A 72,089-nucleotide genomic window follows, 5' to 3' on the forward strand; every position below is an offset into this window, starting at 1 on the left:
TGAGAGGTGAAGATATTTGACCTATTTTTTCACAGTATTGTGCTAACCTAGAGTTTACTACTAATAATTTGTATCGGTATAATTTGCACAGCTCTTAATTTTCAATAGCTCTGTTCCTGTAAAAATCATAAAAAGAGTTGAAGCTGGCATGTATTTCGTTATTTTTATGTTGAATTCAGACTAGGTTGCAAATTGAACACTGAAAAAGACTTAGGGGTCGATTATGATGGCGGATGGAAACGGGATCCGTCCGCCACGGACGCGGCCAAGATACTCCCGACCGCGCCGCGGAGAACCCGCCGTTGCGATTAGGATAAAAATGCCATTAAACACCGTCTGCGGCGGACGGAGTACAGCAAACCCCGTCCGCGGCGGACAGAGTACACCTGAGACCGCCGCAAGCGGTCGGAACCCAAGAAACTCCGTCCGCCGCGGACGAACATGACCGCAGGAACAGGCACAGCCACCGCAATACCTGCGGATGCTTCGTACCCGCGATTAGGATAACGGCGCCAGTCCCACGGAAATCACCCCCATCCACGACCGCTGCGGAAACAATGCTACGAGAAATCCAGCATCCCAGCGGAAGGACTACACGGACACCATCCCTACCGTCAAACCAATTCACAAATGGCTGACGGAAGTAAATACAAAACACACTACACAGGACACCCACCCACCTGAAACACCCACACCAATCACAAGCCACAATGACAACCCCCCAAGCACCTACTAATCCACTCAAGTCAACACACCCACCTTGCACCTGACTGCCATCAACCATTGGGACACAACCACGACACAGACTATAAAATCACTCCCACCCACTACCACAGTCCTTTGCATCACAGCATAGCTGCTAGCAAGAGGCCCGAGACGACGAACAGCAGAGAGAAATTGCACACATACAACCACCACCCAAACACACCCACCATACAAACACTCACCACACCATTCCTACACACCACACACCTGCACCTCCCAAAACAATCAACCCACACCTTGAGCACCACACACCATGGCATCCCAAAAAAAAAAAAAAATCACGGAGACAGAGTTGAAGGTCATGGTGGATGAAATCATCCGTGTTGAACCCCACTTATTCGGGACACTAGTCCAGCAGACCACCGTGGCCCAGAAAAATCACATGTGGTACAGGATAGTAACTCGGGTGAATGCGTCAGGGACCGTGCCAAGGACAAAGCACGAGATCCAGAGGCGGTGGCATGACCTAAAAACCAGGGTCAAAGGCATCCGTGCCAAAAACCATCTGCGAGCACATCACACTTGTGGCGGCACACCCCCGGAGCCCATACCCTATACTGATTGGGAAGAAAAGGTGCTGGGCATACTGCACCCAGAGAGCATGGAAGGAATTGAAGAAGGAGAAGAGGCTGGTAAGTAAAAACCAAGCACCACGAGCACAAAGACATGGCCTGCCTCACACAACTGAGAAGAAAAAGCTCCCAGGCCCTAACCTATGCATGTGGGCTACATACTCACCAAAATGTAAACGACTCCCAACAGGCCCCCATGTCCACAGGGAGGGTGGTAGAGGGTGGGGTGTGTGTGACAGGTGGGTGGGGTGTGTGTTAGACCAGCACTACAACTCCCAACAGGCCCCCATGTCCACAGGGAGGGTGGTGGAGGGTGGGGTGTGTGTGAGAGGTGGGTGGGGTGTGTGTTAGACCAGCACTACAACTCCCAACAGGCCCCCATGTCCACAGGGAGGGTGGTGGAGGGTGGGATGTGTGTGAGAGGTCGGTGGGGTGTGTGTTAGACCAGCACTACAACTCCCAACAGGCCCCCATGTCCAAAGGGAGGGTGGTGGAGGGTGGGATGTGTGTGAGAGGTGGGTGGGGTGTGTGTTACACCAGCACTACAACTCCCAACAGGCCCCCATGTCCACAGGGAGGGTGGTGGAGGGCGGGGTGTGTGTGAGAGGTGGGTGGGGTGTGTGTTAGACCAGCACTACAACTCCCAACAGGCCCCCATGTCCACAGGAAGGGTGGTGGAGGGTGGTGTGTGTGTGAGAGGTGGGTGGGGTGTGTGTTAGACCAGCACTACAACTCCCAACAGGCCCCCATGTCCACAGGGAGGGTGGTGGAGGGTGGGGTGTGTGTGACAGGTGGGTGGGGTGTGTGTTAGACCAGCACTACAACTCCCAACAGGCCCCCATGTCCACAGGGAGGGTGGTGAAGGGTGGGGTATGTGTTACAGGTGGGTGGGGTATGTGTTACACCAGCACTACAACTCCCAACAGGCCCCCATGTCCACAGGGAGGGTGGTGGAGGGTGGGGTGTGTGTGAGAGATGTGAGAGAGGTCACTGAAAAGTAATGTATGCCAATCAAAACATGTCATGTCCAAAGTTTTGACCATCAAAACTTTTTTCCCACAGGTGATCGCAATTTGACTGGTGGAACCAGCAACCCACTGCCACATTCTCCTCACTCACATCCAGGACTCTCTGGGGACGATGCCACAGCCAGCTCCGGTGCGGAGGAGGAAGTGAGTCAATGCACACTGCCAGGGCCATCTGGCACACTGTAAATCCCTGCCTCAACAACCGTGGCCTGTGTCACTCCTGCAACACCTGCCACAATGAGCTGTAGAACCACCACCACCACCTCCACCACCACCATTACCACCACTCCTGCCTGTGCCACCCTGCCTGACCCACCGCTAGACGCAGGGCCATCAACATCCCAGGCAAGCAGGGAGAGTGGACGGGAAAGGAGAGAGCCGAGGCAACATCCCCCAAGCAGGAGTACCTCACACCGGCGAGCTGGGGAAGGACACCCACCCCATCCTGCCGCTGAGACACTGGAAGCCCTAGGCAGAGTCCAGGCTTCCTATGAGTGTGGGCAGGGACATGCTGATCGTGCACACCAGGACATGGTTGATAACACCAATGTGTTGCGGTCCATTGACAGCCGCATTGGCCAATTACTGGACCTTGTGGCCCAGCACACATCACTGTGGAGGGTATGGTTAGAACGCAACACCCCCCCTCAACCAATTGTCCAGCCGCCACGGTCAGCAACACCACCGCCGCCGCCACCTGTGCCCCTGGACACGGATGTGGCCCCTGAGCACCCCGCCCCACAAGCTGACTCCGCACCACCTCCAAGACGGAGGGGCCGTCCGAGGCTGGATGGAGGGGAGAGCAGTGGGGATGCTCCATCTACATGCTCTAAGAGGGGCCGACAATGACTCTAACACTGCCTGAGGCTGCCATCCACCCGCAAACTATCCTGTCCCACCACGCCAAGTATTGGCACAGGTCTGCTGGACTAGCCGGACATCACGCAATGTGGTGTCAGCACGGACATTTCATCTACCATGACCTTCAACTCACACTCCCCCACCCAACACTTACTTGTATATATCCACCAGCACCAATGCACAACCTGTAAATAAATTTCACTTACACACTCAATGCTGTGTTGACTCTATGTTTATTCACATGATTGTCTCAGAAACAGACCTGACCAGGTGCAGGGAACCATGTCGTACAGAATCCTGCCGCTGTCGGAGTGACCTAGGGAAAATCAGAGACCGCAAACACACGTCAGGTAAGTGAATCACAACCATCACAACACACAGCAGTATAAAATTCCACAAATCACACCCATCACAAAATCAGTGGATGAGAGGACACACATCATGGAGACTTGCATGTCCAGAGAAATAAACACACACACATGCAAACATAACATACCAGAACAGGCAGCTGATGAACACCACATCCACACACCACCAGCAAACATACAAAACGCATTGTCAACCGGCACATGAGGTAGTCACTCACATTCAGGGAGACCCTGGATGTCGGCGGTAGGGCCATGCTGGTCATGTTAGACCTTTCGGCGGCTTTCGACACCGTCCCCCACAAGGCACTTTTAGCCAGGCTTTATGACATCGGCCTTAGGGGGACGGTGCTCAGGTGGTTTACTTCTTTCCTTGAAGGCCGCGCCAGACGGTCTGGGTCTCCCAGAGTTCCGCCGAGATGCCGCCATTGGGAGTTGGGGTTCCACAGGGCTCTGTGTTGAGCCCCACTTTATTTAACATCTTTATGTCCCCTTTGGCGGCCTTGGTGGAGGCTTACGGGGCCCAGATCGTCTCTTATGCCGACGACACGCAACTCCTCTTCACATGCGGGAAAGACCAAGAGTTTGATGGAGAGAGAATCCGGGACTGCCTCGCACTGGTCTTCGACTGGTTCCAGCGGAACAGTTTGAGGGCCAACTCGGGCAAGTCTGAGATTTTATTTTTTGGTTGCGTTGTCGATCCGGAGTGGCAGCATTGGTGGCCGTCCGACATGAACCCTCCAGCACAGTCTTCCTTGGTGGCCAAAAATTTGGGCGTCAAGCTTGACAACCAGCTGTCGCTACGAATTCATATTCTTGGCCTGGCCGGCACCTGCTACGGAATCTTGAAAATGCTCCGCAAATTTTTGCCCTTGCTGTCTGAGGAGCACAGGAGGATTACTGTGCAGGCTCTTGTCGGCTCAAGGCTAGACTATGCCAATGCCCTCTTTCTTGGCCTCCCTGATTACCTGGTCCAGCGCCTTCAGGTGGTGCAGAACTCTGCTGCCCGGGCGATTTTTGGCCTAGGCAGACGAGCTCGAGCTTCCGGGTTGCTTCAGACGCTTCACTGGCTCCCCATCAGGAAGCGGATCCAGTTCAAATCCCTGACCCTGATGCATAAAGCTCTGCATGGATCAGGGGCTGGATATTTGCAGCGGAGATTGACTTTTTATCGTCCAGTCCGCTCTCTCCGCTCGGAATCCCTCTTTAAAGCTGTGGTTCCGCGGGTGAGGAAGGCCCGTGCTGGAGGGCGGTCTTTCAGTTGCAGAGCTCCCCAGCTTTGGAATCTGCTTCCACTTCCACTCCGCAGCACTGCCAATTTGCTCCAGTTTAGGAAGGGCCTGAAGACCTGGCTTTTTAATTCTTAGTTTGTTGTCATTGCCTCTTGCTTTTATTATTTTTCTCTGATGTCTTCTGTTTTTAGCTGTGTTGTGTTATTTGACTCTGAGCTGCTGGTGGAAAGCGTCGGGACACTCTTGCTGAGTAGCCGTACGCTATATAAAAGCTACATAACATAACATAACATAACATTCAAGGGAAATAGCGATCAATGAGCTGACGCCTCTGGTCCACACCTTCCTCCTCAGCACTATCCTCATCAGTCGACATGGGTGGGATGGGAGGCCGAGGAACTTCTTGTTCTTCAGGGTCCAAGATCAGTTCAATGTTATTGCGCACTGCTAGGTTGTGGAGCATGCAGCAGGCAATCACGATCCTGCATACTTTGCCTGGTGAGTAAGGCAGGGCCCCTCCGGTCTTATCCAGGCACGAAACCTGGACTTTAGCAGTCCAAAAGTACGTTCCACCACTCTACGTGTCTTTCCATGGGCATCATTGTAGCGCATTTCACCCGCTGTAGTAGGATTACGTATGGGACTCAGGAGCCAGGGCCGGTTTGGGTACGCCGAGTCGCCTATGTAGGGGGATGACAGACACAAATAGCACAACCAGAATTGGTGGGTACTCCATGCCACACAGAAATCACAAATGTCCCCACAGCATACTCACCAACAAGCCACGCGTATCCTGGACGCAGATTTGCCATCAGTTGGGGGACAATGCTGCTCCGCATGATGTGGGAGTCATGTGTGGAGCCTGGGAATCTTGCACACACATGGGAGATGATGTTGTCGGCCAGGCACACCACCTGCACGTTGAGCGAATGAAAGTGCTTCCTATTCCTATATACCGGCTCACATGCCCGAGGTGGAATCAGAGCGATATGTGTGCCATCAATGGAACCCACTACGTGTGATATCTGGCCCAGTGCATAGAAGTTTTTCCCGCCACTTCCTGCCGGCGCCCTCGCCCCCTCGCCACACGATTGGTGGACGCGACCCCGCCTCCCAGCTGACCCGCCCTCCCGGCTCCCCTCTTATGTCGCCCCCTCAGCGACCGCGCAGCGGACGCGCGCAGCGGGAGCACCGAATGAGCGCCGAAGGTGCGCCAAAGGTAAGCCCGTCTGCGCCCGTCCGCGCCTGGACCGCGCCCAGCGCCAGAACCCCTGGCCCCCACCGCCGGAAGCCGACCAGACGGACCTACGATGCCACCGAACTCATCGCTCTCAACACCGGCCGAACCCCGGGTTGCTACCGAGCCACACCGAGACGCGCCCACGGACCCTTCATCTGCAACGCCTGCAAGTTCACCTGCAACCGGACCGGCTCCACTCCGCCAGCGCTCAAGACCTCGACGAGCAGCAACAGCAACCACCTGAAGGGCATCCTGCTGAACACCCGCTCCGTCCACAGACACGCCGTCGAGCTCTGGAACCTGCTTGACACCACAGACCCAGACGTCGCCTTCCTCACGGAAACCTGGATGAACGCCTCCTCAGCGCCTGACATCGCCATCGCCATCCCGGACGGCTACAAGATCATCCGGAAGGACCGCGTCAACCAGACAGGAGGAGGCATCGCCATCATCCACAGGAACACCATCCGCATCACAACCGACACCGACGACACCCTCGCACCCGCCGAACACCTGCACTTCCAGATCCACGTCAACCCCAAGACCACCCTCAGAGGCACCCTGATCTACCGTCCCCCGGGACCCCGCACACAATTCAGCGAAGACATCGCCGACTTCATCAGCCCGCACGCCCTCCCCTCCGCTGACTACATCCTCCTCGGGGACCTCAACTTCCACCTGGAGAACAACAACGACCGCAACACCACCACCCTGCTGGACAACCTCGCCAACCTCGGACTCAAGCAACTGGTGACCACCCCCACCCACTACGCCGGACACACACTCGACCCGATCTTCTCTTCCAGCAAAGACATCGCCTTCAGCCACGCCACGGAACTCAACTGGACGGACCACAGCACTTCAGCTACAGAAAAACCACGCTCCACCATCACCAGCAACAGGCTCCCCGCAGAAGCTGGAACAAGATCACTGCAGACCAGCTCGCCACTTCCCTGAACAAAAACCCTCCCACCAGCACAACGAACCCCAGCCAAGCGGCCACCAACCTCACGAAATGGATCAGTGACTGCGCAGACGACCTCGCCCCGCTGAAGACCCCGCCGAGTGGACCCGGAAGCAAGAAAGCCCCATGGTTCAACGACGAACTCAAGAGCTCCAAGAAGAACTGCAGAGCACTCGAGAAAACCTGGCGCAGAGACCCAACACCGGACAACATGACTGCCCTCAAGCTCGCTACCCGCAAACACCACCAGATGATCCACGCCACCAAGAAAACCGCATTCAAAGAACGACTGGACAACAACGCACACAACAGCAAGGAACTCTTCAACATCGTGAAAGAGCTCTCCAACCCCAACGCCGGAAACAATGACATCACCCCTTCGCAAGACCTCTGCAACTCCCTCGCCTCCTACTATCACAACAAGATCGTGGACATACACAACAGCTTCAGCACTCACCCGACGCACGCCACGACGGAACCACCGCCCCCCACCACCACCCTCCGCGCCTGGACCCCGATCAGCACCGAAGACACCATCCGCACGATGAACTCCATCCACTCCGGATCTCCGACCGACCCCTGCCCCCACCACGTCTTCAACAAGGCCGACGCTGTCATCGCACCCCACCTGCAGGACATCATCAACACCTCCTTCGACACCGCTACCTTCCCGGAGAGCTGGAAGCATGCCGAACTCAGCGCTCTACTCAAGAAACCATCAGCCGACCCCACCGACCTCAAGAACTACCGCCCCATCTCGCTGCTCCCGTTCCCGGCTAAAGTCATCGAGAAGACCGTCAACAAGCAACTGGCCGCCTTCCTCGAGACGAACGGCTCCCTCGACCTCTCGCAGTCTGGCTTCCGGGCCAACCACAGCACCGAGACCGCCTTGATCGCAGCTACAGATGACATCCGAGCCCTGCTTGACAACGGAGAAACAGCGGCCCTCATCCTCCTGGACCTCTCCGCGGCCTTCGACACTGTCTGCCACCGTACCCTAGTACAGCGCCTCAGCAACATCGGAATCCAGGAGAAGGCACTGGAGTGGATCACCTCCTTCCTCGCCGGAAGGACACAGAGAGTCCGCCTCCCTCCGTTCAGATCGGAAGCCACCAAAGTCATCTGCGGCGTCCCTCAAGGCTCCTTGCTCAGCCCAACACTCTTCAACGTCTACATGAGCCCCCTCGCAGCCATCGCACGCCAGCACAACCTGAACATCATCTCCTACGCCGACGACACCCAGCTGATCCTCTCCCTCACTAACGACCACGCCACCGCCAGAGCCAACCTGCACGAAGGGATGACAGACGTAGCCAAATGGATGTCGAACAGCCGCCTGAAACTGAACTCAGACAAGACGGAAGTCCTCATCCTGGGATCCTCACCCTCCGCCTGGGACGACTCCTGGAGGCCCCCCGCCGTGGGCAGCGCACCCAAACCAACTGACCACGCACGCAACCTGGGCTTCATCCTGGGCTCCTCCCTCTCCATGACCAGACAAGTCAACGCCGTCTCCTCGTCGTGCTTCAACATCCTGCGCATGCTACGCAAGATCTTCCGATGGATCCCCACCGAGACCAGGAAGACGGTCACCCAGGCCCTCGTCACCAGCCGACTGGACTACGGCAACTCCCTCTACGCCGGAACCACCGCCAAACTCCAGAAAAGACTCCAGCGGATCCAGAACACATCAGCACGACTCATCCTGGACATCCTCCGCCGCAGCCAGATCTCCGGACACCTGAGAGACCTGCACTGGCTCCCGGTCAACAAGAGAATCACCTTCCGGCTCCTCACCCACGCACACAAAGCCCTACACAACCAAGGACCAGGATACCTCAACAGCCGCCTCAACTTCTACGCTCCCAAACGCCAGCTTCGATCGACCAGCCACGCCCTCGCCACCGTCCCCCGCATCCGAAGAGCCACCACTGGAGGAAGGTCCTTCTCCTACCTGGCCGCCAAGACTTGGAACTCCCTTCCGATCCACCTCCGCCTGACCCAGGACCACCTCGCCTTCAGGAAACAGCTCAAGACCTGGCTGTTCGAGCAGTAGCGGACCCCCCTCCCCCCAGCGCCTTGAGACCCTCCGGGTGAGTAGTGCGCTATACAAATGCGGTGATTGATTGATTGATTGATAGAAGTCTGCTTTGACTGCTGCCAACTCTGCCGGCCGGGGGAAATGGATGTAGTCATCCTTGTACAGCATCATGGCTTTTAGAACATCCCGAAGTACCATGCTGAACATGGACTGTGACATCCCGCCGGCATGTCCAACTGTGTACTGAAAGGTGCCAGTAGCAAAAAAGTGTAGTGCCGCCATCACCTTAGCTGTGGGTGTAATGGAACCAGGATACGTCCTTCGTGGCTGCAGATGAGGAGACAATTGGGCTACAAGCTCCATCAATCTACGTCGATCTAGCCGGAATTTCCTGATCACCTCCTCGTCAACCATATCCTCCAGCACAGTGTATGGCCGATGGACATTTGGAGCCCTCCTGTGTGGGAGTAGACGTGATATAAGTCAACTTACAAACAACGCATGGCTGTGCAACTCCATCACATGTAAGCCAACACTAGCAAGAAGATAAATGTTGTGGACAATAGTCATATGTCTGACATGTCAGAAAGTTACGACAATACGGAGTGCCCTATGAACAATGTGCTGCCACTAGCAACATGAAGTGCGTCAACTTGTACAATGCAACTTGGTCTCATGTCAACATTACTGCCAAGAAGACATGTGTTAGGACCCAATTTTGTAGAAGCCACATCACAGACACACATGCACGTGCAAACACAATAATGCTACACACACTCCATGTCATCATGCACCAATGACAACACAGACAATGGTGACCATCCGCTCATTACATGCATGGTCAAACAGGCAACACACATACGCATACAGAGAATGCATGTGGACCCCACCATTGTTATTAGCACACATTAACTACACACTGACAACAGATTCAGAATGTGGAGAGACAGGCCTGATGTACTGTGTAGATGTGAAGTATTTGAAACGTGTGTAGGGAAATACAAGACATCAACACGTCGACATGCACATGTGTAGCACATTGTGTGCACATCAATGGGCATAGTATGAACACACATAACATAGTGCATGACATATGCAGTTTTGCCAGCACGGTCACAACCCTCATAACGCAAGAGCGGACTATACAGCACGGTGCAGCGGTCCAAATAATAACAACATTGGCGCCGCCATGGCGGTGCACAGCTTCCGCGATTTCCAAATGGGCATACGCGCCCCGCGTTCCCTCTTCCCATTGGCTGCCTGTGCACGGACCGTCATGGTCACACATCGTCAACCGCATGTGCAAGCTTCCGGGACGGATGCTTCTCTTGCAACAATGTTCAATCAGTGGCGCCACCATGGCTGCGCACGCCTTACGCGGGGCAGGTGCCGGCCAACACATCCTTCTGATGATGTCAATGGAGTTGTCAGTTCATGACCCCCCCTTACAGTCACGTAGCATCATCCACTGTACACCGTCCGTGCCCGGCCCGGTCACCCACCGCCGGGACAGCCCGGTCACCCACCGCCGTGCCAGGCTGGTCACCCACCGCCAGGCCGGTCACCCACCGCCGGGACGGCCCGGTCACCCACCGCCGGGCCAGGCCGGTCACCCACCGCTGGGCCAGGCCGGTCACCCACCGCCGGGATGGCCCGGTCACCCACCGCCGGGCCAGGCCAGTCACCCACTGCCGGGCCTGGCCGGTCACCCACCGCCGTGCTGGCCCGGTCACCCACCGCCGTGCCAGGCCGGTCACCCACTGCCGGGACGGCCCGGTCACCCACCGCCGGGCCAGGCCGGTCACTCACCGCCGGGCCAGGCAGGTCACAGACCGCCGGGATGGCCCGGTCACCCACCGCCAGGCGAGGCCGGTCACCCACCACCGGGCCAGGCCGGTCACCCACCGCCATGCCAGCCCGGTCACCCACCGCCGTGCCGGGCCGGTCACCCACCGCCGGGACGGCCCGGTCACCCACTGCCAGGCCAGGCCGGTCACCCACCGCCGGGCCAGGCCGGTCACCCACCGCCGGGACGGCCCGGTCACCCACAGCCGGGCCAGGCCGGTCACCCACCGCCGGGCCAGGCCGGTCATCCACCGCCGAGATGGCCCGGTCACCCACCGCCGTGCCAGGCCGGTCACCCACCGCCGGGCCAGGCCGGTCACCCACCGCCGTGCCGACCCGGTCACCCACCGCCGTGCCAGGCCAGTCACCCACCGCTGGGCCGGCCCGGTCACCCACCGTGGGTGTGGGTGACCAGGCCGGCCCGGCGGTTGTGCACCGGGCCTGGCACGGCGGTGGGTGACCGGGTGTAGTTAACTTGTATAGATGAATCACGCAGGTGGAACTTGTACATGTTAGGTTCATTCGCAGCACAGAAATAAACAAGCTGATCACCATCTGGCCAGGCACCAACTGCCAGCATAACAATTCCTAAGTAGAATCATGACTTTAGGAACACACTAAAGTTCCACATAAGAAACAGAGAAAACAGACGGAATGGATGACGCTATTTACAACACCGGGCCGGCACGGCGGTGGCTGACCGGGCCGGCCCGGCGGTGGGTGACATGCCTGGCTCGGACGGTGTACGGTGCATGATGCAACGTGACTGTAAGGGGGGTCATGAACTGCCTTCTCCATTGACATCATCAGAAGGAAGTGTTGGCCTGCACCTCCCCCGCAGAAGGTGTGCACCGCCATGGTGGCGCCACTGATTGAACATTGTTGCAAAAGATGCAACCGTCGCGGAAGTGCGCACTTGCGGTTGCCGATGTGTGTCGTGACGGCACGTGCACAGGCAGCTGACCAACGGCTGCTGCCTGTGACCATCACCTTTACCTGCTGCTGCTGAGCTGACCTACGGCTGCTGCCTGTGACCATCACCTCGACCTGCTGCTGCTGAGCTGACAAACGGCTGCTGCCTGTGACCATCACCTCGACCTGCTGCTGCTGAGCTGACCTATGGCTGCTGCCTGTGACCATCACCTCGACCTGCTGCTGCTGAGCTGACCAACGGCTGCTGCCTGTGACCATCACCTCGACCTGCTGCTGCTGAGCTGACCTACGGCTGCTGCTGTTGGGCCACAGTCCAAGACCTTGCCATGGAGGGAGTGCGAGAGAGCCGGTCGCGTCCCTTCACCGCAGCGGAGCTGGATGTCCTTGTGGACGGTGTGCTCAGCCACTACCAACGGCTCTACGGTGCACCCGGACAGGTGGTAAGTACAGTGGTGTACATGTTGTTGGTCATGAGGTGTTCAGTGGCTCCTGTCTTCTGCAGGCCTGCCGGTGTGCAGTGGGACCTTTACATGTGTAGTGCTGAGCATGGATGCATGTTGAATCGTGTTCCTGTGATGTTTGTGCATGTCATACTGTCCACTTACGTTACCCTCTTGTCTCCCATCATGGCAGGTAAAGCTGCACGTTCGCAAGGCCGTGTGGAGGACGATAGCACGTGATGTACGGGCAGTGGAGGGGTTCAATAGACGACACACACACTGCCACAAGCGCTGGGACGACATCTCCAGGCTTAGCAAGAATGTGGCGGAGATGACACTGGGGATGATTCCAAGATCTACACGTCAGGCCCGCCGCACCATGACCCCTCTTATGCTCCGTATCATTGCTGTGACGCATCCTGACCTGTCCGCCCAGCTGAGTGGGGAATCACAGCAAAGTAGCGGTAAGCAGATTGTATGTGTATGTTACTTGGGCCTGCAATGCATGTATTGCTGCTCGGACACAGTAGTGGCTTCCGTGGTGCGTATGTTTAGCTGAAATACCATGCTGGTGCCATTAGCGGAGTAGGCGTTGGCATCCATGTCCGCCAGGTGGACAGCCCACTTGCTTGGTAGTTTAAGGGTTCCAGGACATGCCGTTGAGGTCTGTGGTCCCATGGCATGACATGTATGGGGTGGGACGTGTGCAGGATGTGTGCTACATGTACAATGTATGTAATTGAATCCTAGATCTGTTGTCCTTCAGTACGTGTGTATGGCACTTACTCACACCGCGTTTCTCTCTATTTCAGCTTTGGCAGAGGGCACTGACCCGCAGACGACGGAGATAAGTGGTGGCAATGCTTCCGAATCAGAGGTCGCACACACGCAGACTGACACTGAAGAGGGCTGCCCCGGAGAGGGGGACAGGACCGTCCCTGAGGACTCGCATATGGAAACACCATCGCCCTCATCCTCAGAAAGTGTTGGTGAGTCCGCACTGTTGGCACAAACAGGGAGTGGGCAATCGACACCTTCAGTCGGGACACAGCACACAGGGCCCACACTGCCACCCATTGCAACATGTACTGCTCGTGCTCGCCAGAGGAGGGGGAGCAGAGTTGCCTTCGGTGCAGGAACCGCCGCCCCTGCCCCAGTGACACAAAGTGCACTTTGTGCAGAGGCTGTTGATCTGCTGCAACAGCTGTGTGTAGGGCAGACCAACATGATCAATGCATTCCAAGACCACAATAGGAAGTTGGGGCAGGTGGTGGCATTCATGGAGGGGATGCATGGCGATGTTGCTGGTCTCCACAGAACAGTTCAGTCATTGGCAAACACTGTGTCCTCAGCCATTGTACAGTCGCATAGACAGGGTGCTACTTCTGTATAACCATCCACACCACTTGATGTTACAGGGGAGAGTGAGTCTTCAGACCAGGCCTCTTATTCTGGTTATTACACTAGGAGCAGCCACAGGCAGCAAGGCAGGGCACGGAGGGCACAGACACCATCCCATAAGCCTGTGATCTCTTTATCTGAAGACGACGTGTCCAACACTGGAGTTGACAGACATGATCATGGAGGGGTGTGTATGGAAATGGATTCACATGCTACACAGCCATCCCCCACCAACGTGACTCCCAAGCCAAGGCCACCTCCCAAGAGCAGGGAGACTCCCAGGGACAAGGACAGTAGCAAGGAAAGGCCACCTCCCAAGAGCAGGGAGACTTCCAGGGACAAGGACAGTAGCAAGAAAAGGCCACCTCCCAAGAGCAGGGAGACTCCCAGGGACAAGGACAGTAGCAAGGAAAGGCCACCTCCCAGGAGCAGGGAGACTCCCAGGGACAAGGACAGTAGCAAGGAAAGGCCACCTCCCAAGAGCAGGGACACTCCCAAGGACAAGGACAGTACCAAGGTGAGGGCACCTCCCAAGAGCAGGGTAGCTTCAAAGGAGAGGGACACTACAATGGACATGTCTGCACCCAGGGACAGGGCACCGGAAATGGATCAGGGCCATTCCAGGGACAGGACAACTCCGACGTCCAAGCCACATCCCATGGCCAAGGGTTCTCCCATGGACACGAGCACCATCAAGGACAGGCATATTTCTCCCCTGGCTGCACTGAGGATTATGTTTAAGGAACGTACAACACATGTATCAGCGGTCGAGTCCCCCCATACCTCTACTCCCATCCACAGCCCACTAAAGCAGAGGAAGGAGTACACTGTTGCTGCATCACCCATTACACATGATGCAGAGGGCAGAAGGCAGGCCCACAGCAAACGGCAGGCAGGGTCCAGCACGTCCCCAGAGAGCAGACCACCGCAAGCACATGATTCACCTTTGATGTCTGGTGATGCCACTCCACTTACCAGTCCAGGCATGTCCGGGGTACCCCTACGTTTCACAAAGAAACGGAGACACACACCAGTGAAACCTGAACACCCCAATGTCGCTCCAGTACAGCTGTCCCCAGCTCCCAGAGCCACCCTGCCTCCTGGCCCATACAGCCCTGTGGCTCACCATTGCAGTGGTCCTAGTGGCTCAGCTGCTGTTCACTCACATGTGTCAGGTGCAGGCATGGTATTTGTTGGTCAGTGTACAGGGACATGTCCGGCAAGTGTGTCTGGGTCTAGGGCTCATGTGTCAGTGAGTAGATCGGTGGCTGTGTCTCACACTCCTGGTGCTGGTGCTGGCGGTGTGTCTGGGTCTATGGCACATGTGTCAGTGAGTAGATCGGTGGCTGTGTCTCACACTCCTGGTGCTGGTGCTGGCGGTGTGTCTGGGTCTATGGCACATGTGTCAGTGAGTAGATCGGTGGCTGTGTCTCACACTCCTGTTGCTGGTGCTGGCGGTGTGTCTGGGTCTATGGCACATGTATCAGTCACCACAGCTGTGGCTGTGTCTCACACTCCTGTTTCTAGTGCTGGCGGTGTGTCTGGGTCTATGGCACATGTGTCAGTGAGTAGATCGGTGGCTGTGTCTCACACTCCTGGTGCTGGTGCTGGTGCTGGTGGTGTGTCTGGGTCTATGGCACATGTGTCAGTGAGTAGATCGGTGGCTGTGTCTCACACTCCTGGTGCTGGTGCTGGCGGTGTGTCTGGGTCTATGGCACATGTGTCAGTGAGTAGATCGGTGGCTGTGTCTCACACTCCTGTTGCTGGTGCTGGCGGTGTGTCCGGGGCGAGTTGTTCAAGCAGTCCACCAGATTCAGTGGTGTGAGGTCTAGTTGCCATCAGTCACATGTCATTTAAGTCTGTGTGTAGATTGACGAATGTAACCACCTATGTTTTGTTAATCTCCTTGTGACGGGTCGCTTGACACACGTTCTTGGCTAGCCAATGATGTACCTGCTCTGTTGTCCACAATGCCCTGTTGCTGTTCTGATACTGCATTCTGCCCTCTCCCGTGCTGCCAATGATGTACCTGCTCTGTTGGGCACAATGCCCTGTTGCTGTTCTGATACTGCATTCTGCCCTCTCACGTGCTGCCAATGATGTACCTGCTCTGTTGGGCACAATGCCCTGTTGCTGTTCTGATACTGCATTCTGCCCTCTCACGTGCTGCCTCTGATGTACCTGCTCTGCTGTCCACAATGCCCTGTTGCTGTTCTGATACTGCATTCTGCCCTCTCACGTGCTGCCAATGATGTACCTGCTCTGTTGTCCACAATGCCCTATTGCTGTTCTGATACTGCATTCTGCCCTCTCACGTGCTGCCAATGATGTACTTGCTCTGTTGGGCACAATGCCCTGTTGCTGTTCTGATACTGAATTCTGCCCTCTCACGTGCTGCCTCTGATGTACCTGCTCTGTTGTCCACAATGCCCTGTTGCTGTTCTGATACTGCATTCTGCCCTCTCACGTGCTGCCAATGATGTACCTGCTCTGTTGTCCACAATGCCCTGTTGCTGTTCTGATACTGCATTCTGCCCTCTCGTTTACTGCCAATGATGTACCTGCTCTGTTGGGCACAATGCCCATGCTCTTGGATTTTCTGATATGCAACTATTATGTTGAATAAAGCTAATAAATCATGTTTTTTGGTTTTTCGCTGTCATTCCTGGTTGTGTACTTCAATTGTGTATATTTTGGTGCGTTCGTCAATGTATTTCCTGTGACATGACACTCCCCCTCCCAACGTCACAGCTCTGCCAGATACTCCCCTTCCGACAGTAAATGGTGTGTAGCGTACCTGCGTCGTCGTCGATGATGGTCCATGACTTGCTGGTGCAGGATCGCGAAGAGTATTGGAAAAGCGTGTAGCGCTGGGTCCATGTGGGCGAGCTGCTTGTGGTGGGTATCTCTGCAATGTGTTGTATCTTCGCTGTGGGGAATCCGCCGTGTTCAGGCAGGTTGTTTTTCCGCAGCGTTTTTTTGTGTGTTTTCCGCCATCGTGATTTGGGGCACGGTCGGAGACGTCATTCCGTACGGCGGTGTCTCAGGATTGGTTACGTCTGCCGCGGGGTCGGGTGTAGTTCCGCGGCAGTGCGTTCTCTTCCGCCGCGTACGGAGTTTTCACCGTTTTTCCCATCCTAATATGGCGGTCGGACTGTCCGCGGCAGGCGGACGGAAAAGGGCTTTTTCCGCCTACTCCAGGGCGGCGGACGTCCTTCCGTCCGCCATCCTAATGAGCCCCATACTTCGGAATAATGATATTTTACTATTCAGTTCGAAAAAACGATTGAAGGTAGCTATATAACTATCCCATTTTAAGATGGACCATAGGTCTTTTTGCGATGTTGCCGCGTAATATTCATGTTCTGACAACTACGCTACTTTTGAAAACAATTAGGTGCACACTTTGAGGCAATGGAGGAAAATTCACCAGCAAATGATTTGCTATATCTAATGGAATGGAGTGGAGTGGAAGAGGGGCAAAACGCCTAGGTAACATAAAAAATTCTATTCAGTTAAACATGTCACCTGGCTAAATAAAAAAACTACACCGGCGTTCGATGTGTCAAATACTGGGTGAAACAGTACAACCGGTATTAATGCCCAGTGTTAGACTGTGCTACTGTTGCTGGCGGACGCAAGGCCTGATGACGTGTGAATGTACCCATGTGAGTTTTATTCAGAAATATCTGCATGAAGGTTTTTGAAAACATGCACCTACTACAGAGCGTGGGAAGATAAGAGTGGTAGCAATATTAGTGTGGTTAAAAGTGATTACAAGAACATTATCATTTTGTCTCGTGACATCTGTATGTAATTTTATGTCACATTTAGGAATTTCATTAGACAGACAATAGAACCTTTGACTTACTCTTGAAAGTATAATAAAATTGTGTCTTGACATTTCTTATATTTGGGGGGAATTGAGGTCTCTATCTGTGCTGTTGGTGTGGCCACTTACCTGTCTCCCTTGCTGCAAGCCTGCTGCCGGTGCCACACATCTTCCCTCGCCGCTGCCGCTGCCGCAGCTACCACCAACGCGGCGCGGCCACGGAGGGAGGACTGCAACAACCAGGTGCCCCAGCGGCGGAAGCCTCCAACGCCCACATCGCGCCCAGAGGCGCTTAAAGTTCCACAGAGTCCCCGCGTCGCGGGATTGCGCGCGGGTCGCGCCGGGAGAAGCCCGGGACCAGAGCGGGACCGTCTGTGGCCGACCGGGGCCGAACGAGGATTGGATGAGCCACCCCCTTTGGTCTGCAAAATAGGTATTTGTGACTCTGAAGACTTGACAGATTTATTGCTAGTCCCTTTTCGTCTCATATCACAATTAGCACCAGGACTGGTTATCTGTTATATGTTATTCGTTCGAAGAGTGGAGGACATATAGGCAGTAGTACGCCCTCTTATAATGGACTCGACCTTCCTCAAGCACTGGCGATAAGTTGGGGGGGTTGTTTGCCTTATTTTAAGTCTTGATCCTATCTAGGATATACTTGTCATTGCTTAGCTTCTATTCCCCCTGTATAGACAGATAGCTAGAAGAGGGACATTTTTTTTTTTCAAACATTGTGCATCGAAATGAGCAACCAAAAATGTTTATCTGGCACCCTGGACGTTTTTTTTCTCCGTGCAGAATCACTCATTAGTCATGAGATTGCACTTGTGGAAAAAAGATTGTCCCTGGACCCCTCAGCCATAGTTCCATATCAAGCTACTAGCCCTTCAGTCCCTATACTTTCATCATTTATATCAGCTAAGCACACTGTACCCCCGGCGCCCACACCAGAAAGGACACCAGCTGTCCTGATTCACACTACTGATAGTATTCAGTCAGATCTAGAGGTATCATTATCACCACCGATGGTGACTAGGCAGAGGGGGGAACGTAAAGGGACATTGGAGAAAAGTAAAGCAAAGCCTATCTTATCAAGGACAAGGTCTTACAATAAAAAGGGAGGAGGTGGGGTAAACCAGAATCCAGTGATTAGTCGGGCTGATCCAACTGCTAACAAAAACCCTAAAACTAGATCGCTCGGCACACAAACTGAGATGGCATATCCTTTGTATACCATTGGTGCTGATAATGTAGTAGAGACAATGGAATCTGTTGTTGTTAATATGGTTAAATTATCCTTACACTCTTTTCAGGAACAATTAAAAGACCATATGGGTCCCAGAATGAAGGAACTAGATGATAAAATCCTAAGCATAAATCTGGGGTTAAGGGACTTGGAAGTTACAATTAAAAAGGGGAAAGATATTTTCGAGGAAAGTTCTAAAGTATTTGTGGAGAAAACCCTGTGCAAAGCTAGTAATCACAAAGAAGTGTCTACAAGCACGAATGTTGCGGTGCACCCTGTGACAGCTCCCTTGGTTGAAACGTCCACCCCAAGCATGTGTATCCAAGTACCAAATGAGGCAGAATCCCGATATAATGTTTCGGGTGGTAGAAGACTGGTCCAAGTTCCAGGGAGTTTGGCTAATCCCAGCAGTAGCAATCTGCCTACACATACGCCAAAGCCAAGTGACCCTAGTGTTATCCCCAGTAGTGATAACCTCAGATTACCCCCAGCAGCCTGTCCATATGTCTCAGTTTTGACAGGACTACCTGCGTTAAAGAGAGACCAAATAGAAACTTGGCATACACTCAGGAACAAAGCTGTGGATTGGTTACAAAAGTTTAAAGGATTCAGTCCACAAAAAATGAACGAGATCATTATGGTCCGCAGGGTATGCTGGGTTGGTGAACAAAAGAAAGATATAGAGGGGGACTGTATAGTTATACATTTTAATCGACCTAATACAGTACGCCACTTACTGAGAGTTTGTGATGAAACACATATGGTTCATAATAATATCCAAGCCCTCCCACTTGGGTATTTTTATCGATCAACTATTAAAGGAATGGGCAGAAGGTTGGTTACACCATTGCCTCTTCATATCTCCAATAGATTTTGGGATTTACCCACCCTGGAGATGGTTGATTGACTAAATTCATCAATGTCTTTAACTCTTGATGTAGAGGCAACTAAGGAAAGTTGCAGAGGTAATGAATTGCTCGGTCCCCAAAGCAAAACAGTTGCCCTAGTGCCGAATAGGGAGACAATAGGTACTGAGGTACAGGCGGAGTATGTCCCGCCACTAACACTGGGTGTTATAGAAGATGTAACACTGCTACAGAGAACACGATGCATGAGTTAACTTTGGTTACACCAAGTGTAGAAAGGGTGGGCTGCACTAGACAAAACTTAAAATTTACTTCCTGGAATATAGCGGGTCTGACGAATAATTTGTGTGATCCTGAATGGAGTAATTACATAGACTCCAGTGACATCTGTTTCTTACAGGAAACTTGGGCTCTGGTTACGCCGCATAGAGTAGGCTATAAGACCTTTAACATAGCGGCTGTACCCTCAATTAGAGGTAGGCCCTCAGGGGGACTCACCATATGGGTTAAGGTATCTCTTGAGATTAGTATAACGGTATTAATTATTGACTCAGTGGACATACTCGGTCTGAAAGTTGTCACGAAAGAGGGGAGGAGTATCCTCCTTTTTAATGTATACAATAGGCCCTGTAGTCTAGCCAAGGAGTCTCAGATCCTGGATAAACTAGACAACGTTATAAATAGCCAGGAAGAGATACCAACCTTGTTAATAGGTGGTGACCTGAACTGTAACTATGAGCCAATAGCAGGTTTTGGGGATGTTTTTGTAGAAGAGGATAGGGCTAACAACATTCCACCCCTCTCTAACATCGAGGTGGTGCGGTACACAGCTCTAGCAGTTCAAATAGTAAGATTAGCAACGGTATATGGGCTGAGGGCCTGTAATGGTCGCCTCCCCTCTCGGATTCCCTAAAGGCTGCGACATTTGTTAAAAACAACTCTCAAAGCTGTATAGATTACATCCTAGTATCCTTTGATCTCTGGCCTTACTTGATTGATTTTGAGAGTATGCTCAGGTATGAAAGTGATGATCGCCCACTACAATTGTTAATTGATCAATCCTTTTTCCCCAGTAATAGTCCAGTGACGAAGATCTGCGTTTTGGATAACATTGTTGATGATGCCCCACTACTAAGTAACAATAGACAGTCACTCAAATGGGCATAAATATTAGATCAAGGTGAAGTGTTAGCAGGTATCTATTCACTTTTAGCTGACACATTTTCTGGATATACAAGTTCACTGGCAGGGAACAATGCTTTTATTGATCTTCATAATGGGTTCTTTAAATCACTAATACCCTATGTTACTAAAATGCCCAAGAAAAATTGTCACAATAAAACTGGTTCAGTAGGTAGCCATCCGTGGTACAACAAGGATTGCCGAGTGGGCAAGGCATTACTCATAGAGGCCATAAAAAGTAAAGTACCAGAAGTGATTAGGATGGCAAGAAAGGAATATAAGCTGACCCAGGCAAGAGCCAGATCAAATTGGGACGAGGAATGCTGGGAGAATATGTTATTGGCAGCAAAGACAAAAGATAATGTGGGATTTTGGAGACTAGTGGCAAACGGGAATCATGCAGGTTGGTCAGCTCAAGATGTGTTCATTGATGAACAGACTTGGGTTGACCATTTTACCCATCTGTATGAAGTCCCCCTACACATGCTGTCTAAGGAAAAGGAGCAGCTCTGGTACCCAGTTAGTACTGACACTTTAGAGTTCACACTAGAAGAAACTGAGCTAGCTATTAATTTAGTAAAAAGTGGTAAGGCACCTGGCCTTGATAAAATCCCAGGTGATTTGTACAAACATGAGATTAACATCTGGGCACCCTATATTGATAAACTGTTTAATATTCTAGCAGCTGGTGTAGATTTTCCTGACAGTTGGAGGGGTGCGGAAATTATTTTAATTTTTAAAAAGGGCGATAGAAATGACCCGTCAAACTATCGCCCTATTAGTTTAATGGATAGTTTATAAAAAAATTCTCCAGGCATTTTTTAACACATATGAATTCTTGGATGGATGAGAATGCCATACTTACTAAGTTCCAAGCTGGTTTTAGATGTAGTATAAGCACGATAGACCAAGTTTTTAGATTTTGTTGCCTTATATGGAAATATGTTTTTTTAAGAAAAAGGCCATATTTAAGTGGCATTTGTAGACCTGAGGGCTGCTTTTGATTTAGTTTTGCGTGATCGTCTATGGGATTGTCTGCACTCGCTGGGGTTGCCGGACTGTTTATTACATCAGATCATAAGACTCCATGATAACACTAAGCAAGAGTGCGTTGGGGACGAAACGGAGAATTGACTAAACCTGTTCCAATAATGCGTGGAGTTCGCCATGGGTGTGTTTTAGCCCCCACACTCTTTTCTCTGTTTGTCAATGACATCCCAACTCATTTAGAGGAGTGCATTAATGATGCATCCAAACTAAACGGAGAAAGGGTCCCTGCACTCCTCTTTGCGGACGACACCATTCTAATTTCACAGACGCCCAAAGGTCTGCAAGCATTGCTTAATTCATTCCAAACCTACTGTAATAAAAAAGGTTTGGAAATTAATGTAAAAAAAACTAAATGTATGGCCTTAAATCCGCATAAAACTTTCAAAGGGAACTGCATTTTAAACAACCAAAAATTAGATTTAGTATCTCATTTTACCTACTTGGGAGTTTCTTTAGATTCAAAGAATACGTGGAAAACCCAAGCAGAGAAGAGTAAAACGATACTGACACAGAATTCACTGCCGATTATAAAGAAACATGGGGCGAGTCTTAGCAAATCAGTATCACCAGCATTAGAAGTATTTAAGTTTAAGGCCCAGACTGCCGCATTATACGGAGCAGAAATCTGGGGCACAATAGCTGGGAATCTTTTTATGAAAAGCGAAAACTCTTTTTATAGGAGTTTGCTAAAAATACCCAAACGGACCCCATTATTACCCCTAATGTTAGATTTAAGTATGAAGCGGACAGACCATCATGCAATCCTACGCCAACTCTCCTATTGGGTGAGACTTTGGTGCTCGCCAGAACTTGGAGATTATAGAGCTGGCCTCTTGGAAATAATGAAGTTGGATTCTTATAATTCTAATGTATGGTTGGCGCATGTGCGAACATGGCTGTTTAAAATTGGGTTGTCACACTTCTGGGAAGAGCCCTTGTGGCTGACGCAAAGTTGCAAAAAATTGGTGAAAGTCAAATTTTGGGCGTACATATTAGATAATCTCCCAAATAGTCATGCTGATGGATCCATTACTAGTAACTTCTTGGCCTTCAAGGATTTTCCATACCTTGAGGACTTCTTAGATGAGGTCCGTCCACCTTTGGACAAAAGCCTATATCTGATGTTTAGGTATGGGATATTGAAAACAAATGTAACCTTAGTAAGGTGGTCTCAAACAACATTAAGTCAGACATGTACGTGTTGTCAGCTTAGAATTAAAGAAGATGACAATCATATCCTCTTTTTCTGTGCAGCTTATGCAGCAGCCAGGAAAAGGTGGATTAAGCCACTGTGCAATGCTATAGGTACAATGAAGCTTACAGAGTCATTAAAAGTGACACGAAACAAGTTATTGTCTTTTGAGTCAGCAGATTTTTTCTGGCGGTAAGCTATGTACATAAGAAGCAGGGTTTGGATTTATAATTGGTCAAATCTGTGTCTAAGTAGTTGCATATGATGCGTTTTGCTCTGATTCTTTTAAATATTGGTAGAATAATGAATTGCTTTTATGAACCAAACATTGGAATCGTATAAATGTATCTTTATAAATATGTTTTTATACTTTGCCTTCTTAACTTAATTATGGATTTTATTGTATTTCCTCAATACCCATCCCAACTGTATGTAAACCTCTCCTTTCTTCTTATCTAAAGTGCCATGAATTACTGTTTTAATGTTTCTTTTATGGCTGAATGTGCCAAAATAAAGATTTATTGACTTATATTTGCAGCTTTAAAATTTGAAAATCTGTAGGGGTTTAGGAAATATGCAGATAATCTGGGCTAAAAGTACTGCAGCAGCAAATGATGAACGGAATGCTGAATGAATCAAACATTCACCCCCAGTCAAGAGATCTGGGTTAAATTCATCATTCTTTTGCTCACTACGCCACCACAGTTTGGACCCAGCCACATGCAAATCAATCTTGACCCTGCTCCTCATGGGAACAGTTGAGCCGGAATGGCCAAGGCAGGACCTCCTTGGACTGGAAACAAACATCCTGGGACCAATTTCAGTTTACGACCCCTCATCAGCCAGGCTAGCTTGAATCCAGTGGCACCAGAGGAATAGTGAGAAAGGGAACCACGCCTGGGCTTACCCATCCCACTTAGGGCAAAAAGTGCTGCTGCAACAAATGCTGGACGGAATGCTGAATGAAACAAATGTTTACCCCTAGTCAAGAGATCTGGGTTAAATCCATTGTTCTTTTGCACACTACGCCACCCCAGTTTGGGCCAGCTATATGCAAATCAGGCTTGACCCAGCTTTTCATGGGAACAGTCCAGCCCAAACTGCCAAGCCGCATCCTCGCTGATTGGAAACAAGCATCCTGGGACTGGTTTCGGGGTAACACCTGTCATCAGCCACGCTAGTTGAATGCAATGGCACAATGAGCAAGGAACCTACATCTGGGCATACCCATCCCATTTAGGGCGAAAAGTGCTGCAGAAACAAATGATGGATGGAATGCTCGGCTATTCACAAAGATAAGTTACATTTGTGAGCAGTTTACACTTGTAACTTTACTAGTACACTTTTGATTAACTGTACTACTTTTGGCTGTCCAGAAAATGTGTAAAATTATTCAAAGGTGTAGATTTACACACCTCCAATACCTGTAAAAAGGGGTGAAGCCTACCATAAAGTGTAAGTTAGTACTAAAATGCAGGAAAAATGTCAAGCATCACACACTGCAGTGCCTACCCCAGGTACTGCAGCACGCTCTCATGCTAAATAATGGACTTAAATGTAACCCCCAAAGGAAATAATGTTATGTATGTTACATTATTTAAAATAGTTAAAAATATGAAGAATTATAATTGAATGTTAAAAATATAACCAAGGTAAACATTTTTAGATTTGATTATATATTATTTAATGACCTTTTGTCCATTTTAGAAGTAAATAAATAATGTGTATTACATATACTTAAATTACTTTTCATACATAATTTTTAATAATTATTATTGCACAATAAAAAGTATATTATTGTTTTATTTAAGTGCAAATTTATTTTTTATGCAAAATTGAGAAAAACAATTTTAATATATTTTAAGATATTTATACCAATTAAAGATTTTAAAAAATGCTATTAGTGCTGCAGCATTTTTTCTGTAGTTCTAAAATTAAAATAAATTCATCATTGTACATTAAATATGAATACATATTTTTACAACCTTTTTCCGAGTTTTAATAAACTTTTTAATAATTCCCTATGCTTCAGCATGCCGAGAATTCCAACACTGGTGTGAAGATTCCCACATAGCATTGTAAAGAGAACTTTTCCCTATGCTTTATCATACAGAGAATTGTTTTCATATATTTACTTTAAATGTAGAGCTAAACAGAAAAATGCTACATGACTAATAACTACATTTCTAAATAAATCTTTAATTAAGGTACATATATTAATTACATTAAAATACATTTTTCAAATTTTAAATAAAACATAAATTACCACCTACCTAAACAGCATTAATATTTTTTACAAGTGAAGAATATGATGAATTTAACGTAATTTCAATATAGTTAATAACATATGTTACAATAATTTTAAAATGGAAGAACGTTATTAAAAAAAATTTGAATTAAAGAAAAAATATCCCCTATATTTTTATGTTTTACTAAACAGTAAATTATAAATATTTTTAAATTACATTTTTTAGCACTATTTTCAATTGGGGTTAATTTTAAGTACCGAGTTCCATTTATTTCTATATGAGGGTGTTGTAGTACCAGAGGTTGGCATGGTGGGCTGTACTTACTTCATATTTGAGCTGGATTTGTTTTAGACCATTTTGGGGACAATAACTTTAGAAGTGGTGTTTGTGAACTGCAATGGCTTACTCTTTTCTGGGTGGTACACCGCTTCCTTATCTCCTCCTTACTTCTCCCTATTTCCCTCCCCTTTTGCATTAAGTATTTCCAATTTTACAACCACTCCCTTGTCCCTCCAATGTTTATTGGTGGGAGAGGTGTGGCGCAGCGGCCAGGGTGCTTGACTCCGGACCACAGGGTACATGGTTCGATCCCGGATGCTGGCGGCAGGTTATCCCAGCACCATGTGACTCTGGGCAATAGCTTGCTCAATATTCCTGACCGCCGCCAGCGCCGGGACACCTCTCTGAAAGTAGCTGTGCACTTTACAAATGCTGGTATTTCATTTCCTTTCATTACTATTAGCATATTTTACATGTGCTGAGAGTCTGCACAGATCTCTACACAGCAAAAGACGGGGGAGGTGGAGGCGTAAACTCCACAAGTAGGTTTGTGATTATAATTTTCTAGCACATTTTGTAGTACTAAAAAGTGCAGTTTGTGAATAGGCTCCAATGTGTTCTAGGGTCTCATTCTTCTTGTTATAAAAGACGGCACACGGATTCTTCTTTTACTTCATTTATCCAGCTATCATCTATTCGTAGAATTAGTACATATATTACTCTAAATCATAGGTAAGAATTATTTATGCTTGCATCACAATGGAGATTCATATATTGCTGTCTCTGTGTTGAAGGAATCTTGGATCATATACACGACTGTATGAAGAGGATAGTAGCAAGTCATTGACAAAAGACATATGCTTTATTTTCATATTACTTGTTGATGAATCATCCCATTAAGTTTGAATACCGAATCAAGTGGGGGTAAGTCATGTTTGGTAATGGTTGAAGCACTCTTCCCCCAATTAAATATGGATAGTCTGAGATGCTAGCAGTAATTTCTGAAACAATTTCTGTAAATTACCTTATGGCGCAGCAATACAATTGCAAGTATAATTAATGAGTGCAATGTTGCTTAATTGGTATAGTGCTGTTAAGCCCTGTTCTAATCTACTGCAACAGTGCAGTGCTGAGGATCTAGGGGTTAAGGAGCTGATGAATATTTTTAATGAAACTGGAGTCAAGACTTGGATTAGATTGTCTTTCCTTAGTCCATACAAGTGGTATGTTGTAGTGAGAATTGAGTGTACTATTTATTAAGGAATGATGTACTATTGGCAGCAGATATTCCTTGAAGTCCCCAGTTATTATAACTGTGGTATGGGAGTGGGTGTCAATGAGATATACCAACTAATTCAAAGATAAATACATGTGTATGATTAAAATTAATAATTAATAACTTATTTTCAGCAATGTAGATAGGAAGTTTGAAGAGTTTAGTTTTACTGTAGTCCCTTCCAAATCTTTTCTGTTTGTGATTAATGTTAGGAGACCTCCGCTAGGGCTTTCTTTGGGATGTTTCTCACTGGTAATTCAAAAGTAGTATAATTGTTTAATGTATAACTAGAGGCTCACCAGGATTCCTGTATTTATTAAGACATTTCCTAGTTGGTCTAAATATAGGTTTAATTATCTGTCAGTTCCAGCTATATTCTATTAATAGATCAAGATATTTTCTCTGTAGTTACATCACATTCTGACAGATTAGGAATACTGTTAAACTTTTCCAGTTGCTTAGTTATTCAATCAAGTTTAATCAATTCTGGATTGAGGGCTCAGTTGGTTTCCTGATACAGGATAATGTACTTGCCTCTTTGTTGCACAGCCCTTTCTGAGAGTATTTTTGAAATGATCAATGTCATTGTGAAGAAGTGTATATGGACCATTAACAGGGTTTTGACTCACTTTTTTTTTTACATTTTTTACCTAGCACGGATGTTATTGGTCCATTTTTCAGTCGGCCATGCAGTTGACCATGAAGTACGAGTAACTTTTTTTCTCACTGTTTTGTTGCAATACATTTTAAACAGAGTCCATTTTGTGTTGTTAATTTTGTAAATTCTGGAAAATGTTTAAGTATTTTTTAGAATGCCTTGTGATTGGTAGGCTGCAAAGAAGTCAAGAAGGTTTCAAGTTTGACTTTTTTTGCAATTGAAATGGTCTGGAGGGTCAATTTGAAGGAGTTGGGTTAAGGTCTTGTTGGCTGTCCCTGAGCTGTTCTTTTGGTATAAGAAAATGAAATACTTTTGATGTTTCTTTTGAGGCCAGGCAGACTGTAAAAGGTTCTGAAGAAGCTTGATTAGGATTTTAGAAGTATGGCAGTTTACTTTCTGTATTATGTAGGTTGAGACCTGTTCTGTAGATACTTGAAGGCAGAGCAAATTGATGATATTGTTTGGTTGTGGAACTGGTTTTGCAATGTTGTTAAGACTTTCTGCAAGTACTTGGACAAATTCATTCTTGAAGTTCTCAATCAAAGGCTAAGGATAGGAGGGTTTTTTTAATCTGCCTGGTAGGAGAACCCCAGTGCGAACCATCGCAAGAAGGACCGGTATAGTCCTTAAATGGGTGAAGATAAATAAAGCTGTACTAATACCAAATATAATTGGGTGTACTCAACAGGAACTATTGACCTGCTTAGACCTTTAGAGTACACCAACGAATATAGTGCAGGCCTTTGTTTCATTGCTGAATGCCGTGGAAAGGAATTTACGGTCCCAGAAGAGGAAGCAGCAAACCATGGTCCCGTGCTGGTCTGACACTGTTTTCACCAAGGCACTCAGTAAACTACATATGGCACTAAAGGAAATGCCAAGAGACAAAGCTCTGGTCACTTATCTTCGCTCGCAATTTAAGGAAAGTAGGTAGGTTAGACTTATTGCCTTAAAGGAGGATGCTTGGGATAAACTAAAACTCGCTGCATTCTCAAAAAATCCAAAAGAATTCTGGGCTATAATCAATACCCCATTCCTGAGCCAAGACACAGGACCTTCTCTAGATGTTCATGTGGCAGAGGATGCCTGGGTTGATCATTACACAAATCTATTTGGGTCAGTTTCAGAAAGGGAACATTTAAATGTTGATGTTTTAACCAATGACCTGCATACCCCTTTGTCTTTTGTATGGCGGAGATAAAATGTGGTCTGTTGCAATGCAGCAACACTAAAGCCCCAGGCCCGGATGGGGCACCGATTGACGTCTTTTTTGAAAACCCGGACCTCTGGATCCCATTCTTGACGAATGTTTTCAATGCAATTATGGTAGCGGGTCGCAGAGTCTCATGGAAAAAGACCATTATTGTACCAATACATAAGAAAGGGGACAAATCATTGCCCAAAAACTATAGGCCCATTTCCCTATTGGACGGAAAAGTTAAATTAGTGGGCCACCTGTTATTAAACAGATTAGAGGAGTGAGCTACTGACAAAAATATATTAACACTGGTTCAATATGGTTTTAAAAAAAGTAATGGGGACTTTGGATCAGTGTTTAAACTTGAATCTGATTACAGCTAAGTATACCCAAGCTAAAGAAGGAAATATTTATATGGCATTTATGGACCTCTTGGCGGCATTCAATTGTGTCTCACATAGCAAATTATGGAGCAGCATGAAAGAAGTGGGTGTGGATGAAATTATAATATCCTTTATACATAAATTATACTCCCAATCTTCTGCGTGCGTTGGATATGGCAGTCAGGGGGAATGTACTAGATCATTACCTCATCCTAGGGGTGTCAAGCAGGGGTGTGTCTCTGCCCGTCTTCGAATTCTCACTTTAAACTAGTGGCATAGAAGCAGCAGTGGATTACTCCATAACTGATGTCCTCATGATAAATAAGCAACACATTCCCATATTGCTATATGCAGACGAAGCCGTGTTGATTGCCAGGACTGGTTTAGTGCTGCAAAAGCATATTAATAATTATGAGTCTTACATGGCTTTATTGAATCTCCAGGTCAACAAATCAAAAACCTATATCTTAATTGCGGGGAAACAACCAAGAAAACCACCCTCTTTTTATATTGCTTATCGTAGAGTTGAAATCACGAAGTCTTTTCTCTATTTAGAAGTTCTATTTAACATCTCGGGAATATGGGCAAATATGATAACGAATAGATGTAATGCATTAGAAAAGAGTATTATGGCCATATTTTCCTTCATGGATAAAAAGCCATTGGAGCCAATTAAAAAGATATATTCTGCTAAAGTTGTCACATCAGCCACATATGGAGCAGGGATCTGGGGAATAATGAAGGCTGATGTGTTACAATGAAAAGAAGATGTTTTTTATAAAAAATGATTGACCCTTCCCAAAATCTGTTTGAATTTTAACATGCATCAATAGTGAACGCCCCGAATACCTCAGATTTAATATTCCTTGCCCTGGTTCTATTATGGCACTCAATCTGGCATACGGATACGGTGGGACTAACTCAGAATCTTAATAGTGATTGTTTAACCCTTGAGCAGGCACATAAGGTACCATGGCTTGAATATGTACAAAACAAAATTGGCAAAATTGGGTCTTGAATCTCTTCATAAGAACCCACTCAACTGCCATGCAATTTCGAAAGCTAAAATAAAATTTTGCTCCAAAATGCACAGGGGAAAAGAAAGACATGCACAAAATTTTAACAAAGCCATGGTAGCAATATATCTGAGGCTTCTTACTATTCCTGATGAAGTAAACTCATACCTGGTCTTTGTTACAAACATCCGCCATTGATACGTATTGGAGTGATTTAGATTAACTCTCATCCCGTGCATGCTGGGCTATCCTGCAGGAGTTTCCTCAATGACTGAATTGCCAACTTGTCCATGTGATGGTACCTTCCCTCAATCTAATCTCCATCTGATATTTTCTGTAAATTCTATATGCATGAACGTAAAAAGTATATCCTCCCTCTATTGCAGAAATATAACTTTGTACAATGCTGCCCAGCTCTGTCTTTTCTCCAAATACTCCCCGACCCTTATATAAGCTTTTCTCTTGCATCGTACTTATGTATGGCTTTAACAACTAGGAGATTGATTGCCTTATAAATTGCATTTTAACTGTATTTAGGTATTGTTTTTGCATTTTATACCATGCATTTGATGGATTTACTCTGTTTTAACAGAGGGTTTTTAGCTACAGCTTTTTACAAGGTTTTTATCTGTATTTATCTGTGTTTAATTACTGAAACTGTAATATATTATTGAATATGTATTGTATGATGTACAGTATTTTTATGATCTTATTTTCTAAGATCGAATTATGTTGTTTGACTGACTTACTAAGTTCATTTAATTGAGGGTAAGATTAAAATTGTTTCTTGAGCATCATAGAATTGTTAGATATTTTGAATTAGGAATGGATTTAATAATTAAAACTCATTCAGCCAGCATTTGTTTGCCTAGCATGGATGTTATTGGTCCATTTTGCAGTCGACCATGCAGTACGAGTAACTTCCTCTTCCCACTGTTTTGTTACCATACATTTTAAACAAAGTACTTTTTGTGTTGTTAATTTAATAAATTCTGGAAAATGTTTAAGTATTTTTTAGAATGCCGTCTGATTAGAAGGCTGCAAAGAAGCCAAGAAGTGCTGTTTTGCCGCCTAGCTGCCTGCCTCGCTGCCCCCTGCCCCTCCGCCGTGCTTCGTAATGTATTGTGGCTTTGCTGTTGTTTTTATTGCCTTCTGTTTCATCTCTGCTGTTGTCCCCTGTGCCTGTGTGCGTTACTATTGCCTTGTGTTAATTTCATTGTCGTCCCCCTGTGCCTTGCCCACCCCGCTTCCCGCCGCCGTTCACACGGCCACGCCCCTTTTGTTTTGTGTCCTCCCTGCTCCCGCCTCCCAGCTGCTCCTCCCTCCCACTTCGCCATAAATGGCGACCGCGGTCACGCGCAGCGGTCACGCGCAGCGGGCGCGCCGATTGTCCGCCGAAGGCGCGCCAAAGGCACGCCCGTCTGTGCCCGTCCGCGCCTGGACCGCGCCCAGTGCCAGGACCCCTGGTGCCCACCGCCGCAAGACGACCCGACAGACCTAAAACGCCGCGGCCCTCAACGCACTCAATGCCGGCCGGAACCCCACCTGCTGCCGGGCCGCCCCGAAACGCACTCACGGACCCTTCACCTGCACAACCTGCAAGTTCACCTGCCTCCAAACCTGCACCGCGCCCGCCAAGCCAAACTCCAGCAGCGACCTCAAGTGCATCCTGCTCAACACCCGCTCCATCCACAGACACGCCGTGGAACTCTGGAACCTCCTCGACACAACATCACCAGACATCGCCTTCCTCACGGAAACCTGGATGAACGCCTCCTCAGCCCCCGACATAGCCGTCGCATCCCAGATGGATACAAGATCATCAGGAGGGACCGCGTCAACCAGACCGGAGGAGGCATCGCCATCGTCCACAAGAAAACCATCCGCATCACGACCGACGCCGACGACACCCTCGCCACCGCCGAACACCTCCACTTCCAGATTCACACCGACCCAAAGACGACCCTCAGAGGCACTCTCATCTACAGACCCCCGGGACCATGCACAAAATTCTGCGAATACATCACGGACTTCATCAGCCCACACGCCCTTCCCTCCGCCGACTACATCCTCCTAGGGGACCTCAACTTTCACCTGGAGAACAACAAGGACCGCAACACTGTCGCCCTGCTGGACAACCTCACCAACCTCGGACTCAAGCAACTGTTCAACACCCCCACCCACTACACCGGCCACACGCATGATCCCATCTTCTCATCCAGCAAACACATCACCTTCAGCCACTCCACCGGACTCCACTGGACCGACCACAGCTGCGTCCACTTCAGCTTCAGAAAAACCACAACCCACCACCACCCGCAACAGGTTCCTCACAGGAGCTGGAGCAAGATCACCGCCGACCAGCTCGCCACCTCCCTCAGCCAGAACCCACCTGCCAGCACATCGGACCCCAACGAAGCAGCCCGCAACTTCACACAGTGGCTGACCGCCTGCGCCGACGACCTCGCACCACTGAAGAACCCTCCCAGCAGACCCAGAAGCAAGAAAGCCCCCTGGTTCACCGACGAACTCAAGGACTCCAAGAAGACCTGACGCACCCTCGAGAAAGCCTGGATCCTCGACCAGACCACTGACAACATGACCGCCCTCAAACACGCCACCCGCAAGCACCACCAGCTCATCTGCACCACCAAGAAGAAATCACTGAAGGAGTGACTGGACAACATCGCCCACGACAGCAGGGAACTCTTCAGCATCGTCAAGGAGTTCTCCAACCCCAGCACCGGCAACAACGACATCACCCCTTCGCAAGATCTCTGCGACTCCCTCGCCTCGTTCTTCCACCGCAAGGTTGCCGACATCCACAACAGTTTCGGCGCATCATCCACACTCCCTACCACCGAACCAACGCACCCCACTGCCACCCTCCGCACCTGGACCACGGTGACCACCGAAGACACAGCCCGCACGATGAACACCATCCACTCCGGGTCTCCAACAGACACCTGCCCCCATCACGTCTTCAACAAGGCCGACTCCACCATCGCACCCCAACTCCGGGACGTCATCAACACCTCCTTCAACACTGCCACCTTCCCGGAGTGCTGGAAGCATGCCGAGCTCAGCGCCCTACTGAAGAAACCAACAGCGGACGCCACCGACCTCAAAAACTTCCGCCCCATCTCGCTCCTCCCTTTTCCTGCTAAAGTCATAGAGAAGATCGTCAACAGGCATCTGGCCGCCTTCCTCGAGACGAACGGTTCCCTCGACCCCTCGCAGTCCTGGTTCAGAGCCAACCACAGCACCGACACCGCCCTCATCGCAGCCACCGACGACATCCGAACCCTGCTCGACAGCGGGGAAACAGCGGCACTCATCCTCCTGGACCTCTCCGCAGCATTCAACACTGTCTGCCACCACACCCTAGTCCAACGCCTCAGCAACACCGGCATCCAAGAGAAGGCACTGAAGTGGATCATCTCGTTCCTCGCCGGAAGAACACAGAGAGTCCGCCTCCCCCCGTTTCGATCCGAGGCCACCAAAGTCATCTGCGGCGTCCCGCAAGGATCATCACTCAGCCCCACCCTCTTCAACGTCTACATGAGACCTCTCGCTACCATCGCACGCCAACACAACCTCAACATCATCTCCTACGCCGACGACACCCAGCTGATCCTCTCCCTCACCAGAGACCCCGACACCGCCAAAACCAGCCTCCACGAAGGGATGAAAGACGTCGCCGAGTGGATGAAGAACAGCCGCCTGAAACTGAACTCAGAAAAGACGGAAGTCCACATCCTGGGACCATCACCCTCCGCCTGGGACGACTCCTGGTGGCCCCCAGCCCTGGGCACCGCCCCCAAGCCAACAGACCACGCACGCAACCTGGGCTTCATCCTGGACTCCTCCCTCTCGATGACCAGACAAGTCAACGCCGTCTCCTCATCATGCTTTCACACCCTTCGCATGCTTCGCAAGATCTTCCGATGGATCCCGACCGAAACCAGGAGGACGGTCACCCAGGCCCTCGTCACCAGCCGACTGGACTACGGAAACACCCTCTACGCCGGAACCACAGCCAAGCTACAGAAAAGACTCCAACGCATCCAGAACGCCTCCGCCCGACTCATCCTGGACATCCCCCGATGTAGCCACATCTCCGGCCACCTGAGGGACCTGCACTGGCTCCCCGTCAACAAGAGGATCACGTTCAGGCTCCTCACCCACGCACACAAGTCTCTCCACGACCTGGGCCCCAAGTACCTCAACGACCGCCTGACCTTCTACACGCCCACCATCCGGCTACGGTCTACCAGCCTCGCCCTCGCCACCGTACCACGCATCTGAAGAGCCACCGCCGGAGGCAGATCCTTCTCCTACCTGGCGGCCAAGACATGGAACTCCCTCCCCATCCACCTTCGGCTGACCCAGGACCACCTCGCCTTCAGAAGACAACTCAAGACCTGGCTGTTCGAGCAGTAGCGGACCCCTTCCCCCAAGCGCCTTGAGACCCTTCCGGGTGAGTAGCGCGCTATACAAGTGTTATGATTGATTGATTGATTGAAGAAGGTTTCAAGTTTGACGGTCTTTCCAGAAACCATGCGACAGCTGAGGACAAGAGAGCGTACACCTTAGATAAGTTGCCCATGGATCGTTTTGTTGTATAGAGTTTTAGGACCCTAGTGTAAATTTCCCGATTCATGCCCTTACATAGGTATAAAGTACGGTATTGTTATATAGGCATAGAAATCATAACCATATTAAGACATATCTCAAGTAGTCCTAATACGGCTTGGCTACTTCCACTAGTTCCGAAAATCTGCAATGATTTCTTGGAAAAACCCGCCTTCAGCAGTCAGGGACTTCCCCCTGCATGAATATTAATTTATCCAAGAACTCATGGAGTTTTCCGAGAATTAAGTCTCTAATGACGTTATTATTTCCAATATTATGTCAAACTCTGCACCTTCAAGGTATAAATATGCCCACACTTGTCCAAACAAACACACGGTGGTTTGGAGCAGTTCGACTATCTACTTGCCCGACGCGCCCTGCTGCAGCAAGTGCCGAAGGAAGCCGACCCTCCAGCTGACGCACTGAGAGACGCTGTACTTTCTCCAGCCGAGAAATCCAGCTCCGGTGTTTTCAGGCTACCCTTGCGGGTTGCTGGGAAATCAAGTCCTGAGAGAGAGATACCACACCTCCTATATTCTAAAACCAAGGTACGGAGCTGATTAGACCCTAAGAGAATTATTGGATTAGATTCTTGGCAAAGAATACTGAAACTAAGCTACACCTCACTTACTTCTTCCCTTGTACTAGACCTAGGTTAGGTACACTGGGGTAGGCATATTTTAGAAGCACCAGTTGAGTACTTTTAGTCAATATTTATCAATGTATGTATTTTATGTACTATATGGCTTAGAAACCATATCATGCTTTTACAGTATTATTTTATAATACTCTTCGTACTGTACGCATTGTACTTTACAACAAGTATTACGATTGTAGCAGTTCATTTCTTATGCTTGAGAAAGAAGACTGTTCAATAAATACCTTTTATTGAAAACGCCCGTCTCTTTATTTCTCTGCAGCTCTGGTGAAACGAAGCATGCACAAATGACTAAGAGAAAAAACTATCTATTGTTTCCGCGACTCTAGAGATATATTTCTTATTCTTCGGGAACAAAGTTGTCATGTTTTAAGCTGTTGTCAGAAACTAATCCCTTCTTTTTCATTCGAGAAAGTTTCTAGTGACCTCTGAGCTAGCTGGCACATACACAATTAAGTCTAGTATATTCGGTAGAGACCTAGTCGACCTCAGTTCTACGTCTAAACTACAGGATATACTATTCCAATGCGCAGAGCCTATTGGGAATATAGGAACTACACTACAGTTTCTCTTGAAAATTCCTGCCCACAGGGGAGAATGGCTACATTTCCCATGCTGCCAAGCGGCGCACTCGCCGCCAGCCCCATTGTACGCACCAGGAGGCGGTTAAATTGCAACCAGGGCTCCCGCAGCACAAGAGCTCAATTCTTTTTGCCACCAGTTGCTGACGGATCGTTTCTCCTGATAATTCCTGCCCACAAGGGGAGAGAGACTAAATTTCCCACGCTGCCAAGCGGCACGCTTGCCGCCAATGCCAATGTCTGTGCCAGGAGCCGCTTAAATTGCAGCCAGGGTTCCCGCAGAGCGGGAGCAAAATTCCTTTTGCCACCAGTTGCTGACGGATTGTTTCTCCTGATAATTCCTGCCCACGGGGAGAGGGACTACATTTCCCATGCTGCCAAGTGGCACACTCACCACCAACCCCATCGTACACGCCAGGAGGTGCTTAAATTGCATCCAGGGGCCCGCAGCAAGGGACACGCATGGACGTGCCCCGGCCAAGGGCGAGCACCCATCCACAGCAGAACGAGGCTGGACCATCCCCCTTTGTCTTACAGGAGCCGCTAACTATCACTACCTGTGAGGAGATACAATATTTTGTTTTGCTCCACCCTGTGATCATCCCCCTCTACAGGAGTATGGGCAATAGGAAATTACCGTCCTCCGCAGGGAAACCACCCACCAACAATGCACCTATCACAAAGTACTTGAAGACCGCTATGGGGTTGATTGATAGCAAGATTGTTCATTTTGAGGAACAGCTTGCTGCCACCAAAACTGCATTAGATATTGTATTGAAAGAATCTGTGTCAGAGGGCAGGCGTGATTCCACAGTACTCGTGAGTAGCGGGAGAGATAAGGATTCTGAGATAGAATTATTTATTACCGATGTAACTAATACGGACATTGCCCCAAATTTGGACAACCCTTGCATTCTAACAACCGCATTGGGGACTTCAGTGCTGTCCAATAACACAGACCTGCTCTCCCCGCCAGCAAAAAAATCGAAACAAGTACCCCATAATGGCCTCAAGGAGAACCAAGTAGTGAAGGCTAAATCTAAGCAAAAGGCAAAAAAGGAGGACAAAATGCAGGGGTGTCAAAGGGGGATAGCAATTCAACAAATAATACACAAAGGCCACAACATTTGGAAACTTTATTCAAAAACCTACATGGCAAATTGGATAGTATTGAGTGATGATTGATGTCAGAAATAACATTTGTTCAAAAAGATGTGACTTTTCTTATAGACTCGGGGGCCAATTACGATGGCGGATTTCCCGCATCCACCGGGCCGGCGGATGACACCGCCATCCATATTAGGATGGAGTACAAAGTATGCTTTTCCACAGCGGCTTTTCCGCCGTGGAAAAGCATACGGACCTTCACTTCGGGGGCCCGTTGCGGGCCCTCTGGGTGAAGGGGGGGTGCACATGGGGGGTACCTATGGTACCCCCCTGCATTTGCTTGGACAAAGCGGCAGGCACCGCGCGGTGCCTGCTTCTTTGTGCACGCAAATGCCGTGCATGCATTTTTAACATTGTGGCGGGTGCAGCTTGAAGCTGCACCCGCCGCAATGTTAAAGATTGAGGATGTGACCGCCACCCTGGCGGTCACATCCTAATCTGCACGGAGGGATCGCCGCAGCCCCTGCGGACGGTCCCTCCTACTCTATGGTGGTGGACGGACTCAGGTCCGTCCGCCATCATAATCGGCCCCTTGGTTTCTGAAATACTACCTTAAAAAAACTTGAACAAGACCATTATTGCTAATAATCCAGCCACAAGGCCTAAGGAAATTTTAGGTCCCCATTCCCCGGCTGGTGAACCTAAGCAAAGAACGATTTTTCCAGTTCTATCCTCAAGGGATTGGCAAAAGACACGATCCTCCCAAGATCTAAGGCCCATTAAAGACGACAAAGCCCCTTCCTTAAGATCAGTAAAAATTAACCAGGCGGATAAATTGAATAGGACTATGCAATCTTACAATAACACTGAGGCGCCGTTACATCTTCCCCCCAGGCGACTCCATACGCTATTGCTTTGAAATTTTTTCCAAAATAGGTTGACAAAAATTATGAATCATATGAGTCATTGAAAAATCAAGTGGTACACTGGATTTCTGTAAAGACAAACTTTGGTATCAATATGTTGCAATAGAATATTATAATGTTAAGGAGAGTGAGCTGGGTTGGCAACTCCAGAAAACTATGTCAGGGAGACTGGGTTGTGGTAAATTTTCGCAGCACAGAGTTGGTAGGGAATTTGATGGAAGTATTTCTAACTAATACCACTGAGATACATTTTAATCAGTATGATCAAATAACCGCTGTTAGAAATGGGGGTCTCTAGTTGTCAGAGGTAGGTATCTTTGTCTAAATGGGTACCCTTGCTTCTAGTCAGGGTAAAGGGGCTACACTCCTAAATAACCCCTACTCACCCCTTGGTAGCTTGGCATGAACAGACAGGCTTATCTCGGAGGCAGTGTGTAAAGCATTTGTGAACACATACAGTAATACAGTGAAAACACTATAAATGGACACCACACAGGTTTAGAAAAATAAGTAATCTTTACTAGACTTAACACAAGACCAAACAACAAAAATCCACAATACTGTAATCAAAAATAGACTTTAAAATGGTAGAAAATAGCTTAGTTCAATGTAGATGGGAATTGCAACACTTAACTCTCAAAGTTCCTTGGCTGCCTCACGCAAAACAAACAAAAGGGTCACAGGGAAGGTGATGCGTTGGTTCCTTGCTTCGGGGGAGGTGATGCATCAGTTCCTTACTGCAGTGCAGGGGAGGTGATGCGTCGGTTCCTTACCGGAGAGGAGGTGATGCGTCGGTTTCTTACTGCGTTCCAGTTACGATGCGACAAGATGGCACTTCGATGCGATGCCATGATCCGGTGCAATGCGACAAAATGGCGTCTTTGATGTTATAATGTTGGATGCAATGAGTCGGTAACTTTTGAGCCGCGACAGGCCCTGCAACACGCTTCTCCGGTGATGTGACAGTGATCTCTGCAGCTGCAACATGCTTCTCCGGTGATGTGACACGCTTCGCCGTTGATGCGACAGCGAACAGCTGCGGCGGCGGCACACTTCTTTGGCAAGGCGACGGCAACTGCTGCAGCGGTGACACGCTTCTCTTCATTGCGTGGCGCTTCCAACTCCCAGCGACACGCAGTCTTCTTAGAGGGCCCAAACAATACTAGGCATGTTTCTGCAGGTAGAATTCCCAGCAAGGGAATCCAGGGGAGCTGGTGGTGAAGTCTTGTATCCCTGAGATTTCAGGATGGAGGCAAGCTTGACTTCAAGCCCTTGGAGATCTTCCTCAAGATAGTAAAAGTACACACAAAGTTCCTTTTCTCCTTTCCTTGGCAATAAAGTAACCACTGCAGGCCAACCCCAGAAATAGAAAAACAGCACAGGGACAGTCTCCTCCTTCAGCTTCCTTGGTTCTTCTCCTTGGCAAAGGGTTTGTCTTGATTCCCAGAAGTGATCTAAAGGTCTGGGCCCCAATATTTATACAAGTAAATCCTTTGTCCTCTGAAGGGTGCCTGTGAACAGTCAAAAAGACATTTGTGCAGCTTCCTGGCAGGAGGTGGAGACAGCATTGTCTGAGAGCAGACCTAGCCCATGTAGCTGAAAGGAAATCTCCTCCCCCTACTCTCTATTCTATGAGGGCTCAGGTCAGTGAAAGGAAATCTCCGCCCCCACTCGCTATTCAATGCAGGTCCTATTCAGCTCAGCCCTGACCCATCAGACTGCTGTAGCCAAGACCCTCTCCAGCCCCCTGTCACTCACAAACCAGACATGGAATACACAAACCTAGCAGAGGCATACTGGATGTTTAGGCAAGAAAATACCTACTTTCTAAAAGTCGTATTTTCAAAAACAGAATGTAATGTAAAAAACACCTTTACTAAAAGATGTATAAGCAATCGCAATGGAGCGCACACCTCTAGCCCCTCCTCCGGATCGCCCCTCGGGAATCTGGTACATGGAGTTCTTGAGTGGTTCACCCCAGTGGGTGCAAGTAGGTACTTGTAGAACTGATGATCTCTAGACCCGATACATGTCCCGGGTTTTGGGATATCGCCCGAGACATGGCTCGGGTTTCGGGATAACTTCCCTCATCAGTAGAGAAAATAGTTAGGGGTGGAAGAGAAGGCCGCCAAACAACCGTCAATGGCATCGATGCCCGAACCGGCACGCAGGTGCGACATCCAGGAGCCCGTCGGCTCAAAGCTCAAGGGAGCCAATTTGTATAAGCAATCGCAATGGAGCGCACACCGCTAGCCCCTCCTCCGGATCGCCCCTCGGGAATCTGGTACATAGAGTTCTTGAGTGGTTCACCCCAGTGGGTGCAAGTAGGTACTTGTAGAACTGCGGTCTGCGCTCCATTGATGACTAAATTTACTAAAAGATGTATTTTAGCATTCTGAGTTCAGGCATACTAAACTCGAATTTCTACCTAGTTCCCTGAGTCAGTTAGGATTATAAAATGTTAAAATCAAACTGCCCATTCTGGCCTATGGGAACAGGTAGCCTTGCAATAGTAAAAAACAACATTGGCTGTAATTCACTATCCGGACATGCCACACACATCAGGGCAAGTCCTACCTTTTAGATACAATGCACCCTGCCCATGGAGGTACCCTGGGCCTACCATAGGGGTGACTAACATGTAGAAAAGGGAAGGTTTACGGACTGGTAATTGTGTTCACTTGCCAAGTCGACATGGCAGCTCCAGGTTGTACACAGGCTCTGCAATGGCAGGCCTGAGTCACATTTTACAAGCTGCTTCTGTGGGTGGCACAGCCAGTGCTGCAAGCCCACCAGCAGCATTTGATTTATAGGCCCTGGGCACACATGGTGCACTGTACTAGGGTCTGACAAGTAAATCAAATAAGCCAATCATAGAGTCACTAATCCATTACAACAATTTACAATAGGAAGCACTTGCATTTTGGCACTGAATAGCAGTGGCAAAGTGCGCAAAGCATCTAGACCAGCAAAAACATAGCAAAAACACAGGAGGCAACAACAAAAAATGGAAGGGAGACCCACGCCAATGGTGCCAGGTCTAACAACCGCTGTTCCACTTGGCTTTTTTTACAGGCCTAGTCATAGCAAAGTTAATGCAACTCACATGTATAATTCAATCTAAATCGCTCCTTCCTATAATAGGTATGCACCCCTGAAGAGATGTAGCGAGATTGATTGACAGGGGGGAACGTGGGCGAGTCACTAGATTGAACCCATGATTGTACCTCAACCTATAACAAGTCCGATCCTTGTGTACAAATTCATAGGGAGGTCTTGTGTGAGCCATTGGCTAGTCATAAAAACAATATTTTTACTAGTAATTTGACGGAAGTTGAATCTAGTATACAAACCCATGAATCCTTACGTAGTTTGTCCTGGAATGTGGAAGGGATGAAAAATAAGATTAACAACGAATATTGGTTAAAATCAATAGAGGGTTGTGCCCTTATACTAATACAGGAAACCTGGTATACTGAGGCCTTTTTATAAACGGTTTTCAAAGAATCTGTACTAATGCTAGCCCCTCAAGAATAAGGAGAGCAGAAGGAGGTTTAGCGGCCTTAATCGCCATAATCTTGCCATTAATACGAAGGAAAGTCAACATTATGTCACAGTATTATCAGCTTTTATATCTTTATTCGGAGGGGGAAACAGGCTATAATAGTAATACATTTTTATAATAATATCTTTGATAACGCAAGATCCAGGGTTATCAAGTCATTAGAAGAAGACCTGGATTGTTTTATAAAGGAAGCGGGGGGAAGTATATACTTATTTCGGCAGGTGATTTTATTTGTGATAAATGCAAAATTGTAGCGGGAGAATCATGTGGATACTGTGACCATTTTGGTGACCGATTTTCCCATTTCCCACATGATCCCTATGGGGAAGCAATTAACAATATCATTCACAAACACAATCTAGCAGTTATAGAACCAGATAACCCTGATGGAGAGGCAACTATTCACACATATGTAGGGGCTAGGTCATCCTCGAATATCGATCACTTTATTGTATCAGCTTATTCCAGGGGTCTGGTGGAAAAACTCCTGATTTGTGTAAATCTGCTTCGCGACCACCATCTGCTAATAATGTCTCTGATGCTTAGCCTGTCTCGACAAGATAAGGGCAGGGCTGCAGATATAAACATAAAAACCCAAGGTAACAAAGGAGTTTCCATAAAATGGTCAGGTGTGAACCCAACCAATTTTATGGATAATCTTACAGTAAAAAAACAAAAAGATATTAATATCTGTCTGGATAGTTCGTCCATAGACTCAGCCATTATAAGTCCTTTTTGTAATATCTCTACCGAAATAGCGGGTGACCTAATATCCAAAAAGAAGAAGGGAGACATGACCATAACCCCAGATGGTTTAATCAGGAGTACTCAAGGGTAAATAGGGAATTAAAAACAGCACTAAAAGCAAAACCTAGGGATAGTGCCAGAATTAGTGCCTTGAGGAAAGGTTATACAAATAATCTGAATAAAAGGAAAATTTAGATTTGTGAGGAGCGCTTAGAAAGATTAGTCCAGGTTGCAGAGACATGAAATGCAGCCTTATTGTGGAAGACTATTGAACATCCTTTTTTAACGGGAATACTGCAGTGAAAACTAATATTGCTGTTTCCCCGGAAGACTGGACAACGCATTTTGAGCATATTTTTAATCCAGAAGCTGTTAAAGACGCCAAACGCAATAATGGTAATTTTATACAAGTAGAACCCGTAAAATCACCACCAATAACATCAGCTGAAATTAAAACTGCCCTACAAAAAAATCGCCATTTGGAAAGCCACTGGACCAGACGGGGTACCCATTGACGTCTTCAAACACAACATTGATTTTTGGACCCCCATCTAATTAAATGATTTTAATGCTACCTTAGGAGGGGTGCTGCCTGTATGCTGGGTAGAAAGCTTTATCGTACCTATTTTCCAAATAAGGGACAGAGGGAAGTATAATTGCTACCGTCCCATATCCCTATCTTGATTCAACCTCCAAACTGATGGGTAGAATCAAGTTGGGTAGATTAGAAAACTAGGCCATCGAGAATAACATTCTAACAGAGACCCAGTATGGATTCAGAAGGGGTATTTTAATGGTGGAACAATGTGTAAATTTGGAGTTACTGATAGGGAAATATACCCTAGCCAAGAAAGGGGTTTTACAACTTTGTTTTGTTGACCTCACTAGCGCTTTTGATCTTGTTAATAATGCCGAAATATGGCAAACATTGAAAGAGCTAGGAGCCCCAACCGATATTATTGCATATTTATCCCAGCTTTACACATTCTTAACCTCTAGAGTAAGGTTTGGTACAATGGGTGAATGTACCTCTGATTTCAGGGTAACATGGGGAATACGACAAGTATGTGTTTTAGCTCCTTTCCTATTCTCTTTATATATTAATAATGTGGATCCTTTCTTACAAAAGCAAACTGTAGATGCCCCAAAAGTTGGAGCACGCCGCACTCCAATACTTTTATATGCAGACGACGCTGTCCTGTTACTAAGGACAGCGAAAGTACTGCAATGCCTAATAGAAAAATTCGCACTGTACTTGTCTGAAAAAGACCTCCAGCTAAACCTTGATAAAACATTTGTCATGACATGCAGGAGTAATAAGCTGAAGAACAGACAACACCTTGTGGGAGGGGCTGTTATAAATAGAGTCTCAACCTTTTCATATTTAGGATTACTTTTTAATAGAAGAGGTACCTGGAAGACACACATAGAGTCCTGTAATTTGAAATTTTTAAGAACAACGGAGGGTATTTTCAGATTTTCTGCTAAAAAAGGAAATAAACCCATACGGGAAATCCTTGTCCTGTATAGTGTGTCACAGGCGTTTGCTATGGGGCACCTATATGGGGGAGAGCCAAGGCTGCTTCCTTACAAATTCAAGGAAACACATTTTTAAAAAGAGTGTTGGCAGTCCCAAATTCCACACAAATTATATATTACATAAAGAATTGTCTGTACCTTATCTAAGTGACCTTATAAATACGGCGGTACTCACTTGCTGGCAAGGGATTAGGGCGAAAGATGAGACCAAGTTACTAAGGACTGCTTGGTCCTCGACCAAAGTAGAAAAATTCTCTGGCTAGAGTATAGCTACACCCTTTTAACAAGCTGGATTTTGATAGAACGGATCCTGTGTCCATTCAGGATTATAGTGAAAATGATCTGAAATTAAGATATATCACTGCCAGGGAATGTGCAAGAGAGGCTGATGTCAGACAAAAACAAAGTTTTATTACCTATTGTGAATGACCATCTGTATTGGGCACACAAACATATCTAACTATGGTAAGAAACACTCAGCATAGGTTGTACCTAACCAGGCCCAGGTTTGGCACACTGCACTATATAATAGCATTTCCTAGAATGGAAAAGTAGTGTCATAATCTCCCGAAGTGTCTGTTGTATAGCATTTTAGGACCCTAGTGTAATTTTCCCAATTCGTGCCCTTATATAGGTATAAATCACCATATCCTTATATAGGCATAGAAATCATAACCATATTTAGACATAGCTCATGCAGTCCAAATACGCCATGGCTACTTCCACTAGTTCCGAAAATCCACAACGATTTCTTGGAAAACTCGTCTTCAGCAGTTAGGGACTCATGGAGTTTTCAAAGAACTGAGACTCTTTGATGACATTATTATGTCCACCTTTACGACAAACTCGGCACCTTCAAGGTATAAATATGCCCACATTTGGCCAAGCAAACACACAGTGGTTTGGAGCAGTTCGACTATCTACTTGCCGACGCATCCTGCTACAGCAAGTGCCGAAGGGAGCCGACCCTCCAGCAGACGCACTGAGAGAGACGCTGTCTTTTCTCCAGCTGAGAAATCCATCTCCAGTGTTTCCAAGCTCCCCTTGCGGGGTGTTGGGAAATCGAGTCCCGAGACAGAGGGATACCAGACCTCCTTCATTCTAAACCAAGGTACGGAGCTGATTAGAACCTAAGAAAAATCTTGGATAGGTTCTTGGCAAAAAGAATACTAAACTTATGCTACACCACACTTACTTCTTCCCTCATACTAGACTTAGGTTAGGTACATCAGGGTATTCATATTTTAGAAGCACCAGTTGAGTACTTTTAGTCTTTATTTATTTATGTATGTATTTGATGGCTTAGAAACCATACCATGCTTTTACAGCATTATTTTATAATACTCTTCCTGCTGTACGCATTATACTTTACAGCCAGTATTACGATTGTATCAGTTCATTTCTTCTGCATGAGAAAGAAGACTGTTCAATAAATACTTTTATTGAAAACGCCCGTCTCTCTATTTCTCTGCACCTCTGGTGAAACAAAGCATGCATTAATGACTGAGTAAAATATCTATCTATTGTTTCCACGACTCTGAAGATACGTTTTATCTTGGGGAAACAAAGTTGTCCTGTGGTTGTCAGAAACTAATCCCTTCTTGTTTATTCAAGAAAGTTTCTAGTGACCTCTGAGCTAGCTGGCACTCACAATTAAGTTTAATATATTCGATAGAGACCTAGTAGACATAAGTCTTACGTCACATCTATAGAATATATTATTCCAATGTGCAGAGCCTATTGGGAATATAGGAACTACACTACATGTCTGTGTGATGGAAAGTCCCTAAGTCCACTTTCTATTTTATACTTTTTTTGTAGTTTTTATAGGGATATCCGGAAATCTGTCTTAAAACCATTTTTTTTATCCAATATAATTTTTTATTATAAACATGCTTTTAACTTTTTATGTAGCCTGGATAATGTAAAAACGATTAATTCTGTCTTTCTTTTATACAAATGGCAATCAGGAGAAGAAAGGATTATTCACATTTGGATGCATTAACATTTGAAAAACCTGATGACTGCACCTAGTTGTGTCATTTGTCCCTTATCCTGATATATGCCAGCACATTTCACTATATGTGTCATGTATTCCTTTACCTGATATATGTTAACACTTAGCACTTCATGCATCCCTAAGATGAATGCTATTTTGCTCCTTAAGCACTGCAAAAATGCTATTTTAACGTAACCTATGACATGATTATGAAATATTGGTCTTTTTAATGTGTACTGATTTGAAAATGCTTTTATTTGAATAATGTTATATGTTAAAGAAGAAATTAATAATTAGTATGCTTTTATGGTTGTACATTCTGCACCGAATAAAGTTGATTTGACTTGACTTCTTTTGAATTTGAAATGGTCGGGAGGGTCAATTTGGAAGGAGTTGGGTTAAGGTCTTGTTGTCTGTCCATAAGCTGTTCTTTTGGTATAAGAAAGTGAAATCATTTAGATGTTTCAGGGCCATTTGAGGCCGGGCAAACTGTAAAAGGTTCTGAAGAAGCTTGATTAGGATTTTAGAAGTATGGCAGTTGACTTTATGTATTATTTAGTTTGAGACCTGTACTGTAGATACTTGAAGGCAGAGCAAATTGATGATATTGTTTTGGTTGTGGAGGTGATTTTGCAAAGTTGTTAAGACCTTCTGCAAGTCCTTGGACAAATTCGTTCTTGAAGTTCTCAATCATAGGCTAAGAATAGGAGGGTTGGTTTATTTTTACCTTGAGTTTCAGTGCTTTCTCAGTTTCAGATATATTCTTTGATAAATTGCTGTACATAAGGAGAGAAGGATTGTCCCTTCTTCAGAATTAGTTTCTGACAGTGTTATACATGGAGGATTATCATGACTTATAACTTGGTCATTATGCTCTGGGACATGCTTGATGGTTCCTGGTCACTGATTCAATGCTTCTGATTTATTTGATAATTGCCTTGAATTTTTACCTTTTTCTTGATAATAGGAAATTGTAATTTGTTTGTCATTTGTGAGTAAATTGTTGTTATTGTGTCTATGTTTTCTCAGTTTTTCCAGCCTCCATTTACTGAGGTAAGGTTCAAAATAGTCCCAACTTAGGGCCTGGCTACGAGCTTGGCGGTCCTTCTGTCGGCCCACCAGCTCTGCACGGACAGGTGGACTGTCAAGCCTGTAGTGCTCCTGAACACCGGATTATGACCTTAATTCATGGGGGTGGGCGGTCGGCGGTGCTGCTGTGGTCTCATGGCTCTGGTCTGTTAGGCTTATATAAGTACCTTAACAGCAGACCCCCTCCCTGACAGCACCCGCAGCACGTTCCTGCTTGTCATGCATGTCACACAGCACAGGAACAGGGGTGCAATTCTAGGGGGCCCAACATACGACCTCCGCATGCACCCCTAGGCCCAAGAGTGGCAGGGTCCCAGTTAGTTGCCTCTTTTCAACCGTTTTCATGGTGGGTTCACCAGCATATTGCTGCCCCTGTCTGCTGCACCACTACCCGGCAGAGGCAGCGATCCTGTAGCAGTCTGTCTGCTGCACTCAAAAATCGGCAGATGGACCCGCAGTGGTGACAATGGTTGGACCACCACCGCGAGTACTGCTATTCTGTGGACCACCGTACTAATAATGAGGCTCTTAGTTTTGATAGGTGAATCTGAGTAGGGCTGCTGACCTTTGAATTTGGAATGTTTTTAGCTTTTGTATCCAAAGAGTCATGTGGATATATTACTAATTTATCAACTTGGTTATCAACTTGGTATAAGGAGCGGCAAAGAGCAAAGGAGACAAAAGGACGTTTCAATGCAGGTTTTATTTTTCCATTTATCTTTTTCTTGCAATACTCCAGTCTGTTTAGGTGGGGATAATGCTTCTTATCCTCCTCCGTGTTCGGAACCGGGTTTGTGGTCGCCGGCCTACAGAAGAATACTTCTTCTTCCCCTTTTTCTTGTTACCCCAGCGACAGTGCCTCCTAGCTCGTCCTCTCTCCCCTGGATCAGGTCCTCTTGGTGGGCTCGGGTTTAGGGAGAAAGAGAGACAAAAACATGGCGTCCGTGAGGTTCCGGGAATATCAATGAGTGAAGGAGAAAAGGAGTGAGGGATCACCGGTGCAGTGTCACACACAAAACTAGGCGAGTAATCGTGCAGGGAGTCCGGGGTTGATGCGGAATGTCGGGACGGGCATTAAACAGCCGGCTTCCTCCCACCTACCCGGTAATGCGCTCCCGTACCTGTTGAAGCCATGCTCCTCCTGGAGCGTGGCTCAGCGTAGCACCGTCTCGGAGGCCTCCTGGCTCTCTCATCGGTACTACCATCATGGTGGATGTATACAGCAAAGCTCGGTCTCTCCCTCTCGCGCTTCTCGGCTCCTTCGGCTCCTCGACTTTCCAACACACTCCGATGCTTCCAGATTCCCCCTCTTCCTCAAGCGAGTCTCCCTTTAATGGCCAGCTCCGGTCTACGTCATCCTGACGTCTCTCTTCTCCAGGCTTCCGCTTCTATTTAAAGGGACCGCGTCCAATATACTTTGTGTCCTCCTCCTGCAAGTCGTTTCCGGAATGGTGGTGTTCTTGTGGCTGGGGAGACAGAAAGGGACTCATAAGGTGAGATTCCTCCCACCCTGCCCCCTGTTTTCTCGGTGGATCCCTCCTGGAGGTGACACCGCGACACACCCTCTCCCAAGGCTTCTCCCATTCGGGGAGAGGCAATACTCTTGATAAGAAGTCTGCATTCTAGTTGGCAGAACCCCGTCTATGTCTTACATCAAACACATATGGTTGAAGGGACAGAAACCAACACAGAATGTGGGGGTTATGACCTTTGTTTCTGCTCATCCATTGGAGTGGGCATGGTCCATATACAGTGTGAAGGACCTGACATCCAGGTAATATTTGAGTTTGTTGATCGCCCATTTTACTACCAAACACTCTATTTCTATGGTGGGATATTTCTCTTCCCAGGGAAACAGCCTTCTACTTATGAAGAGATGGGGATGTTCTATACAAGAGGACAAGACTTGTGATAAAACAGCACCTATCCCAGTCTCGGAAGCATCTGTATGTAAGATGAAGGGTTTAGAAAAGTCAGGGGAGGCTAGTACCCGGCTGGTGGTGGTGGCATATTTTAGCTGGTTAAAGGCTTTCAACATTTCTTCAGAGGGTTGTGTTAAGGTCTAGGACTTCACGATTTATTGGAGTACATCCGTGAATGGGGCTGCTATCGCTGAGTATTGGGGAATGAACCGCAGGTTATATCCTAGTAGTCTCAGGAAGGCCCTGACTTCTCTCTTTGTAGTGAGGAATGGGGTATCTCTAATTGCCTTCCCTTTTTCCTTTTGTAGTGCTATTACCCCCTTGACTAGGACATAACCAAGGTAGTTAACAGAATGAAACCCAACCCAGGATTTTATTGAGTTGATGTGGTGCCCGGCGTCTCGGAAGGACTGCAGAACCAGTTGGTGGTATCTCAAATGCTCTTCCCATGTTGGACTGAACACCACAATATCATCCAGATACGCAGACGGAAAAGTCTGGTGTTCCCGGAGCACTGCGTTCATCAGACGCTGGAAAGTCGCCGGTGCACTGTGAAGACTTAAAGAAACCACGTTCAATATACTTTGTGTCCTCCTCCTGCAAGTAGTTTCCAGAATGGTGGTGTACTTCTTGCTGGAGAGACAGAAAGGGACTCATTTGGTGAGAATCCTCCCACCCTGCACCCTGTTCTCTCGTGGATTTCGGGCAAAGGTGACACCGTGACACTTGGTTATGTTCAGTTAAGGCAATCATGTTTTTATTGGTGAATAGTGAGTTTGATTAGATCATCGCTGCCTGGTAGCATCAAAGTTACTGAAGAAGCTGATTAATTGTGAGTTTTTAGTTAGCTGACTGAGTAGCAATTACAGAAGATGACGTATCAGATAAGTTAACAAAATTGGTTGCAATTTCAATAGTTTTTCTTAATTTACAGATGATTCTGATTAATTACAGATTCAACCCACAAATTGGCACCTACGTTATTTGTAAGCGTAATGAGCAGATACTGCGTGGGTCTGTGAGTGGGTACACGAGTCGCTGTGTGAGTGGGTGCATGAGTCTGTCTGTGGGTGTATGAGTGGGTGCATGAGTGTCTGAGTAGGTCTGGGAGTAGGTCTGGGAGGGAGTGCATGAGTCTCTCAGTGGGTCTGCCAGTGGGTGCTTGAGTCTCAGAGTGGGTGTATGAGTGGGTGTATGAGTGTATGAGAGGGTGTGTGAATGTATTCGCAAATTCTTTGTGACATTACATGGGGACCACATTGATGGTTGTGGCGGATTTGCGAATATTGCATGTGAGGAAAAACCTGTTTATTGACATATTATACAAATCAGGGGTCCCTCAAGGACCCCTACATCCAACCTGTCCCCTTAAGCCACTTTTTCCTATTTCATTTGAGCCCCGGGGACTGGTTCAATGAAATAAAATGGTGGCTGCAACCCTATGGATAAGCTTCAGCCAGCCAATCATGGCATTCCTGTTGGTGCGTAGATTCGTGATTCATCACAAAATTGTTGTGAATATTTCGGGGCCACAGATATACAAATTTGGATTTATTTTAATTTCAGAAAACTACTGCACCGATTTACACCAAATAACAACAAGCATTTGCAATGCAATAGGTCTCGCATTAGGAAAGTTTGAGCTATTGGTATTGTAAATGGCAAAGTTTTTATTTATGTTTTTTTTTTTTTTTAAATAGCTAAATTAATAGCTTTGTCATTTACAATGCCAATAGTTATAACTTTCGCAAATGTGATACCTATAGCATTTGTAATGCAATATGTTTTGTATTTACATGACTTAGATGTATTGATATTACAAATAAAAATGGCAATGAGTTGTCTCTATGTAGAAGACACTGAGTAAGTCGTCTACTGGTTTGTGGTCAATGCTCTTAGCTCACGAAATAGACTCTGTAGAGCAGTCTTTGGCCTTGTATTTGTTCGCTGATGTTTACTGTAAGTATATGATTAAATCTATAAAAAAAAAAAAAATCGATAAAAAAATAAAAACGACCACCAGCCAAGACAAAGTATTGTTCCAAAATAGGGAGCGGTAGCTAGCATTTGCCATGTGTGAACATGTGCCTGCAAAAACGGCAATGAGGATTAAGTGTGACAGGCACAGAATGTAGTTAAAAGTCTCTCACAACTCTCTGGTTTCGCGTAGCACAGGCCGTCTTAAATGAGGACTGAGTGTGTCGGGTGCTGATTGTCGTGAAAAGTCGCTCTCTACTCTATTGATTTCGCGTAGCACGGATAATTTAAGATTATGGCAGCCTGTATGCATGCATTCTTGTCGGCTACCCACCCATGCCCAGCCGCCATCAGCTCTCACCAGTATTTTAAACGCAGCACGGGCCCGGTGTAGAGAGGCACGGCAGGCTGCCTCCGTAGCTCGCGCGGTTCCTCTCTTTCTGGCGTGACCACATTTTCTTTGGCCATATACATGTCGCATAGGGTCAAGGCGCTGAACAGAAGCACAGACAGCAGGGCTTTAAGTGGTCAGATAAAAAGTCAAAACGAAACCTAAGAGCCGCGCGCGTGAGCTTCTACCGTAGACAGCTCACGTCGCGCGGCTCTTAGGTTTCGTTTTCCAAAGCGCATGGCAGAGTCGCGCTCGCACACATGCGCGCTCACGAGGTCAAATCCGAGATCCGAGACGGAAAGCGCGTGCACCTCCCCTGTCCCATTTACAAAGTATACTAAAGTATACTAGAGGTCCCTTCGCTACGCTCGACCTAAAAAGCACTACCTGTGGGCCAAAAGCTAGCGTTCTGCCATATGTGGTGTAATTTCAATCAGCGGTTTGAGCTGCAGGCGTGTCTACAGATCTATGACAATTACTTAGGAAGCACACTTTTTTTGCTCCCCCTTCTTTTCTCAGCCCCCTCTTTTACGGATCGCCCCAAGGCTTCCCATGCACAACACGAGCTAACTTGACACTTTTTGGCACCATTTTGTGAAGTTTCATCGAACTATACGAAAGATATAAGTCAAAAAACACTTTTCCTTTAGAAATATGAACCTAACAATGACTACATACTGGTGACTGCCAGTAGGTAGTATTTTAAATATATATATATATATATATATATATATATATATATATATATATATATATATATATATATATATATATATATATATATATATATATTTTCACTGAAAAAACCATAAGTTATAGACCATATATAGTTAGGAATTAGCATTTACAAAACCTTGAAAATTCACTGAAAAAACCATAGGTTATAGACCATATATAGTTAGGAATTAGCATTTAAAAAACCTTATTTTACTCACACAAAACCATTGAAATTCCATATATAGTTAGTTGCACTAACTATATATCGCGCACCCGCAATCCACTGCTGATGATGTCACATATTACATCATTCATGACATGGTCAGTGACATCACTGATGACATCACTGATGACATCTCAAATGACATCACTGATGACATCATCCAGTGACTGTGTGTTTCTGAAAAGTTTAAATATGTTTTACATATTGAAGAATGAGTAGATGTAGAAGTGTCTGGATGAAGGATTTAGTAGGTGCGCGACTGACTGTATAAGTGAGTGATTAAATGTGTCTCACTGAGTGCATGGGTTAGTGACTAAACTGTCTTAATTTGTGCATCATTATGTCTGTTGTTCTGTAAACTGCTGCATGTGTTGGTCAGTAGCTATATGAGTAACTATATGGGTTATTGATTGATTGCCCAAGTATTTGTATGGGAGACTGAGTGTGTGTGTGGCTGGCTGGGAGGTGTGTGACTCTGTGCAGATCAATGTGTACTTGTATCAATGATTGTATAAGAGAGTAAGTATGTGTTAGTATATGTTTCAAAATGTAAGGTGCTCTATGTTTAACTGTATAGATTAGAAAATGGAAGTGTTATTGATTATTTACAGGACTGACTAGGTGTGTGAGTAACTCCATGGATGAGTGACAGAGTGTGAGAGTCTGTATAGGTGTATGAGTGCATATGATAGTGTTGTAAAGATGAGTGATTGTATGTATGAATGACTGTATGGGTAAATGAGTGAATGTGTGTGTAAACATAGGAATCACTGAGTGCGTATGTAGTAACTAGTATTGGTGTGTCAATGGTTTCAAAAATTATACTCTGTATTTAACACTGGGTGTAACAGAGGTTATATTAAAGTGTGAGGAGATGCATTGTATTGTCACATGAATGATATCATCAGTGATGTGGTCATTGATGTCAAATGAGATGTCATCAGTGATGTCATCAGTGATGTCATTTGAGATGTCATCAGTGATGTCATTTGAGATGTTATCAGTGATGTCATTTGAGATGTCATCAGTGATGTCATCAGTGATGTCATTTGAGATGTCATCAGTGATGTCATCAGTGATGTCACTGACCATGTCATGAATGATGTAATATGTGACATCATCAGCAGTGGATTGCGGGTGCGCGATATATAGTTAGTGCAACTAACTATATATGGAATTTCAATGGTTTTGTGTGAGTAAAATAAGGTTTTTTAAATGCTAATTCCTAACTATATATGGTCTATAACCTATGGTTTTTTCAGTGAATTTTCAAGGTTTTGTAAATGCTAATTCCTAACTATATATGGTCTATAACCTATGGTTTTTTCAGTGAATTTCAATGGTTTTTTAATAGCAAATATCATAAGCTGTCGAATGTCAAGTACGTGGTAAGTGAAAACATTTTCGTGTTTATGCACACTGATCTGCTTTGAATGGTGCCCCCCCCCTCATTTCTATTAGGAGTACTCTCTCTTTGCACATAGTGAAGGGTAGTTAACGCAGGCCTTTGCCCCCGTTGTAATACGTCGTGCCTGCTTCTCTCTCCATTTGATTGATTGTTATCCAAGTATTTACTGTTTTAGAATTGGTTCTCTTTGGTTCATTCTCTATTTACAAACAAACACAGAGTCGCAATACTCTGTTTAGTCTTTGCAGATAACGAAAAATCGTGTAAAAAAAAAGAAAAGGAATCGAGCAAAATCAGTAGGCCACTAATGGGATCTCTTTTTGACCTCGCTAAAATAGAAACATTAGGAACAACCCCTCATGACAAATACAAAACTAGTGAGATGAACTGAACTCCACACAATGATGGCTGCAAAACAGCTCGGCTCCGCCACCCACCCCGCCCAAAATAACGATAAAGAGCGGCTGCCATGATTGGTTGCGGTATGGCCACGACGGAGCTACGAAATGGTGCTGCTCTCATGCTAACCCCAGCTTCAGTCTGAAACATCCAGAAACACTGTAGACTACCAATTCGATCAGTTCCGGTAGCGCCCCAATGTAACCCGGTAGAGAAGAACTAGCCCTCCCCTCTTTGACTGATGGTTCTTGTTGCCTGTCCCTTCTGTTGTCATTTAACAGAACTATTTAGCCTGCTGAAAGGGGTTGTGTTCCGACCGCTGGTTGGTGGAGACATTTTGACTATATTCTGGACCTGCGTTGTCGCGTAATGCGTCATATGACGCGCCGCGTTAGCGCATCCGGAAGTCATCCGGGGCGCGCAGCGCGTAACGTAAGCATAACAAGTCATGTGACTTGTTAATAAAACTTTTCATTGGTTCATTTTACTTTTCTTATTCTAATGATGAAAGGCTTGGTCATATGACCTAAAAATTACGCTTTTTATTACTTCCGAACATTATTTTTTCTTAAATATATGTTATAATGTTCCAGGCTAATGTACTTTCCCGGAAAATTTACAACTGTCCTGCAAGTAAAATATATTCTTTTTTCGAGAAAAAGAGCGTTTCTTCGTCCCATGACGGAGCCGTTGAGCAAAAGAGGGTCGACCTGCTGTCTTAGTCGCCGATACGCCTGAATATGAGATTCTTATCGATCACTTTATGTTGCAGGAGTAGAAAACACAACAGCCCTTGACCATTTATCTTTACTGCGTTCCTTCGTATTATACCTTTTACCCTTCATGTAATTGGTCTGCTTTATTTCACTTGCCTTTTAATGATTCTAAAACAGTGACTATTATTAAAAACTTTACCAATGTATATACTACTACCATGTTTTCTTTTAAAAACCTTTATTGTGAAAATTTCATTATACAAATACGAGCCTATAACCACGTGGGCCGGCCACGGAGCAAACTGTAATCGTATATGATGAGTAGACATTTACACTGTAGAGGAACGTAACGGGCGGGCCATTAGGTTGCAAGAACTAAGGTGTCTAACAGTTACGGAATTGGTGGATGTACATTTTATAATTAAAATACGACAGGGCCAGTTACAATAAAATTATCTAGATATACATTTGCGGGCAAGTACCATGGGTGACGTTAATTCGAACTTTCAATAGTACAGTAATCAATAACACATCAGAACTTAATATCAATAGGGATGTCGAAATATTCAATCAATTCTCGTCCCCGCCCGCCATGTGCTTCAAAACTGCATACGTATCTCGTGATTTCAAGGTTCTGCAACCAGTACACAACAAGGAGTTACGAGTCCCATTTATTCCGGCGCCATTTTGGGCGAGGACGGGCAGGTCCAGGATATAGTCAAAATGTCTCTACCAACCATCGACTATGATGATGTTCATATGCTGTATTTATTAGAGTAACACTCATCTGTCCACATGAAATTAATTTGCCACAATCTAAACATGTCATTTTAATCTTTCCAAAGTTCTTCTAAATATTTGGGACCGTTTCCCTTGCCTCTGATGCTGTCAGTGCCACTTCTTTGATGAATGTACTAGCAGGTCAGGGGTTCTCCTCCAAATCTCTCTTTTATGCAGCACTATAATTAATTGGTGCCACCTCTCCATATGACGATGCATGGTATAGTTACCATAACTATATTTTTTTTCGGTTCCTCTGGAGAGTTCATCGTGGCAGATGAAGCGTGTAACGTACCGGGCATTTACCTTTTCTGCATGTAGAGGAAAGGAAAAAAAATTTGAGCGTCCGAGTTCTAAGGTGTCCCAGGGCCATTTTAGTGGACCAGGCCCAAATCCAAAGAACAGGCCGCCATTTTGAGAGTCCTGTTGCAGCCGCCTGTCACTGTAGCATCAAGAGCAGCCGAAACTCAGCTGAATGGCAACTGAAACGGTAAAGGGGCGCCCCACTACAGCAGACGAGCCTCCACCTAGGAAGGCCCCCCCCCCCTTCGGGCACCCCACGCCGTTATTCGGAGCAGTATTGTAGGATGGCCACACCAGTGCGGCAACTTGCTAGACATCACCTCGGTGGTAACCGAATCTCAGCGCCTTGTGGTGTCTTCTATTCAGAAAACATTGTTGTGCTGCCTTCGACCTATTCGCCGCAAGTGCGCACGCAACTCAGCTGCATAGCTTGCTAGACACCACCTCGGTGCTAACCGAATCTCAGCGCCTTGTGGTCTCTTCTATTCCAAAAATATTGTTGCGCTGCCTTTGGCCCCATTCGCACATCGGTCCGCTACTGCCGCCATCTCACAGGCCAACGGGGCTCCCCACGCCGACTTTCAGCATTGTAGGATGGCCACACCAGTGCACCTTACTAGACACCACCTCGGTGCCATCCGGATCTTGGCATCTCAGCGCCTTGTGGTGTCTTCTATTCAGAAAATATTCTTGCGCTACCTTTGCCCCATTCACACATCGGTCCGCTACTGACGCCATCTCACAGGCTAATGGGGCGCCCCACGCCGAGTTTCAGCATTGTAGGATGACCACACCAGTACAGCAACTTGCTAGACATCACCTCGGTGCCATCCGGATCTCGGCGCCCCACTGCAGATGAAGTGCCTCTCAACTATGAAACCACCACGGTGACATCCGGATCTTGGCGCCTTGTGCTGGTTCCGGCCTATTCACACATCGGTCCGCTACTGACCCCATCTCACAGGCTAATGGGGCGCCCCACGCCGAAAGCGGACGGAATGGCAACTGAAACGGTAAAGGGGCGCCCCACTACAACAGACGAGACTCCACCTGGAGAGGCCCGTTCACGCCGCCTCCCCCGGGGCACCCCACGCCGTTATTCGGAGCAGCATTGTAGGATACCAAAACCAGTGCGGCAACTTACTGGACATCACCTTGGTGCCATCGTTCTGCTGCCTTGGAACTATTCGCACAACAGTTTGCTACTGATGACCCACCCCCCGCGACGCCCCACGCCAGAAATCTGGACGTTGTGCTGCGTTGGGACTATTCGCACAGCCGACCGCTACTTCGTTGTTTTTCCCTAAAAATGTTTATATGTTATTACTGTTTTTGTTTTCTTGTATATATTTATAAGTTATTAAAGTTTTATAATGTTACTACTTTGTTGGAGTGCTATATATTTTTAATGTGACACATAATTGTAAAAACTTTGATGTACAAAGAGTCATCCCTGGAATCTTCCGCTTCAGGCTCGGTCCCCTCCCCAATCACAATACAGGATGGTTTTCAGATAATAGGAACGCGTCTGCTGTGACGGATCTCATCGAGTGTGGGCCTTGATCTACTATAACTCCTTTGAAGAGGGGTGATTCTTTACAGCTGGGGCCATAAACTACATCTGCAGGGCTAGCTGATACCCTAGGACCGGCCTGGACAATCGGACACAGAGGAAAAGGAGTGTCAGAGGGTGCGGTAGTGAATAGGGCGAAAGGGAGGTGTCGGGCGGGCACAGGGTGTGATTCTCAGGGAAGAGCAGCGCAGATGGGGGGTGGTTTATTACCCATGCATAAGACAGAGAGCGGGGGTGACCACTGCCTGGGGGAGATGCTTGCGAAGGTGGGGAGCCATGCTAAGCATCGACAGCGTGCACAGAGTGGGTCTGGTCAAGGCATCTAAAATGACTGCCGTGCACGACAAAAGTGTGGCATTTAAAAAAAGGCAAGATGGCGCAGACAATGTTTTTCAACACTTCCTGATTTCCTTCGAATCGAACGTTAACAGACGTTGGGGCATATTACCAAAGTTAAGCGATATTTATCCCTAACGATGCTTAGCAACGATTTTTTTACCGCTAAGCATCGTCAGAAATTATCGCAGATAAACCTTGCTATTATCAAGGTTTATCGCAAATACGATAAAAAACGACCGCAATGCATTAATATCGCTGAAAACTCAGCGATATTCATGCATTACCGAGCTAATGCTCTTAGCCATGTTATCCACCTCCCATTGGATAACATGGCTAAGAACTGCTCAGGGCAGGTGCTAGCTTTTGGAGATATTCGCGCTTATCGCGAATATTTCCAAAAGTTGATAATAGGAGATAGCGATGTTAGCGACTGTTTCCAGTCGCTAACATCTTGGCATGCCCACTTTGCATGTCATTAGTGATAAATATCACTCACATACAAAGTGGGGCCCAAGATGGTCGCTATCTCCTACTAGCCGTCGCTAACTGGTGTTAGCAACAGCTAGGTAATACAGATATAATTTTATCTCCGCGAAGCGGAGCGCTGTTACAGATATATATCTTGTTTTTGAACGTTAATTTCTCAAAATCCACTGAAGCACATATATTGAGACCTAGCAAAGGCACATCGAGCTACCAGTCCCTACAATTTTGCCAAGTTTCGTGCAAATCCATTCAGCCGTTCGATTATTATTATTATTTTTTTTTTTTGCCCCGCGGGGCCCTTTTAAAACCTCCACATCAAACCTAGGGGGTCAGCGAGGATCTACTATGCCCCCTAATGGTCATTTGCCCCTTCGCTTTGGCCTCCTCTTGTCTCTCGATCCTACCGAGAGACAAGATGGCGACCGCTACGGACTGTTTGCAATGTTTACAGACGCCGGAGAACCAATCAGCTTCGCAAACCTCCGTTACGCGAAGCGGAGCGCTGTTACAGATATATATCTTTTTTTTAACGTTAATTTCTCAAAATCCACTGGAGTACATATATTGAGACCTAGCATCGGCACATCGGGCTACCAGTCCCTAATATTTTACCAAGTTTCGTGCAAATCCATTCAGCCGTTCGATTATTATTATTATTATTTTTTTTGCCCCGCGGGGCCCTTTTAAAACCTCCACATCAAACCTAGGGGGTCAGCGAGGATCTACTATGCCCCCTTATGGTCATTTGTCCCTTTGCTTTGGCCTCCTCTTGTCTCTCGATCCTACCGAGAGACAAGATGGCGGCCGCTACGGACTGTTTGGAATGTTCACAGACGCCGGAGAACCAATCAGCTTCGCCTCACAAAGCTCCGTACCGCGAAAAGTCCGCGAACCGGAGCGCTGCCCGGTCCGCTGTTACAGATATATATCTTTTTTTGAACGTTAATTTCTCAAAATCCACTGGAGCACATATATTGAGACCTAGCAAAGGCACATCGGGCTACCAGTCCCTACAATTTTGCCAAGTTTCGTGCAAATCCATTCAGCCGTTCGGGCTAAAAGTGAGGCCAACCGCCCTATGGAAAACTCAATGTTAAAAACATGTTTTGGGACCCCCCTTTTTTCTCGGCCCCCCCTTGACGAACCCCCCCCCCCAAATTTTCAAGGGCTGCTCAGAAACAAAATGTGCCATTTTCCTGAAAATTTCAGCCAATTCCGTCCACAAACGCCAAAGTTATTAGACATAGAATTTTCAAAAATCCCATAGAGAAAAAATCCTAACTATATATACCTACTGGCGACCGCCAGTAGGTAATATAGATATATATTTTTCCAACACCAGGTCCCTCGATCCTCGGGACTTTTCCAAAAAAGAGCACTCTGAGCCTCTCTCGCGTGGTTCGCCAAGATTTATTTACAGTCTCTTTGCAATTTTGGCAAGGTTACAAACGCGTTTCGCCGTTGCCGCCTTCATCACTGAAAAAAAAAAATATATATATATATATATATATATATATAATTCGATTGCAGAGTAGCCCCATGAAGACAAGCCTATGCAAATTACGAGAGTGCTTTCATTTCCCCTGCCTGAGCCACTGAAGAAAGGATTTTGGTATCCTGAAATGCATCTGGCAAATATCAAGAACTGATGTGACCTGTACCTTCAAGTTCGTCTGCTGGCAAGTGATGGAAAGAATAAATGCGAGTAAAATAATTTCTTGTGGCTTGTCTTCATGGGGCTACTCTGCAATCGAATTATGTTTATGGCTTTGCCCAGCCACGAGGACAAGCTCACCGCCTGAAGGCGGGTCCATGTAGGCTTCAGAGTACAGCCTGCAGCTTGGAAAGAAGGGGAGCAGCGCGCTGCAGAATGACGCTGCTTGAAACTCGTTTTTCATCATTGCAAAGCAGGGCAGATGAAAGGGAGAGACAGTTTCACCTTTCCACTTGGATAATAATTTAAATAGGCGGAATTTGGGACAGAAAGCCTCCCTCACAAGAGGAACAATTAATAAAAGCACTACAACGACCAGAGAGCTTTGCACAGAAGCCACACCCACTGAGGGAACAAGTTAAAAGTGCAAATTACGAGAGTGCTTTCATTTCCCCTGCCTGAGCCACTGAAGAAAGGATTTTGGTATCCTGAAATGCATCTGGCAAATATCAAGAACTGATGTGACCTGTACCTTCAAGTTCGTCTGCTGGCAAGTGATGGAAAGAATAAATGCGAGTAAAATAATTTCTTGTGGCTTGTCTTCATGGGGCTACTCTGCAATCGAATTATGTTTATGGCTTTGCCCAGCCACGAGGACAAGCTCACCGCCTGAAGGCGGGTCCATGTAGGCTTCAGAGTACAGCCTGCAGCTTGGAAAGAAGGGGAGCAGCGCGCTGCAGAACGACGCTGCTTGAAACTCGTTTTTCATCATTGCAAAGCAGGGCAGATGAAAGGGAGAGACAGTTTCACCTTTCCACTTGGATAATAATTTAAATAGGCGGAATTTGGGACAGAAAGCCTCCCTCACAAGAGGAACAATTAATAAAAGCACTACAACGACCAGAGAGCTTTGCACAGAAGCCACACCCACTGAGGTAACAAGTTAAAAGTGCAAATTACGAGAGTGCTTTCATTTCCCCTGCCTGAGCCACTGAAGAAAGGATTTTGGTATCCTGAAATGCCTCTGGCAAATATCAAGAACTGATGTGACCTGTACCTTCAAGTTCGTCTGCTGGCAAGTGATGGAAAGAATAAATGCGAGTAAAATAATTTCTTGTGGCTTGTCTTCATGGGGCTACTCTGCAATCGAATTATGTTTATGGCTTTGCCCAGCCACGAGGACAAGCTCACCGCCTGAAGGCGGGTCCATGTAGGCTTCAGAGTACAGCCTGCAGCTTGGAAAGAAGGGGAGCAGCGCGCTGCAGAACGACGCTGCTTGAAAATCGTTTTTCATCATTGCAAAGCAGGGCAGATGAAAGGGAGAGACAGTTTCACCTTTCCACTTGGATAATAATTTAAATAGGCGGAATTTGGGACAGAAAGCCTCCCTCACAAGAGGAACAATTAATAAAAGCACTACAACGACCAGAGAGCTTTGCACAGAAGCCACACCCACTGAGGTAACAAGTTAAAAGTGCAAATTACGAGAGTGCTTTCATTTCCCCTGCCTGAGCCACTGAAGAAAGGATTTTGGTATCCTGAAATGCATCTGGCAAATATCAAGAACTGATGTGACCTGTACCTTCAAGTTCGTCTGCTGGCAAGTGATGGAAAGAATAAATGCGAGTAAAATAATTTCTTGTGGCTTGTCTTCATGGGGCTACTCTGCAATTGAATTATATATATATATATATGTATATATATATATATACATATATATATATATATAGGTATATATTCACTGAAAAAAACACAGGTGTCAGGAATGCTATAGAAAGACTGACATTTCACTCAAACAAACCCAGAGAAATGCAGCTGTGTTAGTAAGCTTAGCTAACTATAACTCGCGCCCCCACAATGCACTGCTGATGAAGCCACATATTACATCACTCATGACATGGTCAGTGAAATAACTCATGACATCACTGATGACATCTAAAATGACATCACTGATGACATCATCCAGTGACCGAGTGTTTCCAAAAAGTGTAAGAATGTTGTATATATATTTATACATATATATTCGTCAAGGTGTATTTGAAGAATGAGTGGGTGTATGTGTGTCTGTATGGATAATTTAGTGAGTGCTTGACTGACTGTATAAATGAGTGATTAAATGTGTCTTAGTGAATGTATGGGCGAGTGACTAATCTGCATGAATCTGTGAATCAGTCTGTCAGTTGGTGTGTAAGTGGGTTGCATGGTTGGTGAGTAGGTACATTGTGTCTATATGGGTTATTGATGAGTTGTCTGAGTATCTGTATGGGTTCCTGAGTGTCTGTGTGGGTGAGTGAGGGGGTCTGTGACTCCCTGCATGGATGTATGAGTGGGTGAATCCCTGGGTGTATGGGTTCATGAGTGCATCTGTAAGGGACTGTATGAGTGAGTGAGTGTGCATTTAGCTGTGTCGGTGAGTGAATGGGTATCTCATGGTATATGGGTGAGTAACTGCATATGTGAAAGGCAGTATATCTGAGTGTTGGATATATAATTGACTGTGTGAGTGAGTAATTGTGAGAGTGATCTCCTCCTATGTTGTCAGCTATCCTGCTGTGTGGGACATACTGGAGGTAATAGGAGGGGTAGTTAGCCCCCAAGGACATTCTTGGGGGCCAATTAGCCCTCCTGCTACCTCCAGTAAGTCAGATACAGATGGCTAAGAGGTTTTCATGAGGCCACGCCCCCTTTTTCTACTACTCTGCAAACATGCCTCGTGGTGCACTGCTGGTTGGGGTATGAAGTCTACTTTACTTCTGAGGGACCTTGGGGGCCAAGAAGCCTTCCTGGCACCTCCTATAAGTCTTAAGCAGCGGAATTCCTGAGCACTTGTTCCATTGAATGTGAGTGTTTTTTAAAAGTTTATGAGTGTTAAATATATATACCAAGGTGTATTGTTGAATCAGTGGGTGTATGAGTGACTGTATGGATGACTCAGTGTGTGCATGACTGACTGTATACCTGAATGATTAGGTGTCTCAGTGAATGTATGGGTTAGTTGCTAGTTGTACAAATTTAGGTGTCTGATCACTACCCATGCACTCATCCCATCTCCGGGGCCTGACTTATTTATTTTTTTCTAAATTGAAAAGGGATGGGGCTGCGTGGCCCCCCTCCTGAGGCTGATATATGCCCCAGGGACCCCTTCCCCTGGGGCTGGGCTTTTCTATGTTTTCCCCCAGCCAATTATCTTTTTATTTAAACACTTTTTAAGGGAGGGGGGCTGAGTGTGCCCCCTCCTCCAGGCCTTTTTTTGCCATGGGGACCCCATCCCCCGGAGTTTGGCCATTTTTCAAAATGTATTTTAAAGGAGGAGGGCCCTAGGGACCACATTCCCCGAGGCCCGGCCATTTGGAAAAATGTTTTTAAAAAGGGAGTTGGCTGAGTGGCCCACCTCCCAGGCCATTTTTCACACCAGGGACTCCATTCCCAAGCATGCCCACATCGTTGGGGACCGTGGGGGATCTCCTAGGCCCCCACAGTCCCTGCCGGCTCCACACCTCCTGCAGGAGTCGGCATTGCTTTTGGGCAGAGGGAGCTGCATACATGCAGCTCCCTCTGCCCAAAAGCAATTCTGTGTTGCTTCATGGATGCAAGAGCATCTTTTCTGCTTTCCCATCCATGAAGCAAAGCATAGTTTGCTATGGCATGGCAGGAGAAGTGTTCCCGCCATGCCATAGCAAACTGCAATGTCCCGGGGGTGGGCACACTGGGACATTGCTGGAACCGGCTCGGAGCTGTCGTGGTTCCCAGAGCCAAGGAGGACTCCTGGAGGGTGCCCTTTTTTAGCAACTAAAGTCCCAGGGAAGGTGGCGGTCCCTGGGGCTGTGGGGAGCTGCGTGGTCCCCGGCTTTTAATGAATATAGCCCCTGGGAGGTGGTGGTTCCCTCGGCTGAGGGTGTTGCTTGCCCCTCGCATTTAATCACTGTGGATCTGCGGAAGTAGTTGTCCCCTGGGCTACATAGGAGGCAGGAGCCCACCCACGCCTTTTTTTAAATCAATCAAGTCCTGTGGATGTGGCGGTCCTCGGGGCTGCAGGGTGACACGTGCCCCCCGTATTTAATCACTATCACCCAGGGAGGTGGTGGTCGCCAGGGCAGCGGGGGCCTCCATTGGCCCCCCTATCATAATTAGGCATTTCCCCCGGGACCTGGCCCATCCGAGGGATGAAAAGAAATAAAGTGCGGGAGACCGCGCTTCATTTTGCTTTTTTGGCCCTCATGGTCCCATTCAGGAGAGACACGTGGTCAGTTCAAAAAGGGAAATAACTCACCTGTGACCAAGGCTCCTGAGAGAGCTGAAATGTGTTAGGTTGGAAGTGCACTGCTGCCTATCCCTACAGAAATATAAAGTACCTGAAACCTCTTGCACCAGAATGGCTGTTGTGGTGTACAGCTCCAGACTGTATGTATAAATGTTCACTCTTCCCTTTCGCAGCACAGACATAGGGGGGAATGAATAACCCCCATCTTCCAGAGACGGGATTATGTATAGTATACACGTATGCATTTATATTGAATGAGGCGATAACGTGAGGACAGTGCCGCACCCCGGGGACTAGCTAAGGCTTCAGCCCATTCATAATAGGTTAGATCTGGTATGTCATCTTGCCAGGCCCTAAAATTGCATCTTATGCAGTTGGAATTCCTTTTGTTACTGGTGGAAGGACTTTAGAGTAGTGAGCTGTATAACATCCCCTAGGGTGGATATGCCCACCAGGTTCCATTTGCGTAATCCCATTATTTCTGCCACTGGGCAGAGATGGGTACAGTGCCACAAGGGAGTGGGCTGGGTCATGCGGCCACCCCATCCCATTTGTCTAACTGTGTACCTCCAAAGCCGGACCACTGTTCTACTGGCATGGGGTAAGAAGTCCAGGCTCTGTGCGTTGTATAACTGCTGAAGAAGTGGGATACCTCCCATTGCCGCCTGTTCAAGTGCTGCTAACACCGTTGGTGAGCTATACCACCTTTTGTTTATGATGAACAGGTGGGAAGCTGCATAATATGCATATTCATCCGCCGCCGCGATGCTGCTGCAGTATGTTGATTGTGTACAAGTATATAGTGCCACCCAAACCACGACGCCATTCCATAGGAATTTATTATAGAAGGCGTTTATTTGTGCAAACCAGGATCGTGGTATATGGTATGGGAAGTTCTGCGGCCGATATAGAACTCTGGGTAGCGAAACCATTTTGAAAATCGCTGAGCGCCCGTACAGAGACAGTGGGAGAGAGCACCATATTGCTCCCTCCAAGCGGATTTATGTTGTGTGCCCACGAAATCTTTGGGCAAGGTGACATGAAGATACCCAGATATTTGAAGCCCTCGGTCGCATTGGCCAAGTGTGCTACCCAGGCTCCTTGTCCCTGGTCCCGACATACCAGGAATAGCACAGATTTAGAGGGGTTAGTGTGAGCCCAGTGGTATGGCCGAAGACTCAGAGGATCTGCAGGATTCGTGGGCCCGAAATCCATGGGTCGGTCACAAAGGAAAGGACGCCATCCGCATAAAGCGCGATGTGGTCAGATCGTGACTTTGGCCACTCAAAGCCCCAGAGCACCAGGTTATTGCGTACCCATGCCGCCAAGGGTTCGAAAGCCAGGGTGAATAATAGCGGGGACAGGGGGCAGCCCTGTCGCGTCCCACTGCGGATAGGGAAGGGGGCCGACCGATGCCCATCTATGCGGACTGAACCCGTGAGATTTGTGTACAGCAGACATATGCTAAAAAGCGTGGGCCAAAATTGATAGCTTCAAGAAGTTGGAAGAGGTACACCCAGCTGAGGGAGTCGAAAGCCTTGTCAATATCGGCTAGTAATACGGCCCTCAGGTGCCTTGGCTTTGGGGCCATAGCCATGGCATTATGGACCCATCGAATATTGTGGTGAGTGGCTCGGTGTGGCATGAAGCCGGATTGATTAGGGTGTATCAGATATTTTACGCAAGCCCGCAGGCGATCTGCAAGGACCTTGCCCAAGAGTTTGGGCTCCAAATTAATGAGAGAGATGGAACGGTATGAGGATGGCTTGTCTGGTGGGCGACCTGGCTTGAGGAAGAGAAAAATTTTCACGTGCCACCAGTACCAGGGTAACCGGCATTGATCAAGAGTGTCATGTATTGACTCTAACAGGTGTGGGCCTAGTGCAGACATATGCGGTCAAAGAAATTCAAAAGGGAATCTATTGGGGCCGGGGGCCCGCCCCGGGTGCATTGCGACCAGCACCGCCCTCAGCGCATCAGTTGTGATCGTGGCATCTAGTTGGTCTCGCACCTGGTCGGTGAGCCTCCGGCGGGATATCTCTGAGGAATTCAGCTATGAGAGCCTCCGACAGCTGTTCTTGCTGTGCGTATAATGTAGAGAAATAGTGTGCAAATTCCTCAGCAGCCACCTTGGAGGAGGAGTATAGGGCGCCATTTACACCTTGGATAATTGGCACATTGGCAGCGGACTTCCCCGCCTGGCATAGCCTATAAAGCATTTTGCTTGATTTGTCCCCCCATTGATATATCCAGTGTTGCGAGGCCAGCCAGATTTATTTTGCCTCGTCCATTAGAGGTTGCTATTTATGTTGTTGTGTTTGAAGTATGTTGCGTTGGAGGGGGGAGGCTGGGGTCATGGATAAACTCTGCTTCTGTTTCTCATTCGTACGATAACTAATGTCAACCCCTCAGATTGTGGGCTTTAGGGCTTCCCTTAAGGTACCCTTGGATGGGGCCGAGGCTATGTTCACGTCAAGATATTCCTTGACTGCCCTGGTGAGTGTATCCTGGTAGTCGGGATCCCGGATGTGCCATGTGGACATGTGCCACCTTAAGGGGGTTTTATGGGAGTGTGTATGGAGTTTGAGAATAACCAGGAAAATTATCTGACAGCCCCCTAGGGAAGTGGGAGAACCTGTGAATGTAGCTATGTGGTGTGAACATGTAGTCTAACCGGGATAGGGAGCCCTGAACAGTGGATATGTATTTGTAATTCAGTTCAGCTGGATGGTGCTCATGCCAGATGTCCGACCATCCCAGTGTAGTGGCAAGCAGGTGAAATTTTGATGTATCGGTAGAGGGGCCTGAGTCAGACCCACGCCTCCTATCTAGTGGTGAGATGACATCATTTCAGTCTCCTCCCAGAAGGGTCAAACCATCTGGGAGTTCACCCCAGAGCTGGGAAATTTTGTTGACAAATGCATTCTATAAAAGAGGGGCAGCATAAATACTACCAAAGTTAATGTATTCCCCATATAGCGTGTCTGATAAAATGACGTAACGTCAAGCCAGATCTACTCAGTGTTTTATGTGGACAAAGGGGACATGATGGTGAATGAGAATGGTGGTCCCTTGGATCCCCGGATGAACCCTGCGTGATATAGCAAGGGGTATCCAAATCTGGCCAAGCAGGGAGCCTTCGTGCCCAATAAGTGAGTCTCCTGTAGGAGAAGGATGTCATCCTCGTAGAGCTTGGCCTGGCAAAGGATGGCGCCCCTCTTGATTTTATTGACCAACCCCCTGACATTCCAGGATACCAGGGTCAGGTCCCCATATGAGCCTGTGCAGTCATCTAACATCAATGTACGCATTCTGCGGACCTAGCGTAGCGGGATCTGGACTATGTGTCTGTGTTTGTGCAAAAACTAAAACCAAGAAACTCTGTGAGCCCCCCTTCCCCCGATACTGCCATAAACAAGAAGCATTTGTTGAGGTGAAGGACACCCCAGACCCCCAACGGGGGAACCCAGACCCCCACCGCCAATGGTTCCCAACCCTCCCATAAAACTTCAACATGGGGTAATAATGTCTAGGGCTAGGCAGCCTCATAGCCTGTTGCCCATGCCAACTCATTGTTTAGTATGGAGCAAGATATTCCAAATGTCGAACAGTCGGTATGGTATTAGAGCCAGGGAACCTTTTCTGCCAGTCCAGATCAAGATGTCTCTTCGGGACTGGAGGAACGTCGGTCAGAGCCAGATCTGTGTCACCGTTTTGATTTTGTCCTCTTTGGTCTGTTCCCCTGCGAGCCTCCGGACGAGTCCTACTCCAGCGGCGGCTGGGAGTGGGGCTTCAGATGGGTCTGTTCATCAATCCAGGCGACCTGGAGTTAAAAATGACGCGCAACCTGGTGGGTGTAGGAGCAAATACTGGATATTAAGGTCCCGTAACCTACACTTTACCGCCTCAAAGGATTGTCTTTTTTACTGTAGTAAACAGGTATAGTCTGGGAAAATCATTATGGGCCGGGAGTCAAATAAGAGTTTGTCCTTGTGCGATCTGGCGAATTGCAATACGGCATCCCGATCCGCGTAGTTGAGCAATTTAGCAATTACTGGCCGTGGGCTTTTCCCAGAGGCGGTTTCTACGTCAATGCCCGATGGGCTCTCTCAACTACAAAGCAGGTGGATAGCATGTACTCTGGTAAGAGCTCCTTAAGCCATTGGGTGAGAAAGCAGTTCATGGATTGGCCTTCACAGCTCCTTTAAGCCCACAAAGCGGGGGTTATTGCACCTGGCACGGCCTTCTGCATCTTTCACCCGAGATGCCAGCTCTTGCAACACCACAGTAAGTTTGTGGACTTTCTTCTGTAGGGTAGTTACAGTGTCTTCAACTGTAGAGACTTGCACCTCCACCTCCATGATGCAGTCCACTGCCTTTCTGAGGTACTGGCGCAGGAAGGAAATCTCAGATCCCACCACACTGATCTTGGCATCAAGCTTGTCTCTGCCCTCTGTGATAGCCACCAAGAGCGCTGCATTGTACGGCTGCACTCGCATCACCTCCACCTGGGGTCATAGTGTAGTGGTCGAGGGTGCTCTGTTTGGCTCCTGCACCACCCGGCTTGTTTTTTCCCATGATTGCACTCTGTGGGATGGCTAACCCGTTGTCCCAGGGAGCCGGCAGCAGGGGAACTTGCCTCTCAATAGGGAAGTTCACAACAGGCCTCGGGGCTTTACAAATGTTTCTTAATGGCGGAGCCACGGGGAACACCCTGGGCCTGTCCTCACGGAATCCAGCACATCCTGGGCCACAAGCTGCAACCAGCATAGCTCATCCACCTCTGCAGCCCCCACGGCCAGCCAAGTAGGCCTTCTAATGTGACCAGACTCGCTGGACCACCAGTCCGCTACTTGCCCCCATCAAGCTGTTCAGTGCCAGGCCCAATGTCTTAGCCCAGACCATGATGGTGGGGCACCCCCTCTACAAGTAGCGCCAGAGCGAGCCCAGCAGCGAAGCTCCATGCACCCGGCCCAAGGACACGATCCAGGCCCTTCAGTTATGGCCAGCAAGGTGTGGAAAGGATCTTAGAAGTCCAATAGGGTTGGGGCGGCCACCCCCTGCCCTGGGACCACACCACGGCAGCCAGCCAGCCAGGCACACCACCCCCCATGGGATGCAGAGATAGATGGGGGAGATTCAGGGCAGCCAGGATCTTCTAGGTGTATGGCCTCACGGGGCTGCGTGGGGCGGCATGCAGCACTGTAGGTCTTCGTTGGGCGCCATATCAATGCTGCGCCCATACCGGCGTCCAGGCCCGAGTGCACCCCGCCGCCGGGGGGAACCAAGCCAGATAGGGAGGCACACTTGCGGCCAGATATTACTTCGGGGAGCCCAGCGGCCGTCACCCAACAGGCCCGCACCAACAGCAGGCCTGCTGCGATCCTTGGGACTCAGGCACCGCCAGTGGCGCACCACTGCCTCTCCCAGCACTGGATGCCCACCTCACCTCCTGGGCCCAATCTGGCCCAACAAACCTCAGCAATGCTTTGAATCAGGAGCTGTATTAAGGATGGGTTCCATTAGGGTCAGGCCCATGCCACACCTCTGGCAGCTCCGACTAGCAACGCGCTAGCCAAAAGCTGCTGCCTCGTGCTTCTCGTCGAGAAATGTTGTTCCGGCCGCTGATGTAACAATACCGATGACCGATATGCTACACTGAGCAGGATTCAGGCGGAGTAATTAGGATTATGTGGTGTGGACATGCAGAGCCCGGTTAGGCTCCGTCTGCCATGTTGGCTGTCCAAGCCACACCTCCCCAATTGCCCTTCATTTCAGCAGCAGGTTTAAGTACCGAAATTAACACTCCTGCTTCTTTTAAAATGATAGCCTATTTAAGCAAAATAAGCCCAATACAGCTGCTCCAGATCTCAGTCATTGAGGCTCCTGAGGGTGTTTTACTGTCCACAAATGCTCCTTCTTCTGAAAATTGCCACTCCCTTAAGGCCTCTAAGCAAGCCAAGCAACCCGCAAAACCAAACAATGAAAGAAAAGCCACCCAGACAACTAAGCTCACTAAGACCACAAAGGATCAAGGAATTTTCCCAACTCCCATAGATTGGGAAACCCTAGTGGTGGGGAAAAAACATGACAATGATACCAGGGGGGATTCGGTGTTTGGAAGTGGGATTTATTGAACAAAATTCCACTATCCTACGGGAGGAATTGCAACCGATTTTGGCTAGACTGGACACCATAGACTGTGCCTTACAGAACCTTAAAAACATTAAAGGGAATCTTGAAGTATTTCCTCCCCTCCCAATCAATGAAACCCATGATGGTATGAGCCAGCTAGGATTGCTAGTGCAAACCCTGAAGAATAAGCCCTCCTGTTATACACTTAATCCAATTCCCAAACCCCCTACAAATTCTGAATGGGATCAAAATAGACCTCATGTTCAGGGTGGTCCCAGGGGATGCAACTATGAAGAAGCACCTGTGGGTATGAGTGCAACTCAGAGTCAGAGTAGCAGATGGGGCAGCATACTGAAGAAGAAGAATTACTAGAAGAAAAACAACCAGTAATAGGCCTACCCCTTGCTGCATGTCCTTATGTAGTCATCCTTGTAGGGGCTCCCAGGTTAAGAAAATATCACAAGGAAGCGCGTGAAGAACTGTTCAACAAAATCTTAAATTGGCTGGCCTCGCATAGAGGCTTCCCACTTTCACAGGCCAAAAATATCTTGAGATTGGCCCGAGGCTGCGGACTGCCAAGGGCACGGTATCATTGGTAACTTTAACTCCCCATACCTGGCTAAAAGTCTTTTACTGTAAAACATAAGCACACATTTAGAGCCAAGTAATATTGATTTGCTCCCTCTTGGTTATTTTTATAGACCTAATTTTCCACAAAGAGTCCCTATTCAACCCGCCAGTTATATGGGATGGACCACAGTAAGGGCTCCCCTAATTGCGGACCAGGCTAGTATCTTTACCATAATCGTTATGATGCCCTATCAGACATTGATTGACTTGTTAGATCAGAACCAACACAGCACCAGGTAATCTACTCGGAAAGGGGGGGAGATCAGAAGAAACAAGAACAACAGGGACATCAAAAGAAGCCATGGTACCCCAGAAATCCCCTGAGGGTTTGCTGAATGTAATCAGGAGGAATATATTTGGTTTAAGCTCCTTCCTGGTGGATGAGAAGGGACGAGATATATGTAAATCCTTTGACATTCTGTGCTTTCAGGAAACCTGGGATGTAGGGGGACAATTAGTTATGGATGGCTTTGTCATCTATCGAGTAAATGTAGAGGCCTCCAACTATGGAAGGGCTAGGGAGTTTTAGCAAATTTTGTGAGCTTGAGGGGGGTTACGAAGTGGAACAGATAGCTTTTGACTCAGTGATAATTTTGGGAGTTTTGATATCATTTCCTAAAAAGGTGAAGGTTTTAATCATAAATGGTTATAATTCACCCTCTTCAGAGGCTGCTCTGTAAGTGGAGCTAAGATAGTTTTTTTAAAAGGTTTTGACAGACTGGCCAATTTTCATTTTTATTATTTTACGGGAGGATTTTAGTTTACACCCATGTTCAACCTATACTATTAACAAGTGGGACGCAGACTCTGAAGTGGGTTGCGAACAGGTTCCTTTTAGCCATTCGCATAAGGGTGATATGCTTAACCCCGTCCTATCATACCTTAATCTTATTAACTTATTAAGTATTGACAATTATGATTCACATACGACGGTACCAACCTTTAAGCGCGGGGGAGCGACCTCCACCACTGATTTTATCTATGTTTCTGCGAATCTGTACTCACTTCGAGTGGGATTCAGGACCTTTTGGAGTATTTTCAGTGACCATAACCCCCTTTTGGGTAAACTTGGCTTGAGTGGTTTAATGAAGAAAATTTCTAACATTTTTAACAATCCTCTTATACTAAAGAAGCAGGGCAGGTGGATAGGATGCGGCCGGATAGTCCATGAGGATTTTTTTAGGAAACTGGTTTAATTTGTGCAGTCAGGAT

The sequence above is a fragment of the Lissotriton helveticus genome, chromosome 4_1 (genome assembly GCF_964261635.1).
Source record: "Lissotriton helveticus chromosome 4_1, aLisHel1.1, whole genome shotgun sequence".
Lineage (NCBI taxonomy): Eukaryota > Metazoa > Chordata > Amphibia > Caudata > Salamandridae > Lissotriton > Lissotriton helveticus.